The sequence below is a fragment of the Hydra vulgaris genome, chromosome 15, assembly GCF_038396675.1.
Source record: "Hydra vulgaris chromosome 15, alternate assembly HydraT2T_AEP".
NCBI lineage: Eukaryota > Metazoa > Cnidaria > Hydrozoa > Anthoathecata > Hydridae > Hydra > Hydra vulgaris.
In genome coordinates, this window is record NC_088934.1 from 52,644,685 (window position 1) to 52,710,000 (window position 65,316).

The 65,316-nt window shown below is 28.0% G+C and overlaps 1 protein-coding gene across 3 annotated transcripts; it reads left to right on the forward strand.

Annotated features, from left to right (window-relative positions):
• The first annotated feature begins 27,450 nt into the window (after positions 1–27,450).
• On the forward strand, positions 27,451–57,802 carry LOC101241855 (putative leucine-rich repeat-containing protein DDB_G0290503). Of its 3 annotated transcripts, none has more exons than XM_065820645.1 (15): positions 27,451–27,605; positions 30,508–30,594; positions 37,542–38,135; positions 38,314–38,475; positions 38,569–38,656; positions 39,099–39,351; positions 39,554–39,629; positions 41,341–41,457; positions 41,848–41,991; positions 42,064–42,332; positions 44,133–44,250; positions 52,955–53,198; positions 53,274–53,381; positions 56,905–57,011; positions 57,583–57,802. In XM_065820645.1, exons 1-15 carry the CDS (start codon positions 27,603–27,605, stop codon positions 57,613–57,615), a joined length of 2,403 nt encoding a protein of 800 aa, XP_065676717.1. In that variant the 5' UTR covers positions 27,451–27,602; the 3' UTR covers positions 57,616–57,802. The 3 variants fall into 3 exon arrangements, with proteins under 3 accessions (XP_065676717.1, XP_065676718.1, XP_065676716.1); XM_065820646.1 differs by lacking the exon at positions 27,451–27,605 and adding an exon at positions 27,718–27,866; XM_065820644.1 differs by lacking the exon at positions 27,451–27,605 and adding an exon at positions 28,425–28,478.
• Positions 57,803–65,316: the final 7,514 nt, after the last annotated feature.

The window sequence follows — 65,316 nt, forward strand, 5'->3', positions numbered from 1 at the left end:
GATTTAATGTTTTAATAGCTACTTGTAAAAATTAATAAAATTAAGCAAAATCTCTTACTGATTTGCCCAGAAGTACGTTTAGGAGCTTTTCCAGTAAACACACAAACGTCTACTAAACGTCAAAACAACGTTTCAACATAACGTTCAGATTTGGTCAATTATCCATTTAGAATGAAATCCAGATCAACGTTTAGAACAAACGTCCATAAAACGTCTATATTCAAACGTATTTTAGACGTCTATTATAGGATTATTATACGTATATAAAGCGTATAAATTTTGTTTAATTTACGTTTAAATCAAGTCTAATTAACGTATATAAAGCGTTTAGATTTAGTCTAAGTAAACGTATATTAAATTTGTCTATTAGTTTCTTTGATTTAGTTAACGTAAATTTAATTTATTTAAGTTTTAAAACTAAAAAAAGTTAAAATTACGTTATAACTTTTTAACTTTATATAAGAAATAAGAGATATATAGGTTGTGAAATTTATAAATAGGATATAGTTATAAAAGTAATGCAATTTATAAATAAGATATAGTTAAAAAAGACCTGGGCTTATTTTTTATATTTTTTATAACTATTATAATATGTTTATAAACTTTTATACTATACTACGTATACTATACTCTTATTTTATAAAACTATATATAAAGTTATAAACTTATATAAAACACTTTCATATAGTGGGGAGTTAGAGGGGATTTAGAAAAAAAATGTTTGTGCACTATACTTGTTTATGTTTCGATAATTAAAAAAATTAAATAATCAAGTTTTTGGCAGTGGAAATATTATATTAAAAAATTTCTATCAAATATTTCTTAAATTTAATCTCATTAGCTGAAAATAAAAGTTTACATTAGGATTAAGTCAAAGATTACTTATAAAATTAATAATTTCATAAACAAATATTTTGGATCATTGGTTTATGCATTATCAATAATTGTCCTAGAATACCGTCTACCACTTGTTTATCATGCACCTGTTTGTGTAACATCTTTTACATTCTTATCCTGATCGTCTGATTTCGTAACCTGATTTGTAACCGCAAAAATCTAGGGTAAAGTAGTTAGCATTTTAAATATACATTCATAAATCAAAATTGGAAATACACAGAACATCTTTACATAATAGAGGATTTTCTGAATGGAAGATTCCGAAATTTCCTGTGTCATCCATGTTTATTTTTGATATTAAAAATATCTTAATGTCGCGCCAAATTATATGCAGTGGCTTTTACCAGCTCTGTTCTACCAATTTTCTTTAGCAAATGTAACTAAATTAAGCTAAAATGCATCTAAAATGAAAAAATAAAATTTATTTATTAAACGTCTTGATTAATGCAAAGATGAACACCTACTGTTACACCATCATAATAGCGTTTCCAAAATAACTTTAAACTGTTTATAAAACTTACAAAAAACGTTCTTGCAGCAGGACTTTCATAACGAGAGACCAGCAACTCATATTTTTTAACTGTGTCAATGTTGCAATCAATAATTTCTAAATCATCTGAGTACATTAATTTGTTGGCATTTAAGAAGGTAGATTGTTGCGATAAGAGACTTTTAACTTTCATGAATTAAAATGGTGCTTCCGACACTCGTTCATTATTTATTAAACATTCGTTTTGCTTTCAGTTGTTGTAAGGAAGTGAATCTTGAAAACGCATCTAAATTAAATACTTAGCCAATAAAAAGTAATTAAAAAAAAAAAAAATTATTTCGTTTTAATTATGTCTATTTTAACCGCGTGATTTAAGCTGTTATGCGAGTCTTTTATGATATAATAAACGTTTATTAAACGTCGATCAAACGTTTAGAATACAACTTATATTAGTCAATATTGCAAACGTTTGATTAACGTTTAATAAACGTATAAATTACAAGATTTAGAGCGTAGATTTTAAATCTATAAATGTTTAGGTTTAATTAAGGTCGATTAAAGATTTACAATATTGACTAATGTAAGTCGTTGTTCTAAACGTTAGATCGACGTTTGATAAGCGTATATATAAAAAAGTTTGAAATATGCATTTCAAATCAAGCGTCGATTTTTCGTTAATAAAAGTCCGCTAAACGTTTTATCTATTTTTCGACCGATTTCGACTTAATATTGACCAATTCTGAACCAATCTGTGTTTAATTCAGATCAATTAATTTAGTTAGCATTCCAAGATTATTGTTATTCTCCTTGACGTTATGAGTGAAAGCCAGAATTATCACCTTGTTCACTCCTGAATCTTCCTCGTTTCTATTTTGCTCCTCTAATTTTGTTTCATCGAAAATATTTATTATAATCTGATAATTAATCACAATTGAATAATAATTCTAATTTTATTTTTTTTATTTGAGTAATATAGAGTAGGTTAAGTTACTAAACCTTTAGTGAACCCTGTCCTCCATCAATTCCAACTCTAACAATGGCTTTCATAGGATCTAATCCACGTGGAGAGCAGATTTCTTGAACAAGTCTGGTAAGATCTTTAATGTATATAACATCTTTCAACCCTGACTTTTCAAGATCATCTTCCTTTCCATTTAAAAAATCAATTTTTTTGTAACTGTAAAACTAGAGCATGAGACCGCTTCATAATCGTAGCAATAGAATTCTTTTCAACACCTAATTGTGAAATACCATACTGTAAACAATGTGAGATATATTAAATATTATAGATTTTTTGAAAAAAAAAAATTAATGTACTGCCGTTTAAATTGTTATAAAATATTTAGACTCCTAAACGATCAAGAGCTTTTTGTAGATCTCTAAGAATATTACGAACAAAATTTTCCGCCAGATCGTAATTTTTCTTGATATGAAATATTGAATCTGTAGAGGCTACTTTATTTTTTTGGAGCTTTGGTTTTAGTACTACAGGAAGGAGTGATCCTCCTAAAATTAGAATAAAATATTGCAGAAAGTTATTATAAATAAATAAGAAAATAAATAAAAATATACCAGTGGATAATTGTAACGAATTTTCATTCTTAACGAGAAACTTTAAAACAGTTGAAGTTATTTGCTCTGACATCTTTTCATCCTTGGAAAGAATAAGATTCTTAGCATTTTGAACAGCTGATGTTCTTATGCCTGGGTGCCTGATTCCATTTCCAACCAGTTAAAAACAATTTGTGCAGAATGACTTTAATATTTCAATGCAGAGATTTTCATTTGACTCAATGATATAATCTCTTAAATCAAAAATATTGTAGCTGCGCTTGTCTGATACCATACAACAAATTGGACGCAAACATTGATCCTTAGTTGGAGTAACCCTTCCTACCTTTATAAGTAACTCTCCTCCACTTTTACAAACCTCTTCTATCATTTTTACAGACTTTCCTTGCTGTAAACAAGATTGTTTGTATTTTTAGTAAAATATTTTAGAAAAAATTTAATAAATATAATAAAATGTTTATAAAATATAATTACCTTTTTGGCATAGAGAGCATTTTTGCAACGGCAATAAACCCGAGTGGGAAATGCATTTATATCAAAACTGAATCTTTCGTGTACATAGTCTCGAACTTGTGTCACCAATAATGACATAATGCGAAGAGAGTTATTGTCTGTTTTGTTACAGCAACAAAAACAAACTGAATCTCTGAACTTATTATAATTTTTTTCCTTAAAAGATGAGCCATTTGATATGTAATATTTATCTACCTTTATTGTTAATTAAAATAAATGTTTATTAATTTAAAATGTAATAAAAAATAGTTATTACTTTTACAAAATAAAATAAAAAAAGTTGTTAAATTTTTTTGCAATATTTCTAAACAAGTCATCAACCGCTTTAAGAGCTTTATTACTGAAACTATTTAAGGTATTATTATATATTAAGTTAACCACATTTTGAAGACAAAAAAAAATGAAATGTCACGTGGCTTTCTATGATTTTGTAATAAAAGTAAGCTTAAATAATAAAATTAATATTGTTTTTTAAACGCTAATTTCTGGATTGCAGAAAATATCAATTTTGGACTAAGAAGGAACGCTTTCGATTTTATTTTCAACACACTCCAGCTTCAACATATACATATTAATAGAATCTGAAGAAAAACCTCATTTCTTTTAAAATTCAACCTAAAACCCCTAGAATCAAGCAGTGCATTGATTGTTGAATATTTATAGATAATAGACAGAAAAAATAACTAATGTGGGCATACGGCCTGTTGGTTCTCGGCTGATGAATTGTTAAAAGTGCTTTGAATCTCGTGACAAAGACGCTTCCAAACAACTGACACAAATTTATCAGTCCCAAACTTAAATCTGTTATTCAAAAAAATTGCAGCTTGCAAACATTTTTTGAATCTTTCCGCAATGTTTTGAAAACGCTTTGTCATGACAAATTTGTCATTCCTTGTCATGACTAAGCGTTTTCAAAACATTGCGGAAAGATTCAAAAAATGTTTGCAAGCTGCAATTTTTTTGAATAACAGATTTAAGTTTGGGACTGATAAATTTGTGTCAGTTGTTTGCTGCGTCTCCGAATGTAAGATGTTGTGAGTTTAATCTTTCAACCAATTGCTTGCGAATATTAAGTCAATTACGTTGAAAATAGAAGAGAACAGAGAGTGGCATTGATCTTTGAAAAATAACGTACACATTAAAAACTATGTTTATCTTTTGCCGATCGCGGAATATTCAATGAGTATGATATAGACAAATCATTATCTGTGCGTAAGGAGGACATTGTGCAAAAGCTTCTTGTTCCAAAAATTCCTTGCAGTCATGATACTTTAATTCCTAACCGTGCTGAGTTATTGGTCTTAAACTGTTATGTTCCCATTATAATGTGATATGCGGACTCGTTTGCCAGCAGCCAGATCCCAAAAATCTTACTTTCACCAATTCTATCTTCAACTAGAAGAATTTATAGTGTTATACCAAGGTTATAAGTTATAAGTTATAAATTATATGTTGCTTTAATAAAAATGATTGTAGGATATGCTTCATTTTCATGTCTTGATATAAAAGACCTTCTTGGAAATTATCTTTAGACAACATGCGCAGTAACATGCGCAGTAGCTCCTAAAGAAAAAAAATTTAACAAAAAAGTTAAACAAGTTAAAGTAAAACACCTAAAACCATAATATCAATTAATGTTTTGATTTAAAACCGTAAAACTATAAAAACTGTAAAAAATATAAAAATCGTAAAAACTATCAACAAAATTTTTATTTAATTCAGATTTGTTCTACTTTTTAAAAAGAAACGAATTTATTTGCAACAAAAGTATCATTTAAATAAAATAAAAATTAACCGATGCTAAATCTACATTATTTTACCACATACCTTCTTCGCTAGTCAATACATCCAATATACTATCGGAAGTGTCCTTTTTTTATTTTTGATGAAATATTGTGAATACCATTCATAATGACTTTCTTGTGTGAATATGACATTTAATTAATTTTTGTTAGCATTAAGTTGCAACATTCTTTCTACTTCTACAACTTCTTCTGACAAATGACGCTGTCGTGGAATGTGAGCAAAAGCATCAAGTAAAAGCGAAAACCTTTAATAAGTGAGGCAAATAATGCCGCGAAGCAAACCTAAATTTATAAACTAAATGAGTAATTTCTATGTTAAAGAAGCTTGGCGATAATACTTATTTTGTCTTCTTCTTGCGCTAGCCATGTATTTTTAACATGTATTTTAGCATTGTTAAATTTTTTTATACTAAAATAATGTTACAATTACTTAAAACTGCTGCAAATTTGTATTGAATATTTCATAGTTGATTATTTTCGTCATTTTTATCCGATTATATTTCATTTACTTTATTAACTTTATGATTATAAATATTATTTAACAACTTCACGCATCATTAGTACCGACCACAATATCGGCACGGTAGTCTATCCTCACACAAGCCCGTACTTTGAAAATTTTTAGGGGAAGGGGGTCGTTTTTTAAAAAAGACAGTTTAGAGTAGCCGATAAAATTTTCATCCCACTTTTATTATAAAACTTGCGTGAAACAAAGACAATTTGTTAAAAAAAGGGGTCAATTGACAACTTCCCTCCCCCCTCCCCAGATTAGTTTCACCTGCTGTTGGTAAGACCGTCCTTCGGTTGATTTGTATAATTTACTTCCTCTGATGTAACTGTAGTGGCATGTGTAGTAAATTAAACGTCAATTTAAATACCGTTTGATACCTTTCAAAGCACTTTTCAAGAGCACTTTCAAACTTTGCAAACTAATCAAATTTAGTTCCTACCCAAAGACAATTTTAGGGAAGCGGGAAATTATTTTAGGAAAAATTTTTCCATATTTTGGTTTCCCTGCTGATGAAAGTGTGTTTTAAGATTCAAGGACATTGTTAGCCTTGAGAGCGGCAATTACTTGTGCTTTAAGTTGTTGGTAATTTGAACGTTGGTAACTTGGTCTTTTTCGGATGTTGTTGACTTAAGTTTAGCTCTGCTGACTTTGCTGTTAGGGTTATACTCTATTTAGTAAACGTGTGGCAAAACGTTGCATTTGTTAATGTGCATAACCTTGCATTTCTTGATGCTGAGCTCCATTACCCAGGTCTTTAGCGGTTATGAGGACGCTCGGAATTTTAGTATAGTTTGCGTACATTTTACAGATGTTTTTTATTACTAACGTTTTCAGGTAAGTTGTTTATGAAAATTATGAAGAGCGTAGGACCTAGCACTGAACATTGTGGAGCGCTACTAGCGACTTGCTCCCAGTTAGATGAGGTGTTACCGAGAAGAACGCTTTGAGATCTATTTGAAAGAAAAGCTTAAATCCAGTCAGGAACTTTACCATTAATCCTGTAGGATTTAATTCCGTTTAAAAAAATGATTATTTAAAAATATACTTTCATTCTTTTTATAAAATTTATCTTTCAATTATAAATGAATACTATCAATGAATTATTGTTTATTTTTCTTTTGTACAAAATTGGCAATAAGGTATATTAAGGTATACATATATATTGCGGCATATTAAGGTATACATATATATTACGGTTTTTGTAAATAATGTATTTTTTTATTTTTAACTTTTTATTTTTTACTGTAACATTACTTTTTACATGTATATTGTTTTTAAAACTTTTCCTATCTAAGCACAAACTATTATATATTTTACTTTTGTATTTTTCAATAAATAAGTTTTTAAGTATACGTATATATTACGGCTCCTGTAAATACGTGCTCTTTAATTTATTTATCTTAAATTTTTTTGTTCACTTGATTATTACTCTTATCATGAATATTTCTCTTTGGATCCACCCTGGCTTGGGCGAGGAGTCACTTACAAATATTTATAGTTCTTCGGCTGAAATCTTCATTAATGCAACCGTATTCGTTTCTGAGTTTCATTTTTTTGTATATTTCAAGAATTAGTTTACGGTTACTTGATTAATTAAACAGCCTCCCTAATTTTCTTTTTCGAACAACACGCTTTCTTAAAAAATATTCAATAATATAAATAATAAAAAAAATTTTCTGCATATTTATATATATTATATATAAATATACAAAAAAAATTATTTTCAAAACATCTAAATATGGAGTAGTTTTCTTGCTGGCAGAGCTACTTGTTATTGAAAAGTGTTTAGCTAATGATTTTTGATGCCCACGACTATCAATTTTTCCTCCGCCATCTCTATCACATGCCTGCCTAAGCCATAATTTAATTAGAACTATACTCAAATTCAAAAAAAGCTCAAAATGATAAAATAAAGTAAATGCTTTAAACCGTATTATATTCTATAACTTGTCAGAAATCAAATAACTAGTTCATCAATCAAACTTAAGAGAAGGCGTTGGGATAGAGTGATACAAATCATGTTATAGTACAATAAGTAACTTATTGATGCTTGTTCAAGCGTGTTTGACACGGAACTCACGGTAGCCTTGTTGCTATGCATAATAAGGTATCTATGGCAACCAAACTTAATATCTTAATATAAAATGCAGACCTCATATTGATACTCTTACCGAATTTAGTGTACATTACACACAAAAACAACTATAAGTAAGTTAATGCTGTGCTAAAATAAGTATCCATGCAACCAAATAAAAAATAACACCTTCATAAGTAGCGCAGGCCTCGCATTGGTGCTATGGAAAATTTAGTATATATATATATATATATATATGTATATATATATTAAGAATCTATAACAACTATAAAAAAACGCCTTCATAAAAAGCTCAAACCTCATACTTGTATTCATGCAAAATATAGTGAATTTGGCGCTAATATTAGTGATTAAATTTGTCTCAAAATTTGCCATTGTGGCCCACAGTGCACCGGAGTAGCACAACAGCACAGGAGAACCAGGACTGTCTTATTAAGTTTTTCTTTATCAAATTTTGGCCATAATTTTTTTTCAGACCATCCGCAGTTTATTAGGACTAATCACCTGAGCACATTAATAACATAAGTATCTTAATCATGACTCATGCGCAAAAAACTTCTCCCGGTGTGTTGATGTTTATAAAATTTTTAGCTTATTCAAGAATCTTTTCGTTTGATATAGTGTAAAATATATTTAAGTATGTTATGTATATAACATCTATAAAACTTCAAAAGTGTTTCATTTTGTATTTTAAAAAAATCAAAAAAGATTAAAATATAAAAAACTGGCTGTGGTAGGATTCAAACCTCGACTATTTCGTTCAGAAGCTCTGCGAGCTAACCACTCGGCCACGCTGCACAGTGGGCCAAAACAGCTAATTTTGAGACAAAATTAAAAACTAATTCAATATTAGTGCTACATTCACTATATTTGCCATTAGTACTAGTATAAGGTTTGAGCTTCTTATGAAGGAGTTATTTTTTATTTAGTTGTTATAGACTCCAAATTTTTTGCATAGCAACAACCTAAATATTGTAGTTGCAGATTTGTTATGTGTGCTATATACATTAAACTTAGCACGAGCGCCAGTGTAAGGTCTGCATCTCCTATTAATGTGTTATTTTTTATTTGGTTGCGATGGATACCTATTTTTTTGCATAGCAACAACGTACTTTACGTAGTTGCGGACTTGTAGTACACATAACAATAAACAAAAACAAAATCTTTATAACATTTGATACGGTCACACTTGCGTGCAAAATGCAAACAATATTTTTTTTAAATCTTTATTCTGGGCCTCAAATTTCTAAACCATCATCTACTTTGTAATGTTGGTTTTTTAGTAATGGTTGTTTACTTCAAGATTACTGAAAAACAAATTCGCTCTTTTTTATATAACTTACGGCAAAAAAAATTTATGTTTTATGAATAGTAACTTATCAATATCTTGCTTCGTTTAGTGATACTTTGTTTCCAACTCTGATCGTTTCATGATTGCTTTTCGAAGAGTTTTGGTTATGTACGATGTTTGATTTGCTCAAAGCGTTTTTGATTTTATAGGAGCATGTTCATTTATAATTTTTAAAAATGATTGTTCAAAATTTTTAACGCTTAAATACTGGTTGCATTTTAACTCGTTTTTGGGTTTTTGTTCAAAAAAGAAGTTATCGAACTGTTTGTAATCTCTATATATTATTTTTTAGGTGTTTTTCCTGTGCAAAAACATTTTAAAATTATTACGACAAATTTATGAAAATCCGATCGGCCAATAGAAAATGCTTCAGCATTATGAAAATAAGTTGGGCTATTCGTGATGATCAAGTCAATACAGCTTGGATTATTTATGTTTTTGAAACAAGTGTTAATATAGGCTATATTCTTTACATTGTAATTCTTCAAAACTTCTGATAAACATTTTTCTGAGTCTTGCATTTTAAAAATCAATTACCAACAACAACAACAAGATATTTATTCTCCTTTTTAAATCATGCAATATTATTATAGTAACAATAAATATAATAATAATATAATAATAAAATAAAATAATAATGAGTAAATTGATTATAAGTATTTAAAAATAATTACTAAATGATTGATAAGGATGGTGTCACTCAAACAGAATTCTGATCAAAGGAGTGACACCAGTTTTTAAATATAATATGATTAATAATAAGCATACACACATAGAACATAAACAAAGTAAACATTTAAAAATCTTACTTTCATGATAATAATAAAAAATATACTACTTTGTAGGCCTTGTTTAACATATACAAATGTTCCACCTCCATTTTTGTTTCTTTTTTTTCTATATGAAATGGCATAACTTTCAACCAAAAAGTGCAATATTTGATAGGAGGAATCTATTTTCGTTTTTTTAATTATTAGAATATCTATTTCATTTTGAAATGCTATAAGTTTTATAATATTTCAAAATAAAATAGACATTCTAATAATTACAGAAACTAAATTAGATTCCTATTATTTTATGTTCTTCAATTTTTTAGGTTAAGAGTTAATTTTAAGATTTCTTATTATAAATTGTGGTTTCTTATAACTAATGAAGATAACAGTTTTATAATCTTTTGGGTGGATAGGTTTTTTAGTGTTTGGTTGCACTGATACCTTCGCTCCATTTAACATAATCGTATTTTTTTTCTCTCTTCAAAGCACTTAGTGAGGTAGAGACATTTAACCCTGCTTACTCTTACAACAAAACGATGTGATAATAGCTGATAGTTCTGAAACTTTATTGTTACGTTTATAAAATTCGTGTCATAATATTGTTAAAGTTAATTGATGTAATTTATTAGTCAAGTCATAAGCTATTTTTGTATATAATTACGCCCTCGAGATTTTTTGTTTCTGTATAAAAGTTGTAAATAGAATTTAATAAAAAAGAGTCAAAAATAAAAGTAAAACAAAGTTGTCGTATTAACAAGTTATATCGGCAGTATGGCATTTATGGCAAAAATGATTGGAAAATTTGATATATCTGGAGATGTTGTAGTGTGGCTGAAACAGATCAAACTAGTGGGAGAGTTGCAAAATATGGGCGATCTTTCATTGATCATTCCGTTGTTTCTTGAAGGCAGTGCGTTCGCATTATATGAGCAACTTGGGGAGAGCCAAAAAACCGCCGCTGCGGACATTGAAAAAGCTCTACTAGATGCATTTGCAGTCGATGGTTTTCAAGCTTTCGAGCAGTTCAGAGATCGGAGATGGAATGGCGGTGAATCTGTTAATGTGTATTTGGCCAGTTTATGTCAACTTATGGGTTTGGCCAACATTGAAAGCGAAGAACTATTGCTAAGAGCGTTCATAACTGGATTGCCGGGTGAAATTTCAAAGCAGCTACGAGCACAAGTGAAAATATTTGGGATCGGGTTACAGGATGCATTTAGCCATGCACGAGTACTCATGACGGAAAAAACAAAAGAAGAGTATGTTTCAACAACAATCTCTGGTTTCTATAAACATGTTAAAAAAACCATCCGCTGCTGATTTTAACTGCTACAAACCTGGACATGTTGCCCAAATCTGTTTTTCGAAAAAACAAATTGTTAGCGATGGAATAAAATGCTTTAGATGTGGAGAATCTGGACACATTGCAAGATTTTGTTCGTTGCATCAGGGAAACTCAAATGGGTAATCATCAGCGCCAGCTGTTTCCCTAAACAACTAACGGCGCTTCTAATGTGCACTGTGCAGGTGAACACCTTTGCAGGAAAGCACTGGTTGATAGCGGATGTACTTGAACTATTATTTCAAACAACATGGCTCAGAAAGCTAGTGTTTGTATCAGAAGAAATGAACTAATGGTGTTCGCTGTTAATGGAGAATTTGTGAAAACGGAGGGAGAAGCTACAGTAACATTGATTATTGAAAAAAAAAACTCAAAACATCAGTAATGATTCTGAAAAGTGTTGTCAACGGTATTGATGCTATTATTGGTATCGATGTCATTAATCGCTATGGAGGAGTGCATTTGTACAATCAAAAAATTGAATTTGGTTTTGTTTCAATTCATGCAGGGAAACAAGCTGTTGATATAAAGGACAAGGATTTCGATGTTTATTTTAATGGTACAAAGTAGACTGCTAAATATAAATGGAAACAAGGTCAACCACAACTGAGAAATTCTGTCGCGCAGTACAAGGTAAAACCCAAGTTGTTACATCAATTTAATGACGAGATGGACTTATGGGTAAAAAATGGCTGGTTGAAACCATGCAACAAAGAAAAAGTACAAAAGGGATTGTCCCGTTAATGGCTGTTGAGCAGGAAAATAAAGGAAAGATACGACCTGTTCGCGAATTGAATCAGTATGTTAATTCACATAATGCCTCAAGTGACGCATGTGATGAAAAAGTTAGAAAATGGAGAACTGTTGGTGACAAATTTGCAACGCTTGGTCTTAGATGCGCCAATATGCAAATACACATCGATCCGAGTTTGTGGGAGCATCAGAAGGTAGTCTACAAAGAAGAAAAATACTATCTTACACGTCTTGGTTTTGGGTTAAATTCTGCCCCAAAAATAATGTCTTCAGTCTTAGGCAGTGTTTTGAATCTCAATGCAGGTATTAGTGAAGCAACTGACCACTACATTGACGACATAATTGTTAATTTGGAAAAGACATCAGTTGAAAAAGTCGTAAATCATTTAGCGTGTTATGGATTGGTAACAAAAGAGCCGGTGCAATTTGATACTGCACGAGTGTTGGGTTTGCAACTGTTTAGAAATGAAAAAAGGCGCTTTGTTGGAAACGTGGAAACATCATTCCAAAGTCACAAGATATCAAAACTGAAAAAGTAACACGACGGAAACTTTCAAGTATAACTTCAATATGTGGACACTTATTAGGTCACTATCCTGTTGGAGGGTGGCTTAGAATTGCCTGCAGTTTTATAAAATGTCATAGTCAAGGAAATGCTTGGGATGATCTGATCGGAGATCAAGCTCAGTCATGGTTGATCGAAATATTGCGCCGATTAGAAGTTTGTGATTCTGTGAGAAGGAAATGGAATGCTAAAGGGATTCAAAATGGAGCATCATTGTGGTGTGATGCTAGCAGCATGGCAATAGGGGTTGCTATATAATACGATGGCGTAATAATTGAGGATGCAGCCTGGCTTCGAAGTATAAATGATGTTATGCATATTAATATTGCTGAATTAGATGTGTGGTGCGTGAGATAAACCTAGCTGCTAAGTGGGATTTAAAGAATTTGTCAGTATTCACTGATTCAGTAACAGTTCATGGATGGCTAAAAAGTATGCTGACTGAAAGTCATAGGGTTCGATCAAATGCATTATTAGAAATGCTTATCAAAAGAAGACTTTCTCTATTGCAAGACTTAATAAAAGAATATAATATAAACATCACGTTAAAATGGGTTCCGTTCTCCAAAAACAATGCTGACGTGTTGACAAGAGTTCCAAAGACTTGGTTAAATGAGCTTTCACGAAGAAATACTAAAGAGCTATTTGGAGTAAGTATTGCTGAAGAAATTCGTAATTGTCACGCAAAGCATCATTTTGGTGTTAATCGGACAATGTTTAAAGTGCAACGAAAACTTCCGCGCGTATTAAGAAAAGATGTTGAAGAATATGTTCGCAAATGTTGTCAATGTAATTCAATTGATCCAGCGCCAATTAAATGGGAAAATGGAGTGCTAGATGTACCAGACACATGGTATCGAATTGCTTGTGATGTGACTCACTATAAAGGGTCGCCAAATTTAACATGATTGACTGTGGACCAAGTCGGTTTGCAATTTGGAGAATGTTGCCTCGCGAAGATACCAAAAATGTAGTAAGTCAATTGGAGTCCGTATTAAGGGAGCATGGCCCACCGCAAGAACTGTTGATGGATAATTGAGCTGTGTTTAAATCTAGTGAATTTTCAAACATATGTGAAAAATGGTGATTAAAAAAGAAGTATAGATGTGCATATAGACCATCAGGAAATGGGATTGTGGAGCGTAACCACTGCACAGTAAAACGAACAGCTGCGAGGGCACAAATATGTCGGTTAGTAGCGGTATTTTGGTACAATGCAACACCAACGGTGGGAACAAATGAGGAATCTGCACCTGCTTCTCAAAAAAATAAGTACGTTTGGCGTCTACCAATTCAAGAGGAGAAAAACATTGAAACTCAGGAAAGATCACGACAAGTTATGAAAACTAATAGAATTGGAGAAAAAGTTTATGTTCGCCCCGCTGATGCAAAGTGCACTTCAGTTTGGAAAGTTGGTACTGTAACTGACATACTCACAAACACAAATATTGAAATTGATGGTGTACCAAGACATGTGCGAGACGTGAGAATAGCTTCTGCCTCAAATTCTTCAAACGCTTCAAGTAAAATTGTTGTCAGTGAAGAGGTTGACAGTGATAAAAGTGATTTAGAAGATTTAGACACTTTTGCTGCACGAGAGGAAGGAAGAACGATCAACCTGAACGAGAGGAAGGAAGACGATCAACCAGAGAAATGAGAAAGCCAACATATTTAAATGACTATGTTTCTTAAGAACTTCAGTTCTTGGGGTGATGTGATAATAGCTAATCGTTCTGAAACTTTATTGTTACGTTTATAAAATTCTTGTCATAATACTATTAAAGTTAATTGATGTAATTTATTAGTCAATTCATAAGCTATTTTTGTATATAATTACGCCCTCGAGACTTTTTTTTCTGTATAAAAATTGTAAATAGAATTTAATAAAAAGAGTCAAAAATAACAGTAAAACAAAGTTGTCGTATTAACAAACGAAAGTGCTGATTAAGAAGATTTTTATTTTGAAGAACTTCCTTTAGTCTTTTTTTTCTTCTTTATTTAACTTATTAAATTGTATTTGTTTATTAATAGATCTCTCAGGCATAATAAAAATCTTTTCCGATTTCAGAAAGTATGAAGTTTTGAGAGCTGCAAGTCTATCTTGTTGAGAACTTATTTCTACTGAAAATAATGCTTGTAGTTTTGATTGATTTGAATTCGATTTAAAAACTCGTAATCGTTGGATTTTTATTGCTGAATCTTTACTTAGTCCAATTTTTGGTTTGGTGCGATAAATAAAATTTAAATCTTCATTTATCATTTATTTTCAATATGATTTTAGGTAGGCGGCGGTATTGCCCTAGCAGAAATAGTGATGTTTTTTTTATTATTGACAAATTTTTTTTCTATTATATTGTTTTTATTCATACTTTCAGATTGATTTTGACTAAATGATGGAACTTTTTTATAATTTGCTAAGTTTTTTAAACGTTGATTTAAAGATATTTTTGAGCTTGTTAACTTTTTACTATTTATGTCTGTATCTTTTATGTGTTATACTTTCAGATTGATTTTGACTGAATGATGGAACTTTTTTATAATTTGCTAAGTTTTTTAAACGTTGATTTAAAGATACTTTTGAGCTTGTTAACTTTTTACTATTTATGTCTGTATCTTTTATGTGTTATACTTTCAGATTGATTTTGACTGAATGATGGAACTTTTTTATAATTTGTTAAGTTTTTTAAACGTTGATTTAAAGATATTTTTGAGCTTGTTAACTTTTTACTATTTATGTCTGTATCTTTTATGTGTGTATCCTTTGAAGTTCTTGTTTGTGAACTCATATGAACGTTATCAGAACATAAATTAATACCATTGTTAACGTTATCTTTTATTTTTTCCATTATGTAGCAAAAAAGAATTATCTAGCTTGTGTTTCCTGTTAGAGCAATTAATGCAAAAATTGTTTTTTGTAACATTAAAAGCAAAATCAGTATCGTCACGGTACGGTGTGCCTTTCGTTAGTAATTTAATGATATCAGATTTAACGTTAACCTCGTTTCTTAACAAATATACTTCTTCTCCCAGTTTTTTTAGTATTGGGTCAAATTTTGAGGTCATTATTAAATACTATAAATTATATTAAATTATATAAATTAAATAGACATAAAAAATTTATATATCTAATGAAAGATATAATATAAAAAATATGTGTTTTATATTTTATAAATATAAAAGATCATGGCTAGTTTACTCATAAAAAGTTAATAAAATATTTTGTTTCTGTTGTAAACTATTCAACAAGAGATATTACTCTTGCAAGAACAGGATCTGCTAACTGAAAATATTTATCACAAAACTTAACGAGGCGTGAAGTTAGTGTTGATCATATTAAAAGCTTTAGCAAATGGATCGAGTTGAAAAGAAGACTTTAAAGTTCAAAAACTGTTAATTATTTAATGTAGAAGCACATTTTGAACGGAATTAATTGATGGGTAAATGTTCTTGAAAGGATAATTTTCTTAATTACTATTGTGGCATCACAAAGCATAGCATTTAAAGGATCATCGGATAAACTGTATGAAAAAAAAATAGAAAATTTTAAAAATAGTTCAACTTATGGCAGTATTTGACCCAATTATGGAACATCATATTTCCAAAGCAACGGAAAATGCAAATAGAACGCATTTATACAAAAATATTCAAGAAGATATTATCCAGTTAGTGGCTCATGCTACAAGGGAGGAAATCCTAAAAAAATTTGGAAAACCAAATACTACTCTGTTATTGCGGATTGCACACTAGATGCCAGTCATCAGGAGCAATTAAATCTTATCATACAATATCTAGTGATTAAAAAAACGAAACAATATAGTGGCGGTCAACATCCGATAGGGTTTCTAAAATTTTATGATTATTAATTATTACCACAGATTTGTAAATTTTTGAAATTTTACTGATTTTTTCGTTGCAATATATGGTATAAATTAAGAAACTTATTTTGTTGATGTTGAATTTGTAAAAATTGGATTGGAAATTGTGACATTTTAAAATAAAATTCAGAGCCTTTATAACTTTTTTCTGGTTCCAAAAAACGTTTGGATATTTGAGAATCGAAGTGCAGATCATTAGCAGTTAAATCTTTAAGTGACACAAGATGTGAGAGTCACATCAAAGCTGTGAGTGCGATCAAGAAAAATATGCAAAAAAACTTATAAAAAGTTGCGTGAAGTTGCCTTAAGTGAAAGTGATGGAACCACAAAATTCAGCCGAATCTACTGCGGGGTAAAATAGGTATTTTTGAATTCATGTTTGGAATTATTGTTGGGCATGATTTATTGAACTAAATAAACTACACAAACAAAATTTGCAGTCAAGTTCATCAAATGTAAAATTTTACTTCACAGCATTAAAATCCACTGTAACATTTTCGGAATCTAGTTACAATGATACCAAATTAGATGAGCACGTTACCACAGCACTATTTTTAGGAATAACTACGGATATATTATTTGAATTTACTGATCTGTCAACGTAAAAAGTCAGGAAAAAAATAGGTTTTTAGACGAAGTTGAAGCAAACCAAGTTTCTATTTTGGATTTCAGATCAAAGTTAGAGAAAAATTATACAATTATATTAATTATTATAGTATTTTTCAGTCATGATATTAAATCTATGAAATAGCGTTGAAGAACTGAAACGGTGACTCAAACAACCGTGTCACCGTTTCAGTTCTTATTTTAAATTCCAAATATTTCATACATAATTAAAGATATTTATATATTTTTAATAAAAGGAATTTTCCTAAAAAATTTATAAGCTTATTTCAAGTTTGTTTTTTCTAGTTTTTTGCCACAATATTGTGTTATACAAAAAATATATAAAATAATACTGTAGAGTATTGAATATTATATTATAAAGGCCGTTTTCCACTAGACGAAATATTTGCGCGAAGCCAATTTTTTCGTTGATAAGCATGCACAGATAAAACATTTCTGGCAATTATGCTGCGAATCGTCGTAAGCGAAAATATACCACGTAATATTATACCACGTGATGTCAACAGTAAAAAAGCGAAAGCACGTTGTTTTTAACATGGCAAAGAAACAAAATTCTTAACCTGGCGTTCTTATTCATTTTTATGAACTCACTCTGAACATTGGCAAGCATTAGTATATTTATTAAATAAGCAGCAAGACTTAAATTGAAAATTCACAAATGTAAATTTGCACACTGTCAATTTTGTATTCAGTTTTTAATTCTCTATAAAAAGAATCAGTTTTAGTTTTTTTAACTTTTGATATTTTAAGAATTTTTTCAAGGTTTTAAAAAACTCGCATTTCTGTTAAAATATGGATTTTAAGGTAAATGATAAGTTTAAGGTAAATGATTTAATTTAAGGTAAATGATAAGTGTTAAATTTTTATATTATTTTTATGCGAAATTAAAATAATCATATATTTAATTGAATGTAAAACTTGAAAAAGAAAAAAAAAGGTTTTTGCATAGCATTTTTTTGATGATTTTTTGATTTCTTAATCATTAATTGATTTGAGCATGTGGTCACAGAGGTCGCCTCGTTTTTTTTGAATAAAATATAGCTACTGCGAATTGACTTTACTGCCATGCAAAAATATTCAGGCGACCTCTGTGACCTTATGCTTTAAAATCATTTTTACTACTGTGAGTTTTATTTAAAAACCGACTAAATTCTGTGAAGTAAATGAAAATTCCGTTGTTCAATAACATACAGTTTTACCTTGCGATGGTTTTTATAAATTATCAATATGGCTACATTCACTCTTCATCAACTCAACATCAACACATGCATTTCCCCCAAGGCATATATTCTTAAAAAAAAATTTAAAAACCCAAGCCAAATTTTTTCAGTCTAAGTATATTGCACTAAATAATGCTGGCTGTATGGTTAGTTTCAAAATTTTTGAAGACTAGCTTTTAGTTGATAAAAAACTTTAACAAATGTGGAAAAAAAGCAGTTTGTTCTTCACTAAATACAAAGATTTTCTGAATAAAAAAATAAAATACAAATTATATGTCTCGTAAGTTTTTTATTACTTTTAAAGTTAAATGTGTTATATATATTTATATATATATATATATATATATATATATATATATATATATATATATATATATATATATATATATATATATATATATATATATATATATATATATATATATATATATATAAATATAGCATAGAAAAAGACCCTGAGCAACAGATAAGGAAATATGAGGAAGGACAGCTTATTTTAAAAGAGGGTGAAAAGCTGATTTAGCAGGGTAGCCAGTTCATCAAGCAGAGTGAACAAAAAAGGAAGGAGGGCCAATTAATACTTGAAGTTCTTGGACTGAAATTAAACAGGTACGTATATTGTGTGTTTGTATAAATGTGTGTGTGTGTGTGAGTGTATGTGTGTGTGTGCGTGTGTGAGTATGTATACATATATAATGTGTGTGTGTGTATATATATATATATATATATATATATATATATATATATATATATATATATATATATATATATATATATATATATATATACACATTTTATGCATGTTTTAGAAGAAATACTGTAACAATGGGAACACCTGAACCAGGTATATATACTGCACCTTGTGCGTCAAAACCTAGAAAATCTTTTTCAAAACTCACGAGCAGGATGAAATGTAAACGGACTGATAATCTTAAGGGAAAAGAACTGAAAGAACTTCAACATGCTGTAAAAAGATTTGCATTTACTGCACCCAGGTCTACTTTATATGGTCCAAATTTATCATTGCGTACTTTTTGCAATTTGATACCAACAGACAGAACATGGGCTGAATTTAAGAAAAATTGTTACACAAAGTCATCTTGTTCCTCCTGGTTTAATCAAGTTAATAGAATACAAAATAATTGACATATCCAGAGCATGTGGAATATTCAGAAACTGAAGTAAAATGCAGTCTCTTCAATATGATAAAACATTCAGTTTCTAGAGTGTTTGAGTATCTTTCAGAGGATGAAGATAATCCTACTAAAGTTTTAGCACAGGAGGAATGTGATAACATATATGTTATTTGCAAAGTCGGAGGTGATGGCCAGAGTGAACAATCTGAGTTTTAAAATGCAGCAGCTATAAAGAGAGGTGTGGATGATTCCACTGTGTATAGAAAAGTGTTTGTACTGTTGGAGATTCGAAGTGGAAAAAAGGTAATATGGAAAAATTGTAATCCAAATAGTCCAGATGCAACCCGTTATCTTATGTTTTGTTTTGCCAAAGAGACTGCTAGTTTTATTCAAGAGAAGTTTGAACATTTACAAAATGAAATTTTATCTTTAGAGAATATTAAGTTTACACTTCATGAAAATACTTTTGTTATAAATTCAAGTTTGTCAACTATTTATACCACAATGAATGACGGTAAAACACTTAATGCTGTGGTATCAAAAATGCTTAAAAAAATTTTAGCATCTCAGTTCTGTCATGTATGTCAAGCAAGTCCAAGGAGTTTAATTTGGAAACTGTTTGGAATAAAGATAAACTTGTAGACAAGAATATATGAAAACTTGGAGTTTGCAGTCTTCATTTGTGGATATACAGCACGGAGTGGGTCTTCAATACTGCTTGCAAACTTCCTGCAGTGAAACAAGGAAGAAAAAATCCAGAAAAGTTCCAAGAAAAAACAGCCAAATATTTATTGAAAACAAAAAAAAATTCCAGCACTTATTCCAAAACACAATTAAAAATAAGGGTATCTTTTGTCAGGAAGGGAAGTGGTACGTCCAATACTGGCAATGTTGCACGAAAATTCTTTAATAATCTATCTGTGACTGGAAGAATTTTAAATTTGAATACCAATATAATCAAACTATTTAGGGACCTGCTCATTGATATGAACAGTACAACCACAGGACCAGATGTAAAAAATTTTAAGCAGAAATCTGAACGTCTGTTTGATCTCATTTCTAACGATCAGTTTTTAAAAGCCATTCAAATGCATAGAATGATAGTTCATGGTGTTTCTTTTACTAAATATTTTAGGTATCCATTAGTTTCTTTGTCTGAGAGTGCCATTGAAGCCAGGAACAAATCCAGCAAAACTGTACGAGTGGGTCATGCACGTTTAACTTCGTTCGCCGAAAATACTAGGGATACAGCCAATTATTTATTTATGACATCTGACATGTATCTATACAGCAAGAAGAACAAAATGCAAGAGGTATAAAAGCTATACTGCAAGAAGATTCAGCTGATAACTGTTCTTAAGGTGATTATTGGAGAAAGCTATGTGTATCTTTAAATGTAGATATATAATGTTATCGTTTAATTCTATTAATAATACATTTTAGGTGCTGGTGGTAGCCAATCTGATATTTCTGAGGTCTTTTCACATAATCAACACAATATGTTTTTTTTATGCTTGCAAAAAAAAAAAAAAATTCAATTATACCTATTTATTACAGTACAGTTTTTTCTCGAATGTATAATTATTAGAATTAGAATTTGATAATAGATAATTTCTATAATAAATGTTTATATCTTAAACTATACTATTTATTACAATAATGAAACTTTTTAAAATTTTAATGTTTGTTGTTAAATAATTTTAGGAAGTCAAAGGTTCGTATTAAGAAAAGAAATCAAGGAAGTATCATTAAACCATGCAGCTGTAATTGATAAGCAAGTTTTAAAAGCGGTTATTTTCATAGCCACATACTGTTAAAAACCTATTTTAGCATCAGAAACTTTATTCTGCAATTGAAGGGATTGGAACTTTTTTATTTATTTCATTTTTATTTATAATAAAATACTTACGTTATTTCCTTTTTTATTTAACATGAAAATATGCATTTTAGACAAGGTGCTGGTGCATGTTATTTCTTTTTTTATTTAACATACAAATATAAGTAGGAGACAAAAAATGCCTGTAGCTCCTAAAAAAGATAAACTGATATATCAGACTTAGAGTTTTGAGTATCAAAAACTATCGGTTTTATGTCTTTTTAATCAAAAATCGAATAAGTACGGATAAACCGCCAAAAAAACCGGAATGAAATTAAAATGCCAATAAAATCGATTTTAAAAAAGACCGGGCTTTTTTTATAAATATTTATATAAACAAACAATATTTCATAATTAATGCTTTGTTAAAAAAATTACTTCAAAATGTTAAACAGTTCCCTAGTTATAAGGCTATATATATATATATATATATATATATATATATATATATATATATATATATTTATATATATACATGTATATATATATATATATATATATATATATATATATATATATATATATATATGTGTGTATATATATATATATATATATATATATATATATATATATTATATATTAACAAAACATGTTTAAAAAAAAAATGTATATATTAACATGTATATATTAACAAAATATGTTTAAAAAAAAAATTTCCTTAGTTTATGTTCAGTTTCGAAAGATAAAAACGCAAAGAAAAAAGAAAGCAGACAAAAAAGAAGTTAAAAAAATTTAGTTTTAATACACATAAATATGTTAGTACATGATTTGCAATATAGGGAATACATAGTCGTTCATGTATTTGTAAAAAAGCATGTTTAGTAGTATTTTTCATATTTTAGAGTTAACATTGTATATTTTGGGTACAACGTTAGTTTATACGCTAATTTTAATATTTTTGGATTAATAAAAATTCATATAATTATTAGTGTTTAAGATGAGATTTTTAAGTAAAGTTTTCAGAGAATATAAATTATTCGATTTTTCCATTTGTGTATTTTTAGACATTAATTTGTTGTATATATAGGGACCACGGTATATAATAGAAAAGTTGTTTTAAAAGGTACGTTGAAGTTTCCCGTTTCTCTTGTGTCATATCTAGTTTTGCTATTTTGGAAGAAATTCTTTGAAAAGTTAGGAGGAACAAGTCCAAGTTTATATTTTAGCATGAATATCAGATTTTGGAATATGTTGATTTTATATACATTTAATGCTTTCTGTATATATCTGTACCAGTTTTAATCTTTTTGTGGAATTATATGCACTATAATTATAATTAATTAAAAAATGTAAGATAAATGCAAGAGCAGACTTGACGTATATAAGTTTTTGCCTCAAACTGACGTCACTGAGCAAATTTTTTTGGCTTGACTTTTAAATTGTCGTTTTATAGCAAAGGCCGAGTCTATGGTTTTTAATCGTCTAAGATCTTCTTAGTTCTGCCATTTGTATAGCGTTACGTACAAACGTCTTTAAGTGTAAACTTCTTTAGCATATGTTGAGTTTGCATAAGGTCAGGTAAAAACCTTCTTTAGCATATGTTGAGTTTGCATAAGGTCAGTTTTTGCCATGTCTAATAACATCTCTGCAACAACATCTGTAAATATAATGAGGTATAATAACATCAATTCAATAACATCTGAAATTTCATTGGTGTTTAATAACATCTGTGCAAAAATTAAATGAATATTACAGATGTAGTTACATCTTTTAAATTATCAAAGTGTAATAAGATCTGTGCAACTAAATCTGTAGATTTTAAGATGAAGTTATTTTTATGATGAATTAACTAATAATGCATAATTTTAATCAGATGTAGTTACATATAGAAATTTTTTACAAATAGGATTTTTTTCGAGTGTAATTAGATCTGGAAAAAAATATTAACTAATAGTTCATTATTTTAATCAGATGTAGACACATAGAAATTTTTTCAGATGTAACTACATCTGGAGAAAATTCTGCCAGATTTTATTGGACTTGGAGAAAAATGTAGTTGCATCTTTCTAAAGATGTTGTTAGGAGCCATTGAATTTTTTTGATATTGGACAGATGTTATCACAGATAATCTTGGACAACTCCACAGATGTAGTAATCTTTTACCATTGCAGGTGGTATAAGGAACAATCGTGTATAATATATCTATAAAATAAGAAATATTTTTTGCTATATTATCATTTTTTTGCTATAAATATATAAGCAAGATTGAAAAAACTTTAAAACTATGACGCTAAGGGAAGGTCTTAAATGTTCAATGATATGCGTTTAAGATATAATCAAACTTAATTATCATTTATAAAATCATTTATAAGCTCTACGTATGCAGAAAAGATGCGCATGGTAATTTTTTTGCTCTTAAAGCAAATGAATTATTTTACTGAAAAATATTAAAGTAAATAAGAAATAAGTATAGAAATGATTGGTGCGGAATAGATAAGCATAGAAATAGTAGGTTTGGTAAAGACAATTTTACGGCCCCGGAAAGTTAGGATATAAGTTAGCAAAATTAGACGTGTATATATATATATATAAATATATGTATATATACATACATATATATATATATATATATATATATATATATATATATATATATATATATATATATATATATATATATATATATATATATGTATATATATATATATATATATATATATATATATATATATACATATATATATATATATATACATATATATATATATATACATATATATATATATATATATATGTATATATATATATTTATACATATATATATATATATATATATATATATATATATATATATATATATATATATATATATATATATATATATATATATATTACATACCGTGGCTTTTTGGGTAAAGCTAAATTTTCTGAATACCTGAAAAAGCATTATGTTTTTGTGAGCAAATGAAACGACAAGCTTAAAAATCAAATTATATTAAAACTAAAACAGTAGCATTTACAAAAATTTATAATAATAATTATAAGAAATTATTGTAAATGCTACCTTTATCATAACTTATCATAAGTAATTCTAACAACAGCAAATTTAAATTCTTCTGCTCTTAACTGATACATATTCGTGAACTGCTTCATCATTTCATTATCATTGCTTTATCATAGGAAATTTCGTGATATCATAGAAATTGTATCTCGTGATATTAAGTTGACAGAATTAAGAGATCATTTAATCTTTTCATCCGTCATTCTGATGATTTGATTGTTGATCTATATTTATTTTAGGAAAACCCATTTTCGAAAAAGACCGTTCTGCTTCGCAGCTCATTATAGGTTTTGTTAGGTGAATTTTAAGAATTTTATAAAGATTTGAAAATATATCAATGAATTTTTTTTTTTTAATTAGTGTCAACATTTCGGAAGCAGTGATACAATCATTTTTTTAAAGCATACTATATCTAAGTAATGCTGAAATTGATTGCATTCACTAAATAGTACTTCTCCGATACCATTTTGATATAATGACATTACGGACTCCATGATTTAATTTTAATAACTGAACCTCTTTTGCCCAGGTTCATCGAAAATTTGAATTTGTCTCCAATATCTTTAAGTACAAAATTTTTTTTTTAAGTTCAGACCCCAATTTATCCAACAAAACATTAAATACCTCGATACGAAACTTATCCTTTCCAGTCGAAGTACCTCTTCTTTTTTCTACATTCAAATATATTTTGGTTCTTACTTTTTTATGCATATCACTAAAGTTTTCTTCGACTTCTGGACTCATTTTGGTTACGTTGTTGTTAACGTCTATTAATTTTGGAATAACTCCAGTGAATGGAATAAAGTATATCCTTCACATATATCTAAATTAGGAGTTTGTAGTACTTTGTTAACTTTATTAAATTGCTTTAAGATTATTTTGTAAAAGTCTAATTTTGTAAAAAAAACTCTCTATTTCGATATGCATACATAATAAATAATACATTATTTCCCATATTACAGTTAAAACTGTAGTTTCTCGCTTCATAAATCTTTTATATAAACCTTTTGCCTCTTTCAGCAAATATATATTTAAGGGTATCAATTATATTTTGAAAGCTAACTTTAACCTTTAACCGCATAAACTGACTCATAATGAGAAGACTATATAGTGGTGCTTTTTTGGTGAAAATACCAGTGATGCTCTTTCGCTGAAAATTTTCCAACGGTGTGGGAATGCAGAGAAATAGGTGTAAATGTGTTGAAATAGATGTAAATAGTTCCAAAATAATCTGTTATTTCCATTACAACGTATACTGCCTCTAACTTAACCAAATTTAAAGAATGCGCAATACAAGAGGCAAAATCCTCTAATGCGTTTTTTTTTTTTAGTACTTGTAAACCTGTATATTTTTCCAAAAATATTTGACGCGTAATCGAATGATTGCCCACGGATGTTTATAATAGAAAGACCTGCATTATTTAAAAACTGAAATACTTTTGTAAATAGTGTCTTGCTGGTGCGATTTGCAATCTGTAGAAAGGTTGTAAATAGCATAATCATTTTCCGTTATAACAGTATCTTAATATTATTGCCAGCTGATCTGTGTGAGCAATGTATAGCGAGAAATCTACAATAAGGGTATAATATTTTGTATCAATAGTGTTTGTCTGCTCAGTAATTCGTTTTAAAACTTTCTACACTATCTCTATATATACAGATTTTTGTCTTGACATTCGGTATCTACATTACCCTTAGCAGTTTGCTCTTCATTTAGTTCTACATCATCAGTTACATATACCTCTTTTAAACATGTTATTTTTTTTTTGAATGATTTACCTACTTCGACAGTGTTGGATTGGAAAAAGCTGGTTAATTTTGATAATGTTTTAACTGCTTGCGCTTTTTTTTTTGTTCTTGACTACCACTTGTTTTCCATCCAAACATTTTTAATTATATTTATAAGCCCCAAACCTTCCAAATAAATTTCAAAGAAAAACAAAAAGAAATTTGTTTACTAAAAATATGAATATGCTTAGATCGCTTAAAAATGAATTTTTGCGTTAAAAAGTATTTTGCATTATATAATATACATTTCCGAATAATAATACAAAATCAACTAAACTCTTAAAGCCTTATTAATTTTTACGCCTCGCTTTTAGGCCGGATGAATAAAAAAAAGCATTTGCTTTTACTTAGTAACTGGTCAGCCTTACGTGAATAAAAACTTGGAAAATTTTGATGAACTTTTTATTCACGTAAAGATGAACAATTACTAAGTAAATTATTTAACTTTACGTTAATAAAAGTTTTAGCAAAACTGCTTAGTTTTTATACACGTAATGCTGTTCAATTACTGAGTAAAAGCAATTGCTCATTTTTATTCACACGGCCTTTTGTTTCGCACTCTTTGCTGAGATTGCACCCGAAATGCACTGCTTGCAGCGATTTAAAAAGTGCGTTTATCTCTTAAGTATTTTCAGTGGCGGTTAATTTAGATTATTTTTAATTGTCTTATTCCTTAAGGAATACAAACTAATGTCCGCTTGCACTGCACTGCGCTAATTAGCGCAGTGCAGGCTGACATTAGTTTATAGTTTGGTACTGGGACTCTTTCTCATTGGGGACCCTTTTTCTCTTAAAGGTTTTAGGCTTCAGTCTAATTAGCCTAATGGGAGATCCGCTACTGTATACTGGTCATCAGGAAGAGTTCTCTTCCTTCTACTAATTTATTATTGCTCTGTTCTTTAAGAACATTGAGCACTCTATTTGTAAAATACACTAACATAATTTACATATATATATATATATATATATATATATATATATATATATATATATATATATATATATATATATATATATATACATATATATAAATATATAAAGGTTGGTGCGGAATAAACTGTATTTTTACGGGTCCAATTAGCTAGTATGGAAATAACAAGGTAATTGATATATTATCTTGTTATTACCACTCGATATATTTATTATCTTATTAAAAAATATCGATATATTATTTTATTTTAAAAAAATTTTTCAAGTTACGGAAAAAATTGAGTCATCATTGGAACAAAATACTTTCGGTTAAGTTTATTTTTTACGATTAACTTTACTTCAACTATCCGGTATTAACATTCCAAGCTCAGACGATTTTATTTATTATTAGTCAAAATAATGTCATGCATGCACGTGGAAGGTTCATTTAGAACAAAGTATTTCTTCCGAAATTATAAAGAAAGAAAATATATTTATGACACATGGTAGAATATCTTTATAAGTTAAATAGAAAAGTTTCTTTTATTTCTTTTGTATTAAATATTTATAATTAGGTTAGAAAAATGAATTCAGCGTTTGGTAAATAAAACTGTTGCTATACGGAATAAAATATATTTTGAGTGCACAATAACTATGTAACATTCTTTTATATGGATAATGTATTCAGGTTGGAGAATACCTTTTAGATACCAAAAAAAATAATTTTTTGAATCTAAACTACTATCTTATTTTATACACAGTTACTGGTAATAAAAATGTACTTTTTAGGTTTTTATGTATATTATCATATATATACTTTTAAATTTTTTATTTATTTGAAAATATTTTCTATTACATAAGCTGAGATCCGTTTTTGATTAACCCTAGCATAAAGAAAATAAAATAACTTTGAGTATAGAGTAGAGCAGGTAGAATATGATTATTATTATTATTTGAATTTTTAATACAAAAATCTACAACAAACAAATAAAAGTTACAGTAAATAAGAATAATTTAATAAATCATTAATTTGCAGTTTGGTGTTGCTAAAGTGCTAACAAATAGTTATCAAACAGATCAAAATTTCACTAGTCAAAAAGATCAATTTAATGTTATAATTAGGACAACAGTTTTAATCGTAAGTTTAAGAAACAAGTATGTAAGAATGATAGAAATTGTATACTTACAAACAAAACACTTTATAAGAAATTTCACTCTCAAATGAAAAAAATAATAATAATAGTAGAAAGGTGAGACATTTAAATTTTGATAAAATCTACTATTAAATGTTATGTTTTAATCAAAACTTTATGTTTCTAGAGAGTATCATTATAAGTAAATGGCTGGACATTTCCAAAAAATCACACATGGAAACTTGTGTATGTTTTGTCTATTATTTTCATAATAAAAAAACTGGCAAAATCTCCAATTTGCTCTCATTTAATTCTAACCTATATAAATATTTTGTAAACAAAAAATAGTATACTTAGTAATTTGAAGCACAATCACGCACAGAACAGAAAAACTCAAATTTTAGTAACTAGATAGATAAACTTTAATTTCTTAAAAAATATAAGTTTCAGCGTTATATATATTTTTTAAAATAATGTTTTAAACATTAGTAAAACTTTATAGAAAGTTACAGGTTTAAACTATGTATCATAGAGTAACAGCAATTGTTTAAATGCAGATTATGAATGATCACTCACGGAAGTTGCAAATTTGTTAATTTTGTGTAGATATTTTTGAGAAAATAAATTGCTTGTGAGTATTTTAAGTGAAATATTAAACTTCTACAACTCATATTTAATATATTTTCGATGAGAAATGGCAGTCATCAATTATTTTTAGCTTAAGTATAGCGTTTTGAAAATTGTTGTTTATTTTCAAACTGTAGCAATATTATTATGCAAAAAAATTAAAATGATCAAAATGCACACATTTAATTTATTCAGGTAGTCTAAAATATGATAAAAGTATTATATATGTTTTTTAAGAAAATCATAATAGTATGCATATTGCTTAAAGTCCCAGTTTTTAATTGCTAAAACAAAGAAAAATAAAAAATCACGCACAGAATTGGAAAGGCCTATGTGTATATATATATATATATATATATATATATATATATATATATATATATATATATATATCCCCTCAGAACTGCCAACCTAGAATAGTTAAATTGTTTGAGGCTTTTGCCAACCTTGTTTTTAATTCCAAGGGCTGATGAGCTGGCATATAGAACATTTATTTCTAACAACTTTTTGGCCACAAACCAACATGGTTTCACCCATGGTGTTGAATATTAGAATCGTTTGATTTAACTTATTAAAATGGTTTGATCTAATTACTTATACTAAGAGTAATTACTTATGCTAAGAGTAGGGTTTTGATCTAATTACTTATACTAAGAGAGTTTTAACATGCTTGTAGTTTTGCTTAACTTTGCCAAAGCATTTGATTTTACATTTTTAAAGATTCTGACTTTGAACATGGTTACAGTCAATTTTTGTGGAACTATCAAATTGCAAAGGCTTTTTTAAATTTGTATGCTGTTTTTGGTATTTTTAAATGCACACTCAAATATTTAAATAATTATTTTCCTTAACTATTCTTATGTGAGACTTCATTTGGAGAATTGCTCAGCAGCTAGGGACCCTTTTTATCTGAAATAATAAACATTCTTGAAGCTGTTTAAAATCAAGCCATATAACTTGTCACATCTCTTCAAATCATTAAAACCAAAGACTGCTGGTCTGGAATTCATATCTAATCACATGCAGATTGATGTCATTAAAGTGATCTTATCCAATATTACAATATTTACTTCATAAGTAAAGTCAAATGGGTTGAGTTATAATCTAACCTTAACTCATATAACAGTCTATAAAAAACTCATTCAAACTCAAGATAAAATATAAATAATTTTGGCAAAAAATAATTTGTATTTCTTTAACAGCTTGCAGTTAAGCTTGCAGTGACTGGTAAATTTTAACACGAGCAAAATTCAGTTGCTTACTGGTAACGATTATTGGAATAAAATTTACTTTTCTATATTACTATTAATAAAACTTGTTTAATATTTTATTTTCGAGTTTGATAAGCTTTTATTGAAATTTTAGTTTTTTTTTTAATTTAAATAAAAAAAGAAAACAAATTTAAAAAACAGTTTTAGTCTCTTTTTATTACTGATAACTAAATAGTTTGATACTCTCTATTATAATTATAGATGGCTGTCTGTAATCATAAGTGATGATGAAAGTAATAACTACTAATAAATATTAACAATAATAATAAAAATGAAAATAACAAAAAAGTATTAATATTATATATATATTGAAATAAATATTAATATTTTATATATATATATATATATATATATATATATATAAAATATATTTTTAGTTACCAAGTCAAGTAGAAATGAGAACAAAGTTTGAGTTTGATTCAAATACTTCAGATGAAGAAGATAAAAAAAATTTTGATAAAAATGTAAATTATTAATATTTTTACACAAGTTTAATAGTCGTTTATTTGTTCTTTAATAACTATTCCGAATTATTTATGTTTATATTCATTTTAAAAATATTTTTTTGAAGCACTAAAAAGCTTCAATCAAATTGATGTTAGGTTACTATAACAACTATACCAACTGACTTTTGATTAATTTACTTTGATTGTTTTATGTTGTTAAATTTTGACTTAAAGGGATAATTTATTTTATTGTTGATTAAAACTTTTTTGTTATTTCTTTTGTTTGTTTGTTATTTAAGACAATTTTGCAATTAATTTATTTTTTAGAGTTGAATAAAAAAATTTATCAATGAATTTTTCATGGTAATGAAGTTAAGTAAAACATTGAAGTTTTATAAGAAATTCTTTAACAATATTTTTGAAAAAATTGTTCAAATAATAAAAATAAAAAATGATACAAAAAAAAAATGTTTATGAACTCTCCTCAAATAAAATTGTATTTAGTTTTTTTTTACTGTACTTTTATAAAAAACTCAAACTCTAAGTTTTAACTTTATATATAAATAAAATACTATTTGCAAAAAAATGTTATGAAATAACTTTGATGTTATCAGTTAATTATTATTTATGTGTTGTGCTATGTTTTTGATATTTGATTAATTTTACTCAATTTACACAGTTATTTAAAATATAAAAACAGTTTAATTATCTTTCAGTTTACATATTTTTTTGATTATTCATGTCAAACTAGTTAAAACTGGTATTATATATATATTGATGGTTTTACAAAATATAAAAACTCTTAAAAAATAATATTGTTAATCAGTTATTACTTTTTTTTACTTTTAATGTCACATGAGCATCTTTTTCAAATAATACTTTCATGTTTCAAATTTGTTAAGAAGCATTTTTAACAAGCTTTTACAAAAGTTGATTGTGCCAGCTTTATTTGATCAGATTAATTTAAAGTTGTTAAAGGACACATATATATAAGTGATGTCATCACTTGTGTATTTGTTACCCACTAACATTACTTGAACTAATTAGTACAGAATATTGAGAGCGGTTAATCTATTTGTACAGAACACCGAAATTGGTTAGCCTAAAAGTGCTTAACCTGTAAAATGGAGAAAACTTTGGGGTAGAGTAAGGCTTGGCTTGAAGCTGGCAAGAGAGAATAAAAGCTTCCATGCCTGCCATAATAGAGAAATTATAAATTAGTGGCAATTTTCAGCAGTGAGACAAAATTCATCAGCCCAAGGTCAATCACAACAGTCAGTCAATTCCAGTACCTAACAGTTCTTAGGTAGTAAAAACAAGTGCAATGAAATGAAGTCTGTTCTTAGGTAGTAAAAACAAGTGCAATGAAATGAAGTCTGTTCTTAGGAAGTCAGGGGCTATTCTAGACGGTTTTTGACAGCGTCAACCATATTTGGGCACCGATTTGGGCGTCGTCCAAATTAAAAATTGAGGACTTTTTTTTTTTTACGTTTTTTACGGCAAATTTTTTCGCAAAAAAATGCCAATATTTGGCAATATCTCTGCTAAATTTCACCGGGACGGGGGGTACTGCTGTCCAAATTTTTTTCCTAGAACAGCCCCTGGTAGTAGTAACAAGTGCAATGAAAGAATATGATGTAAACTAAGTGCAGAATAAAATTTTTAATAAAACTGTAGCTTTGAACAACCTAAAAGAAAACAAGGAGAAACTTAAAAAGTCAAAGACAAATCAAGAAGTGAAGTTAAGATATATCTAAACTACTTTTTTGTTTTTTTTTGTTTTGTTATTCATCTCCTCAAGGCCATGAAGGCCACTACAGATGAGGAGGCTACTCAATAGTGGTTATAATCCTCTCTCAACTCTATAACTCCGAAACACGAACCTCGACGAACAAGGTCGCTGCGCGGAGAAACATTTGAGTAAACTATCTGAGTTTAAGATAGGACTTATTGAGATTGAGAAAAACAAAAAATCTGAGCTATAGAGCCATCAAGATCAGTAATACTAGCCAAGCCAACTAAGAAGGAGAACAATAAAGAACTAGAAGAATGGTGGTTGAGTGAAGAGGTTCTAAGCAAATATACCTGAAAGAATATTCAGATGACTCAATTCTGATTCCATTGCAAATAGATAAGCACTAAAGTATATGCCATGGCTGTAACTATTAAAATCTTTGCGGTTCAAAGAATTTTTGACATTATTGACAATATCCATTATTACAAATATTTAAAGATGAAGCTGCCAAATTTAAATTAGTTTCACAGAGAGCAAGTAAGTCTTGCAAATTTTGAAAAAGGTAAAAATTAACATATGACAATTTACTTCAAAGACAACAAATATTTGTAAAAGGTTTTAATATTGAAACTAATGATTTTAGTTTTTTTTTTTTACATTATATTTTTAACTAATATAGAACTTGATTCAATCATAAATACTCTATGGCAATAATCTAGTTGAATAATAGTGATAATAGTTGTAATAACCAATTAATATAGTTGCATCATGTAATCTCAAAAATACACACCAAGCACAAACAGGAACACCTTCTATGTGCATCATGGCATTCTCAAGTTTTAAAGCTATACCTTAATATAGAGGTACCAGAAAGAGTTGCATAGCCACTTCCAAGAAGGCACAAGCAAAAACACATTAGTACAGTCAAAAAAATCCAGACTATATAAGAATGTAGCTGGACGCAGTTAGATCTACCTATGATATGTGTTTTTATTGAGACACTATTTCTAATTCAAGTGCCCTAGCATTTGGTTAAATATAAATTAAATTGTATTTTAAGTCAAATTCTTTTAGTTTTTGATAAATATATATATATATATTTATCTATTAAATAAATAAATAAATATATATATATATATATATATATATATATATATATATATATGTATGTATATATATATATATATATATATATATATATATATATATATATATATATATATATATATATATATATATATATATATGTATATATATATATATATTTTTTTATGTATATATATATATTTATATGTATATATATATATATATATATATATATATATATTTATATGTATATATATATATATGTATATATATATATATGTATATATATATATATGCGTGTGTATGTATGTCTGCAGTATTTCAATAAACAATTTATAATGATTTTTTTATTTTATTTCTGGTGACAAATATTTTTATTTTATTTTACTTAATATTCTTATATCAACAGATTCATCACCACTTATGGCAGTTACTACAAGAAGCTCTGCAGAGGTATGGCTCATTAGGAAGGCATCTAAACAGCTCTCATCATCAAGATTGGCAACAAATAGAGATGTCCTCCGTTGTCTCCTCTTTCATCATCTGGAAGAGCATCTCAGAATAAAGGAGAGCATTGATCATATAATTCAAGAGCTGATTGTTGTGTGGAATAAGGCAAGAATCCCAACACATAGAATTGATTCTGGTGAAAGAAAACTTCGGAAATTATACGATTCCTATCAGCTTCTAAAAAAGAATCGAGCTACAGACCTAGAAAGCTGTAGAATTAAAGAACAGATGTTTAAGGACACACTTTATGAGCTTTTCGACTTGGCAACTAAAACCGCAATGGAGACAATAACCATTGCTGAAGATGACAAAGGTAGCCAGAAAGAGATCTCGAGATGAAGCATTTGATGCAAGGTTATTAAAACAGCAACACTCCAGTGGTCCTGTCTCAGCCAACATCAGCTGTTCAGAAGACAGTCAAGACAGTGATGATGACCCGAGTTTTGAGATTCTGTCTTCTGCATTGCAATCTTCTACACCAAAGCCAAAACGTCTGAAAAGTATTGTGTCAAGCCCAAAAGTTGCTGGAGCTTTGGATAGAGTTAACCTTCCAGATTGCAAAGCTATGTTTGTTATTGCTTCAGTGGTTAAAGCACTACGACATCCTCTTGCAGACTTAAGTCTGTGTCAAAGTACAATCAGGAGATCTCGAATGTCTACTTGTAAACACATAACTCAGAATGACAAAGACAACTTTTCCATTGAATTTCCGTTGCTTCTACACTGGGATGGGAAACTGCTTCCAGATATTACTGGTTCAAAAGAAACTATGGACCGCGTTGCAGTGATTGTAACTGGAAATGGTTTGAAGAAATTGCTAGTGGTTCCAAAAATTGGAAGAGGAACAGGAGTGGAACAAGCAGCAGCTTGCTTAAAGATCTTGGATGATTGGGAAATTCGAAACAAGGTTTCGTCTTTGACACAACATCATCCAACACAGTATTCACAAAGGAGTATGTGTTCTAATCGAGGAAGCCGTTGGTTATGAGCTTGTAAGTATTGGTTGCCATCACTATGTTCTGGAGGTTGTTCTGAGCAATGTCTTTACAGCTCTCTTTGGTAGAACAGGGGGTCCTGAGGTTGGCTCGTTCAAACAGTTTCAAAAGAAGTGGCCATATATTCAGCAAGCAAGATTCTCTTCAGCTAAATATGAGCTCTTTATTGGAGATATGGAAGTCCTTCGAAAGGAAATGGTAGCATTCTACACCAAAGCCATCAACGAAAAACAACCTAGGGAGGATTATTTTGAACTACTTTGGTTTTGTTTGGTTTTCCTTGGGGAGGCTCTGTTGGTGCTGAGATAACATTTCGTGCTCCAGGAGCAATGTATCATGCTTAATGGATGTCTATGCTCTGAAATGGTACTATTTCAAGATCAGCTTTCTCTGACTGTTCAAGAGAAAAAAGATCTAGTAGAGCTTGCATTGTTTGTGGCATTAATTTATGGAGGTTTTTGGCATGAAGCTCCTCTGGCTGCATATGCTCTATTTAATGATGCTCAAATGCTGAAACAGTTCCAAAAGTATCCAAACCGCACAATCGCCGTTGCAGCTTTTACTGCTTTTTCTAGACACCTTTGGTTCTTCTCAGAACATCTTATAGGTCTGGCATTTTTTGATTGTCGGGTTGATCTGGATGTGAAGAGGGCCATGGTAGTTAACCTCCAACTGCCCAAAACAGCTCTAGCCCTAAAGAGAGTAGATTCCAAGAATACCGACTTCAACAGACTAAAGACATTTGTGACTATGAGAACCTATAGTTTATTCGAGTTGTTGAGCAGTACAGGTAGAGAAGAGGCCAAAGACTTCATTTCAAAAAATCCTAAATATTGGGAAGACAATGAATCATATCAGAAGTTGGCAGAGAGAGTCAAAAGAATGAAAGTTGTTAATGACTGGAGTTGAATTGGAATGTGGAATTGCATTAATTCGACAGTGCAATGAATCGATTACAAAGGATGAAGAACAAAATCAGTTCCTACTTCGTTTCGTTCAACATCACTGCCAGCTATACCTTACTTCATCCAAGGAAGCCATGTTGGCAAAGATAAGAAGTTTGTTGATTAATAAACATGCATTTTTCAACATATTTACAATATTCTTGCTTGATATTACATTTTTGTTTAAAAATTACGAAACATTGAAATACTTTAATGAAAATTGATCTAATGATCTATATTCTTTAGATACTTTGCAAGCATTCCTATTTACCTAATTTAAATTGTTAGTTTCTTAAATTTTTAAATTTGATATTAAATAATAGTGAAACTTAAATTTTTTGATTTTTTATGATAGTGTTCAAAATGTCTAAGTTTTTAGCAACCCCTAAATATTATCATATTTGCTTCAAATTTGACTACAATATTACAAATATTAATAGGAACAAAGGCAGCCTTGTGGAGCAATGAATTTCAATAATTTATAATTTTGGACCATCCTAATATATATATATATAAGTCTCGGCAGGAACTGCAGGTGATAGTCCCCACCCGCCTCCACACTTGGTTAAGTCAGTTTACTTGGGTAAATAAAGTCTATGCAAAATACAATTATTTATACACAGTAAAACTTATGTTTTTAGGTTGAAAACATCTAGCACATTTAAAATAAAATATCACTGTGATCAAAACTAAATTAATATATGCACTCATAGACTTAATCTAAGAGAAAATATAAGATACGCTCATATTTAATTGCTTAAATAAAGTCTTCTTTTATAAGCAGTAATTTGTTTGTTTAAGTTTGAACTATGTAACACATCTATGTAACACATGTCTTTTCCTTCATATCCCTATCTCTCATGCCCAGAGCTATATTTCAGTGTGATTTTTAAACTTTTCAAATTAGAAAAAAATTTCACATAGAAAGAGTAACTAAAGAATTTTTTATAGTTGAAAAAAAGAAAATAATTAAATAATATTTATAAAATAATCAATCGTTTTAATAAAAAAATAGTATATACTAAAATTGAGTTAAAAAGTTTGGTCTTATGAAACATTCTTTTTAACAATTTTTCTTTAAAACATTACAATGTTTAAATAAATATCAGAAAAATAATTGTTGCTGATGATTCTTTCTCTGATATATATATATACCGTATGATAAAAAACGCGTCACTAGCAAAACTATTTCTAAAACATAATCATGATAATCATTTTATTTTCTCCATAATTTACTTTATTTAAATATTTAACAAAAATTGTAAAAATGCTGATCCACTCAGGCGGCTTGCATCACCTATTAAGTTTATTTTATGAAGGCATTTTACTACTTGTTCACTTATTTACTCTTGTTCTATTTATTTACTCTATATATATATATAGGTAATTTGTATTAAAAATACTTTTTTTCAAAAACAATACTTTTAAATATTGACAATGATTGGTTAGCAGAAAAATAAGGAAAAGTATTGCCTACAGTTTTTCTACTTTCCTTAGATTACCGACCAACTTTGTTACACCTCATTTTTTGTATTTTTAAAAATAATAATATAGTTAAAATTGATTTACATTGTGTTTGTTTATTTTTGTACAAATACACACATCTGTCTGTTTCTGTTTCTGTTAGTATTTAGTATTATTTTCTTCATTAAAAATTATTATTAAACCAAAAAATAATTAAAATTTTAAATTTAGAATAACAATACTTTCCAGGAACAAGGTATTGCTTTATTACATGAAAATAACATTGAACCATTTCCTTTGTTCAATAAAGAAACAATAGAAGAAGAAAAAAAAGAAGAGTGTTTTAAAAAAGAAAATACTGAATCAGCAACATGTTTTATGATGGATTTAAAAAACAGTTCCATTCAGGATGCAGAACATTTAGATACAAGTTTTAAAAATAGTAGTCATATTGATACACTTAGTGACAGAATGGTAACTATGGATACTGTTCAAACTATTGTTTCAAATCCTAATGACTTTCCATTGAATTATCATTTATCAAACAATAATAAAAAACTTTCAAATATAAATTTACATTCTGAAAATTCTACTGAAACTAATTTTGTAGAAAACTTAGGAAATTTAACAGAAGACATTGATAGACGAAATTCATTTAAAAAGGAATCATCTGACACTGATAGAGTTGTAACAGAAAATGATTTTCCAAGTTTTTCTCATTCTGGCACTGAAAACAAGAGAAAGAAGAAGAAGAAAAAAGATGAATTAAAAATTAAATTGAGAGACTTAGTTACACGATTATCTGTTGAACAGAAAATGAGTGAGGTATATTTTACTTTTGCTTGATTTTTGGAAAATTACTCATTTTAAGTGTTTTCATTTTATTGTTATCCTATCATAGGTGACAACACTTTTTAAGTTTTCAATTGATATTTTTTGTTGTAATCAATCAATAAAACAAGTAATAATAACTTTAATTTACAATAACTTAATCATTTTAAAGCATTTACGAAATCAAATTCAAAAAGAAATCAATGAACAAGAAAAACTTACACACAAATGTGAAAACCTACAAAAGGAGATAACTTTGTTGCACAAAGATTACACCGATCAACAACAGCAATATGCTGAGTGTTTGCGCACAATGAAAGAAGTTCAAGATGCTGTAAATTTAATAATAGTTCATTTTCTGTTAAATATTTTTTAATTAAAAAAAACAACTTTTTTCATTTTTTTATTATTATTTAATGTTTTTTAGTATGCTGAAAAGACTGTTGCTGTTGAGAACTACAAACAAGAGGTTATTGAGCTTCAACTTCAACTTCAAGCTTCTGAAGGAAATCAACGTAATTTTTTGTTGTTGTTCTTAGTGTTGATTTTTTTGGATGACCTTTAAAATATTTTAATTAAATTGGGCTATTTTTTTTAATATTGGGAGTATGTATTGAAAATGAGCTTTTTTTGAGCAGCTGTAAAAAATTCACTGGTAAAAAATTGTCTTTTAATGTCTCCGGTGATTCAAAAGCAGGGAAATTGGGTACCATATGAGTTTTAACTCATATGGGAAATATTGATAGTCAGTCAATTAGTTTCTAAGTGCTTTTAAATCATTTCCAGTTGTTTAAAGTGCCTAGAAACTAATTGACTAAACTCTCAATGTTTTTGCAAGCTCTTCCTATGTGTGGGATGGGTCTTCATCAAGTCATGTCTCAGATGTTATTAAATAATATATATACACATTTATATATAATTTTTATCATATTCAAACAATAAATGTTTTTGTTTTAGGTTTGATTGAAAGTCTTCGTCAAGATGCTTTGGATTCTCATCTACTTTTGGAAAAATTAAAACAAGCTCATAAAAAAGATGTAGAAAGAATAGAAGAAGAATATTTAAAACAAAAAGTTTCATTGCAAAACGAAATGGATGAATTTAAAATAAGCAAGCAAGAAAAAAATAATGAAATAATGAAGCTTCAAAGTACTATTTCCCTTCTAAAAGACGAAGTTCAAGAAGCAAATGAATTGTCAGAAAAAACAAAGTAATTCAGACATGTCTCTTTGTTAGTTTGTTTATCATGAGATTTTTCGTTTAAATATTTAGTCTTTCAGAAGTTTGTTGTTTTGTTTCTCTTTGTAACCAGAGGTTTTAGAGGTATAAATCTGAGAATAACTTTTTCTCTCTCTGTCTTGGATTAGAATGAAAGAAGTTGTTATTAATTATATAAAGATTTTTTTATTTAGGACCAAATTAGAGCAAAAGTGTTTAAAAGTCAAAAAATTGAAATCAGAAGTTTCCATTTTAAACAATGAAATATCTGTAAGGTTTTACTTTGTTTTTACAACTATTATTATTGTTGTTATTGTTTAATTATCATTAATTTATTATATTCATCATTATTATAACTCAATATTATTATTATCATTTTTATTATTATATATTACAAAATATTTTTGCCTTAAACTTATTTTTTAATTATATATTAAAAAGTAAAACCATTTTGTCAAATGAGTATTTCTACATAACCAGCAAATATATTTTTAATATTTAGTTGAACCAATTATCTTTACTATGAAGAGTTCAAAGTAAAATGCGTTTATTTCCATAATTGCAGTTAAATATTTTTAACTTTTTGAGTTTAAATAATGGAAGCTTTTCTTTTAAAGTCTTTTAAAAGATATGCTTCCATTCAATTTTTTGTAAAATGTGTTTGTAAAATATAAATGTGTTTTAAAAACTTAAATGTGTTTTGTAAATTATTATATATTTATTATAAGAATATATGACAAAAATTACATTACTGAAAGCTAGTAAAAGGTGTACACAATATTCACGCGATATATGCTATGCAAATTAGGTGTATAATGATAACAACCATTTAATGAGTATTTTACACTAACCTAATTTACTTCAACATATTCCTAATAAACATTACTTGCTTTAATATAATTTTTGCCCAACTAGAAAATGAAGTAAAATTTCTGCGCAGATATCTTTTCAGATTTCTATATATTGCTTTCTAAAATTATAATTTAATATACATGTAATTTAATTAATTATTTAAGTATACTTTTTAACTAATCTTCATTGATTATGAAAAGTTTTTATTTATTTAAATGCTGATAATTGGTGTTATCATATTACAGAATATAATTTATAAAAAAATATTTTGTTAATATTGCTTCAGACAGTAACATAAAGAAACAATTATCTGCTAAGCTCACAATAAGTATGACACAGTTGTAAATGACTTGATCTAATATAATCTTTTATGTAATTTTTTCTCACGTTTTATTGTTGTTGTTTTGTTTTGTTTTTCCATACTTTTCTATCTTAGTTTTCCTTATTTAGATTCTCAAAGGCTATCAAAGTGCCAAAGATCCTTTTTGTTTTTAAAAGAACCAAATTTATTTCCATTTTATTTGATATTCATTTAGGGATTTTATTTGATTTTTTTTATAGTTCTTCCTGTGTTCCATTAAAAAAAGTTCTTCTTGTTTTCTTTCAGTTTCCCTTCCAGTTCTTCTTGTTTCCTTTCAGTTTCCCTTGTTTTAGAAAAAGATTTTATCATTTCAAAATTAAAACAAGAAAAAACTGAAATCTGAAAACCAATTAACTTATTTTAAACAATAATGAAATAATATATAATTTAAAAGTTATTTAAATTATATATTATTTAATAGTTTTAATTTACTGCTACTAAGTCAATTTTATTTAAAGTTTGTTTTAAATTGTCGTTTTGTTTTCTTGAATTATTTTTTATTGTTGACTTTTTAGCCCAATTAGTATTTTTTTTTTAAGTAATTTTTGTATGACATTATTTATACCATTAAATGAACTTGTTGATATTTGTTCATACTTGTGTAAATATAATTAATTGCAGCGTTGTATGTTGTTTATGTGTTACTTTGAGTGTTGTATATATAATTTTAATTATGTTAATTTATACAATAGTCATTTATTTTTATAATTATAAATGAATATTTATAGTAAATATAAAACAAAAATATTAAATTTTTTTTTGATGTAGGGTCTTCATAATTCTCTGGCTGATAAAGGTGAACTGATTGCTGATCTTAGAAATCAGCTTTTAAAAGAAGCAGAGTTTCTAACATTAGAACATGATTTACGAGTCAAACGTGAAAGCGTATTTAATTTTTTTTTTTATTATTCCTAACATTTCTTAAATTGTTGCGAAGTGTTTATTATATAGAACAGGTTTAAGTTGTGAATACAATAATAGTTTTAAAAAAGGCTAAAAACTAAACTACAGCAACAATATACAGACACAGTATGTCTGTATATTATTTTTATATACAGACATATACATACAGTAGTGTATACAATTACATATATACACATGAGTATATGCAGTTCACACACACACACACACACACACACACACACACACACACACACACACACACACACACACACACACACACAGATATATATATATATATATATATATATATATATATATATGCAGTAAACAGTTTTTAGTTAAAATGTATAAAGTAGTATAAAAAATTTGCAGGAATTAGAGCAGTTGCCAATCTTGTTACAAGAAAGTCAGAAATTTCAAGATGAAATTGATCAATGGAAGCATCAATATGAAATGAAAAATTTAAAAGTAAAATTTCTTAAAAAGCAAATCAAAGAATTATGCGAACAAAAAGAGGTAAAAAAAACTTTAAATATTTTTATTTAAAAATTTCTAGTTTTTTTTTTAATGATGTTCAATAATTTTTAGAAAGCAGAATCCATTTTATTTATACTCCCAGAAATGCAAAAAAAGATTTCGGCACTAGATGAAGAAAAGCAGAAACTGGAAAAGAGTATTGAGGATCAGATATACAAGGAAAAAGAGCAAAAAGCTCAAATTGAGTTTGAGAAACAGGAAAAGGAAGAGCTGCTAAAAAAGAAGAAAGAAGAATGGGAAAACAAGACCCTTGGAATCGGTATTTGTACTCATGAACAAAATAGTGTTGAAAACATCCCAATAAATAAGAGTTTAACCAGGTAATATTATGTTGAAGTTATGTTTTTACAGTTACTACTATGGTTTTTGTTTTCATCGGATTTAATTTGGTGAAACTCTTTTATAAAATTTATAAATAAAATTATATATTATAAAAATAAAATTCTCACTATTATAAGGCATTAATGTATTTTAAGTGTGGTTTAATTTAGTAGAATTATTTTATGTTAAATGTAGTGATCAAATATATATGAAATGCTCAAATGATCAAATATATATGAAATGATTAAATATATATGAAATAATCCTAGAAATAATAAAAAATAATGAAGGCTAATTTGAAATGGGGACTAATTCTTCCAGTTTTGTTATTAGAGATTTTAAATTATAAATTTAATTATTTCGTAATTGCTTTTAATTCTTAATATTCTTCTTTCTTCAGTATTATATAAATTTACAATAAAAAGGTAAATTTAACTAGAAACCTGAAAAGAAATAATATCTAATGAAAGGTGTCTTCCTTATTTCCTAATTTTTACAGCCGATATACTGTCTTGAAAAAATGATATAAAATTTTGCATTCAGCTGCACAATTAATATTAAGTCATTTCAAAGCCACATGAAGAGTATAAAGTTTTTTTTTTGTTTGGTCCTTGAATTTTTTCAATCAATTAACTTCAATTGCAATTTCGTGAGTGGTCTGATATGCCAGAACACAACTCCTAAAGTTAGGAAGAGTTATTCTTTTGTTAGCTCTTTAAAACTTAATAATGTTAACCCGCCTAAAATCATTAATTAAAGATGATGGTGCTAAGCCAGGACATATCTTCCATGCTTGGATTCTAATTGAAACTCTTGATTTAACAATAATAGATTCTATTTTATTAGGATGTGTGAACTTTGTTGGTACCAATAATCCATGGAGCTTTCTTTAGTAGACATTTGAGTTGCATAATTTTTTTTTTGATTTACTGTTTCCATAAATTTCAAATAAATAAAAATTTCTTTTGTCTAGTGTGTGAAAAAACTTTAGTATTTATTACAAATTTGTGAAAGTTTTGGAGGTTTGGCTTTCCTATAGTAAGGTTTTTGCACTATTCTCTTACATGATGTAGGCTTGGTATGATGATAAAGGTAGCACAACATTTCTGAGGAGTAATGCTAGCCTAAAAAAAAGTGGTTTAAACTGTTACTGATATACTAGATTCAAAAATTAAAACAAAAAGCCACTCATTAAAGTTAAAAAAACAGACAATATGAATTTCTTTATATATTTAAAGTATATAAGTTCATAATGTGTCTCTGTTGGTAGTGTATATAAATAATATGTTTATAAAAATGTTGATAAAAGACAAAGTTGAAAAGCTATTATTTATACAATAGCACATCTAGATACAGATTTAGAAACTTTTTTTTCGGAAAACTAAATCTATATGTCTTGCATGTTCTTCCTGTTTATTCAGTTGATGTGTGTACTGAAGCTTCTGCCAGCTCACTATGTCATATGATGTCAGACTGCAAGTCAAACTATACATTTATATATATATATATATATATATATATATATATATATATATATATATATATGTATATATACATATATATATATATATATATACATATATATGTATATAATTTTTTTTCTTTAGCCCTTTATTGAAAATTTTTACTGCAATACTTATGGGTGGGTGGTCCTCATATAGTACATAATATTTTATGGCAGGTTAATTTTTTTAATTTCTACTTAAATAGGTTGAAAGTATTATTTTTAAATAAAGGCCTTACAAACCAAATACTATAATGTGTCATTTTATCTTATTTGTTTTGTTTCTTAATTATAGACCTGTTAGCGCACCACTTTTAAAACCCAAACCTCCCTCGTCAACTTCATCAAAACAATGGTCCAAAAATGGATACAGAAAATCAAAAAATATGTTAAATGGAAATCATTATCTTGAAGTAAGTATAATGTATTAAATAAATTTTTTATTTTTATGAACATGAACACAAATGATTATAATTAAATATTTTCATGATTATGGTTCACCAATTTGACATTTGTCACAAGAACACTATAGACACCTGGATATAAATTTATTGGTAGTTTATTTTTTGTATGAAGTAGATTTTCTAGTGTTTTTTCGATGATCCAAGCACTGATATTATCCTGCTTTTCAAACTTATCTTTACAAGAAGCTAAGAATATTATCTTAAAAATTATTATTGTTTTGTATATTATAATGATTTTATTTTAAATCTTGTAAATTATAACCATTTTAATTTTAGGTTTTAATTTTTTATATATTTAATATAATAAGTGTCATTATTTTTTTGGAATACCGTAAATTTTATATTAATATCAAAGTTGCAAAAATTAGAAGAATCGAGTTTTTATAAGTTTTATCTTACATATGCATATATATATATATATATATATATATATATATATATATATATATATATATATATATATATATATATATATATATATATATATATATATATATATATATTAAATCAATGAATATTTGTGCAAAAGTAATTTAAAAAAATTTTCTTTTTGATGAGATTTCCTTGTTAAAATAGGTCACCCATAAACCAAAAATTCAAATTTACCATATATACGTATGGATAAAATTTCAAACAATTTTATGATTGTTGTTTTTTAATTCTAATTTTTCTTAATTGGAGAGTTCTTATGCAGTTTTTAAGCATTGAACTGTATATTATTATATCATGACACCCTAAATTACAAATAAATGTAAAATTACAAAAATATATTACTTATAAAACAGTTCTACAGGTACAAAAACCAAATGTATATATTGAAAAATGTTGTGATGCATTCAGCTTAATTAAAGCATAATATTCAATTTTTATGCTTTGTTAAACATAAATTTAAGCTGGAGGTTCTTTTTATTTTTACTTAATGTCAAAAAGACCTTGAAGACACTTAATTGCTTGTTCTGCACACTGGTTTGATCTGGAAATTTCTAGTCTTGATGATTCCTGATTTCAAAACCTTTTCACTAAGCTTAACACTTTTTCGTGACCATGCAAGTACTTCATCAATTACTGTGAAGGACTCTACTAGAACATGATGTTGACAACCAATGAATTGTGGTTCTTCCAGTTTCTTTTTAGTAAAACCTCTTTGTAACTGAGTGTTAACATTTGTATATAGTGTCCGCTATAATCATCTTTAAACTTTTTCATAAATTGTTATAAAAGAGTTTATTGAGAATATCTGTTATACCATTGAGAATACCTCTTATACCTTAAACAACAGTATCTGTTTTTCTGTCTGGTAGATCTAGTGCCTGTAACTTAACTTGTAACTTGTAACTCTTTGTTTATTCTTCAACACTATCACTTGATATTCTTGGTGACTAACATGTTTACCGTCAAAGCGCAGTGACCAGCTTTCTAAATTTAGTGTTTTTTTCATTTCTTCTTTAAGTTTAACAGCTTCTTCAATAGTTTATCTGAATATACCAGACTGTGAAGGTGTCTGAGTGTCAATCCCATCTTGAGGCAACTGTTGACAAATGGTTGCAGCTTTGCTGGTTGATAACTTTGAAGATTTTACTAATTTGGTTGCAAGTTTGATTTTGCTGTAGTTCTTGCTGGTACTTGTGGTTTTTCTGAATTTTAAGGCTTTTTATATTTTTTCCTCAGACTCAGATTTAGAAGATGACATTGTTACTGTTGCCGTTACTGTTGAATTAGGCTTCAAGGATATTTTTCTTCATTTAGATGGAGAGATTTTTTTCTCAATTAGCTTTATGCTTTCTTGTCTCCCTTTGATGGGTTCTCCCAGGAACAGCTACCAACCAACTGTTTGGATTTTGTGTGGTATCCTACTATTATCTTCCAGTGATTGTTCTTCTAGTGGAACAGTTTATTTTTTCTGTGACTCAAAAAATCATACAAGATTCTTCATCCAAATTGATTTGTTACTTTTAGTAGTGGAAGCACTTTTCTTATAGGACAATATTTTTGAAAATAATACTTGAATTTATTTCTGAAAGGCAATAATTAAAGATATAAGTGCTATTGTATTTCTATATTATTAAACTGCCATCGGGCGAATACAGATTTATATACAATTATTAGCGTTGCTCAATTACCTTATATAGTCTAAATCTTGCTAATTTCCATAAATTTCTAGAAGACTCCAGAAAACTTAAGAAAGTTTCAGAGATTTCTAAAACATACAGAACACTCCAGAAAAATCTAGAAAGTTCCATTAGGTTCAAGAAAACTCTGGGTTTAAGGAAGTCATAATGCTACTGCTTGCAAATGCTACTTATATACCATTTTATAAATTTCGTGGGTGACCTTTTTTGAAAATTAATCGGAATAAGACCCATTGTCATTGCATATGTGCAAAAGTTTATTGATACATCATGCTTTCAAAATTTTTGATTTTTAATTTGGTGAATAAATTTTATGGTGGTAAATTTTATATGTGAATAATGACTTTGGAAAAAAAAAATTTGAAAAAAATAGTTTTTATCTATGAGGGATTGTAGTTTTTGGAAAGGAAATTCTAAACATTATTGGATCTCATTTTGCCCACTCGAAATCCCTAATTTGAACTATTTTATAAGACTCAGATGAAGAAATTATGATTTAATGACATTAAACAAAAATCAAGTGACATTAAAACTCACAATTAAGACAATTAAAGGTATAAGGAAAACTTTGCAGTAGAGACACAGCTGTAAGATCCATTTTAAATGTATGGTGTGGCAATGTTTAGAATTTCTTTAACTTGTCTTTTTAGCAGTCACAGCATTGTTACTCTGTGACATGGCCATCAACAATACTGTGCTTCACTATGGTGAAGCACAGTATTGTTGATGGCCAGCTGTTAAATAGGTTCAAATGTTTCAATTCTTTTTATGCCATTAAGTTTAGATAGAGCCTTTGCAATAGGGCCTATAATACAATCGTTTGAATTAGTTGGAGCATTGAACTTTAAATGACATTATTCAAATAATGAGAGTCTATTTGTTTTAAATTTGTATGTCTTATTATATTTTAACACTTTTATTTTAATCTTTTAACTCACTTTACCCCACTAATAACACTATTATTATTATTATTATTATTACTTAAAAGAGTGCTCAATAGATAAACTAGAGCTATATAGTATTTAAGTTACTGTTATCCGCAGTATCAGGAATCAGCTAAATGCTATATTATATATATAATAATAATAATAATAATAATAATAATAAAGTAAAATAATAAAGTAATAATATATATAAATAATCCAAAATAATTATAAAAACCAACAGAGGGGTTTACCGTGATGATGGCTAGTTGATAATACGTAGTTCTATTAGCCGAGAAATGGAGCAAAAGCAAAAAACATAATCCAAAAGTTTAAAGATATATGATTTCAAATAGATATAAAAACAAATCTTAAATCAGTTAACTTCCTTGGTGTCACCCTTAATTTAGTCCAAAAAAATATGCTGTAGTAGTATAGTGGTAGAGCCCTTGCTTCACAAGCGAGAGGTTCCAAGTTCAATTCCCACAACATCCCTTGTAGTACCACGCTCAACTTGTTTGTCCACGCAGAAGCCTTGTTCGTCAAGGTTCGTGTTTCGGAGTTATAGAATTGAGAGAGGGTTATAACCACAATTAAGTAGCCTCCTCATCTGTAGTGGCCTTCTAGGCCTTGCAGAGGTGAGTTACCATTAAAACAAACACACAAAAAACACCCATAAGCCTTTCAAAAAACCCAACAATAATGCAACAGACTTCCTCAAAATTCCTCAAACAAAGTTATATTTAATCAATCTAAAGACAAATATGAACACTAAACAATAGCAGATACGAAAACTGCTCCCTTAGATATCAGATCAAGCAAAAAACACCCCTAAAAAAATTGTAAACGCATTATATAGTTCAACCCCATTTAACAAAAAATTTCTCCACAAATGTTGCAAAATTACTAGAAAAAGATTTCCCTAAAACACACAAACTTCATAAAATCTTCATAAAACAGAAACACTGTAAATATAAGCTACAACAGCACTGAAAATATTTAAAAAATTATAAAAAACCACAACAAAAAATTTATCTTCCAAGAAATTGAAATTATTGACCCAAAATCCAATTGTTAAAATAAAGCAGAATGTCCCCTGAATGGTAAGTGCAAATCCACAAACATTATATACAAAGGCATCATCAACAGCTAAAAACCAACCTAACAAAGTTTATATTATTTTATATTTTATATATATATATATATATATATATATATATATATATATATATATATATATATATATATATATATATATATATATATATATATGTATATATATGTATGTATGTATATATGTATGTATGTATTGTTCAATTTCACAATCTATTTTTATATGACGTTCTAGACTGCTTTTAAGCAGGTTCCAGTTAGCTCTTAACACTTGTTTATAAACAAGGCATTTACAGATGGTTGTTAATTTTATTCTATTTGTTTTGATCACAGCTATACTGTGTGAACTTGCTCCAGCGTGGGGCGAGTTCACTATATATAATTATTTTGTTGTTGTACTTTACTTATTTCCTGTTCCAGGTGCAAATGTATATATTATATATTATGGAATATTTCGAAACATTGGAGAATATTTTTTAAACATTTCAGAAATATCTCGTTTTCAGTGCAAAATTTCAAGTCTTACAGAGAGAAATAAAAGTCCAAGACATTTAATTACCTTAAAACCAAAATAAAATGTCTTATAGAAGTTCCAGCTACAGTGTATAGTCAAACAGGTGCTTTTGGATGAAGAACCTACCCTCCTTTTTCAAACAGAAAAAGGATTAAACAATTCCATCTGTTGAAAAGCTAATCAATCTCACAGGAATTCTGACAAACTGTCAAATTCTTGGAAACTTTACTTTTCTATTCAATAGCACTAAAATGTGACTGGATCGAATTATAATTATGATTACAGAAAAAGAATTGCTCTGGAGGGAAATTCTAGGCTTTCCACTATTATCCAGCGTACTCATCAGAAAGGGCTTTTAGAAACCACAATATTAGCTTTCAGCACTATGTATTTGACCTTGTTCAAAACATGTCTTGAATTTTCTTATTCAAAGAGCAAACCAGAAATTAACTACTCTTATTGACAAATTAACAGAAAACTCTTCAGGCTGATTTCTGTCTCATTGCGACTGATGATGTTAACACAAGTGAGAACCCTGAATGGCAAGATGATTTCAATTTTTTATATGAACTATGTTAGGCATATAGTCATTATTAAACAACTTCACATTGATCTCGATTCAGCTGAAAGAAACTACTAAATTTACATCAGGCGAGATGGAACTCACATGTGATATTCCTGTTAAAGCATTCTTTCTAATGCAGCATATTTACTCCAGTATGCAACTTCATCTGCTATGAATGGGCAGACACTTGGTTCCATTTGCAATACTACAGTAAAACGTCCTTCGATGAACTGCTTACCTCACTCATTAAGATAAAATGCAAGAAGGCAATTAAGTGTATAAAGATGCATTGGTCAATAGAGAAGTATATTTTAGGAGTATAGAAAATAGAGATTAATTGTCATTCCCAGGGCTAACCAAGTTGCTGACTGTGCTGCAAAACTGATGGAGAAATTTCGTATGAAATTGAGAAAAATTTTTGAAACTAAAATTAGTGGGAAAAAAGATTTTTTAAAGATTTTTTTTGTATACTTTGTACAAATTACAAGCTGTTCTTTATCTTATTTGTAACTAAAAAGTTGCTCAGTTATTACCTAAAAAACACGTCCTTTTTTAAAAAATTAGTAAAAAAAAAAAATTTTTTTTTCTGAAATGGAGGGGAGAGGGGGTTAAACTCTTTTAAAAAAAAATTAAAATGATTTCAAAATGTCACTTAATTCGCAAGTTTAATAGCACTCCAAAGTAAAAGCAAATTGAAGTTAGTCTGTTGGAGAGAAATATTGAAGAAAAATATCACTTCCTTTAAAATTAGGCAACCAAATATTATATTTATGGTATAGAGTTTTGGGTATCACAATATCCTTTGGATACAATTAAGGAAGACAGAATTAATACAAAAAGGAAGCTGTTTATGATTGTATCGATAAAAACTAGTCTTTGTTCCTTGGTTTTCTTGGATAATCTTCGTGACAAATAAATAGAATGTCTATATGCAGATTTTGGACATATTGAGTATAAATTATTATGTAGCCAAATTGCTTATCCCCAAATGAGAATTATGAGAATTATTATCCCCGTTCAAAATCTTCTTTGTTTTGGACCTTATCTTCTTCTTAAGAATTTTAAATGACTTTTGTACCTTTTTTTACACAATCATTATGTTTTTTTAGTACTAAAAATTCCAACTTAGACATAAAGGAAAAGTTTATTTATTTAGTGTTTTAATAAAAGCAAAAATTAATATCAATAGAACATTTAATCATGAAACCTCTGCTACTGTTTTTTCTCAACTGATGTTTTGATTTTGTTGTTGCACTGTGTATAACAAGATATGTTTTTAATATAACTCTTTTTGTTACACAATTGTGCAGGTAAGTAATAATGATATTTTTATAGTTTGAATCATATTCAAGCATTAAAAGATGTTGTCTCTTCAGAAAAAAAAGGTGTTGATTAACAATATTTCTATTAGAAATATTGTTAATCAACACCTTCAATTATACTTTGTAAGTATTATACAAGCCTAAAAGTTGCATTTCAAATTATTTTAAATTGGTTATCAGTGGCCCTTTGCTAGACCATCTGAGTACTGAGTTTAACACTATGTTACAACTTTAAAGTGTTATAAAGTGCCTGTCTTAGTTTCTTTATTCTAATATTTATTTTCTTCAAAAAACAATTGCAGAGATTCAGTGATTTTGTTATAGTTGGAACATCATACCTTATATTGCCTTTTATTTATTCAAATGCTTTATTAGGCTTATTTATTATTGCCAAACCAAAGACTTTATTACGTGAGTTTGACCTGTGGGAAATTTGGTTGAATTTCACTAACTGAATTTCAAGAATGAGCTTCTACCTAATAATACTGAAACATTACAAGCAACAAACCTTTTCTTCACTAAGGCCTCTAAAAGGTCATAAGAGAATGGTAAGAAGTGTCATAAGAGAATGGTAAGAATTATCTATAGATAGTAAGCAAGTATTTAACAAGTTTGTTTTAAATACTTGTGAATTGGGTTTTTAAATAAAATTCAAATATAATAAAAGTGTAATTTTAAAAAATTTCTTAGCTGCTCTTGTTAAAGAGTTATTTTCATAGCCAGACATCTTTGTAAAAAGATTATTTAGCATTGTACAATTGTTACAATAATTTTTTAACTCTTGGTAAGTATTTTTAAAGTTTATTTGTAATTAAAAGTTATTTATAAAATTATATAAAAAAGTTTAAATAGTAAAATAGAGTTTTTTCAAGAGTGTTTTTCAAGTGTTTCTCAACTTGTTTCTCTGTGCAGCAGCCTTGTTTGTTGAGGTTCATGTTTCTACCACAAAAGTAGCCTCCTCAACTGTTGTGGCCTTCTCGGCCCTGGGGAAGTGAATAATTAAAAAAAAAATAGCGTGTTTGGATGTGGTTTTTGTCAGTCATTATGAACTTGTGGTTAAATGAACAGGTTTGTTCCAAAGTAATTAATACTCCCTCTGTTCCAAAATACTGTTTCAATTTGCATTCAACATAAAATATTATTAAAAATAAATTATGTTGTTAATTTTTTATATTTTTTATATAAAATTTTCATGAACATTTTTAACATTTAACAATCTATTAGTATTGATTGTTCAGAATGTTAAAAAAATTAAAAAAGGTTTATATAAAAAATTTAAAAAATTAACAACATCTATTTTCAATAATTCTTTATGTTGAATGCAAATCAGAACAGTATTTCGGAATAGAGGGAGTAATAAAAGATGCCCTCATTTGTACCTTATACATTTGATTTTTGTTATAAATAAAATTTATTAAGCCTTGCGCCAACTATGGGTTTACTATTTAATTTTTATATTTTATGGTAATATAATGGTCTTGAATTTTCTCTACAGAATTCTTGTATTCAAAAAATTATAATCTGTATATATTTATTATTCATTATGGCAGCTGAATAATTTAAAAAAAACTTTAGTTTGAAAAATTTTAACTTTAAATTTTCAAAATTTTAATTGCAAAATATTTAACAGACACTTTCCTCCTATTACAATTCCAACAAGAGCTGATCACAGAGAGAGGCTTCACCAGAGAGAGGCTTCACCAGAAAAAATAAAACAACGATTTTATTCCTTTTACTTTTTTTAACTACCACATTGCCAATGCATCGAGCAGCTTGCCTGATAATATAGTCTCTATCTGTCAGCACCTTTAAATCAATCTTGCTGCAAAGTTACAACAGCTCACTTGAAGAACAGCTCACAAATCTCCTTAATGGAAGTTGCATTATAAGTTTAAAAGCTATTTATAATTTGACCATCTACATTTTGCATTGTGTCAATTGTTTTTACTTTTGTTTTAACAAATATATACTACTACTACTGCAACTACTACTACTACTACTACTAAACCATCATTTGTTTTACATTTTAGGCATGATATTACTGTTTTACTTTTTGACTATGATTTTCATTTGTTTTACATTTAAAGGAAGTTTTTACAAAAGAAAAAACTTCACAGAAAAACGAAAGCAGATATTTATCACCGAAATACAACAACTTTATTGATTCCTTGAACAAACATTCCTTGTTAACTCCCAAAATACTCAAAGCAGTTAAAGAACAAAAATCTATAACATCAAGGATATTGGTTCTAGGTAATAATGAAGAAGGACCAGGCAAAAGATTGCTAACAGTTGGTGATCGAGTTATAACAAAATTAAAATGCAATTGCAGTAAGTTTTTTTTTTTTCTCCAGTTTTTTTAGTTGTTTTTTTTTTTAGTTTTTTACTAACAACTACTTATTTTAGCTACTCATTCTGGATCATTTGAAGAACATACAGGAACTGTTAAGTTTATTGGTTTTGTAGATGGGAATGATATAGATGTTTATGTTGGATTGAGAATGGATGATGAAGGTAAACAAATTTTGGTGATTTGCAATTAGTACTTAATATTTGATTTTGATAACTTTTTGTAATAAATCTAATTTTTTCTGTAATATCAGTTTTTAAAGCAATTTTGGTTTACACTGTAACCAAAAGTGGTTTACACTAAAACCTTTAAAAATTTTACTAAATATAGTTATTATAATAAGTTTCTTAAATTAAACATCTGAATTAATTAAACTTGGGTATTGTAAACTAATGGTTAGTTATTTTGAAGGTCTCTATTGAAATTTTTGTTTCATAGCCACTGCTTTTTCATTAGAAGTAGAATCTGCTAATAGAAGTTTCTATATAAGATGTTCATGATTACCCTGATATTGGCAACTTGTACTCTAGTACAATGTACCTCATGTCCTGCTGTTTCATGCCCTCTTACCTTTTGATATTTATTTTTCTAGCCAAAAGCTAGAAGAAGTTATCTCTGACTGAAAATACTTCCTACCTTTAGGCTCTTGGTTGAATAAAGGCTCAATAAAAATAAATCAAAATATTTAGTTGCTATATGTATCTGGCTTCTGTCTTTTATAAGGCAAGACCCTTAGGCAGACTTTAAGGGGGTAGGCAGTAAATTTTTGTTGCACCCCATTCCATCATATTAGCTGGCTTAGGTTAAACATGTTTGAAATAATATTCTACTTAGGATGGCAATTGCTGAATCTTTTCGATTTTAGTCATCGTTTTTAGCTTGTGCCTCTTTGGTTATGGCTATGCATTTTCTAAAAAGGGTGCAGCTCAAAAAATCTAAGTTTGAAAGTACTGAAACCAGCTATTAGAATAGAAATGACAATGTAACTCATACCAGTTAAAACTGAAGTAATGTAGAATTTCAGTCTATTACAGCCAACACAATAAAGAAAAGAGTGTAATAATGAATAAATAGTATATGAAATTCGCAGTGTAAAGTTTAAAATGTTTATCAATGTGGTTCTTAAATTGATTTACACTTGTTGGTTCAATGGTTTCATGTGTATGAAAATAAGTTTTAAAAAACTCAATTGGGTTATAACTTTATTTTTTCTAAACTTAATGTCTATCTGTTTTGAACTCATCAATTTCTCCCTTCCAATCAGGATTCCAAATAACTTGAGATGGATACTAATTACATTTATAATAAGCTAATACTACTTTTATCCATAAACTCAAATGTTTAATTATTTCCATTTGTTTGTTTGCTTTTATCAATTGCATAAAATAGATAAAAGTTACATTTTTGTGTGTCAAATTTTGTCTGTCCATTTATTTAAAATATTAAGGTTGTTTTGTTAACTAATATCTAATTCTGATTTAATGACTGCTAAAAGTTTAGTATCGTCAGCAAATAGTTTGGTTTTATTTTTGATTCTAATTAATAAACTATTCATACATACCAAGAAAAATAGTGGACCTAAAACTGAGCCTTGAGGGACATTGCTATCTATTTTCCCTTATTCTGACATGTTTTCTGTAACTATTACTTTTTAAAATCTTTACAAAACTTTTACACCACAATAATAATTTGTTTCTTTTCCTGAGTCAAAACAAAGAAAGTTTACTTAATTCTGTGGTAGCTTTCAGCTTTGGTAGCTTTCAGAGAGGTTGATTCTATTAAGAGCTGTAAATTATCAGAATATTACCCATGTTCCATCACTTGCTGTCTCTGTTAGTGCTTTTAATGTACACATTGGACACTTTTTGAGGGTGTTCAATGTTTTAGATTGATAAACAAAAATGAAGCAACTGTAAAGGAATCAAGTTCCCTATTAACTAAAAGCATAAATAAAGACCTGAAAATATGAAACAAATAAAACCATCATTACCATTGTTTTAATCTATCTTTTACAAATACTCATGGTTTTGAAATTTTCATCCGTTGAATCTTACTTTTTGCATAGTTACCTACTTGCTCATTTCAAGATATTTTAATAACAACATTTATTAATTTTACTTAAATTTTAAGTATTAAATTTGGCTGTTTCGTTTTTGGATAGTGGTGATAAATATCTTTTAATTTACAAGATATTTAGTTCTCTATTCTTTTTTTTTCCAATACAATTTTCTATATTGTTTTCAATCAAATTGATCAAGCCCTTTCTCATCACTCAGCCAATATTGTTTTTATTGGTGACTTTAATCATCACATTCATGAATGAAAACTCATCACACAAATAAATGAATAGCTTGGCTTTAGTACCATTGCCCCTGTTGGCTCTAAAACAAAAAGTCAACACTTTAACTGTATAGAATATGAAGCAGATTTTAAATCTAATTTTTTTTTCTATGGCTGTTTGGGGCTTGCAGTGGCTGGTTTATTTTAATAGTGGTTTATTTTAACCTTAACAAAAGTTAACTGCTAATAATTATTACATTAACTGCTAATTACAATAACTGTTAACTGTTAATAATTATTACAATAACTATTGAAATATTTTTGTATTGAAAAATTGCAACACTTATGCTGAGTCTATTTTTTTTTTACAACTCCTCAGATTTTACTACTGATATCTTGTGCAAACCATGTATTCATGACATCCATTGCAAAGATAGCATCTGCTAAGGTTGTTTCTCTTTATTGCATTTATTATTTTTTCATGATTCCATTATCTACTCCTAAATATAGAACTGAAGGCTTTAATCTACAACACTTGAGTTAGAAAGAATATGAGCTGAACAAAGCTTGCAAAATGTTTTACATTAAAGAAATATTATAACAGGTTCAGAAATTGACTTTAAACAACAGTATGATCTCAACTTTAACAACATAAGAGTATTTTTTGACTGCTTTTTCAGCAGAAAAACTTTTTAGATTTTCAAATACCTGCATAGATTTTCAATTAAATACCTGCATAGATTTTCAATAAAATACCTGCATAGATTTTCAATAAAATACCTGCATAGATTTTCAATAAAATACCTGCATAGATTTTCAATTAAATACCTGCATAGATTTTCAATTAAATACCTGCATAGATTTTCAATTAAATACCTGCATAGATTTTCAATTAAATACCTGCATAGATTTTCAATTAAATACCTGCATATTTTCAAATGTTGAATTTCTTATACTTGACATATTTTTTTATTCTTATACTTTGACAGTTTTATTTGTTCATGTCAATTGCACACTGTACAAATATTATCTAATTATCTTAATTTTTTAGTGATTCCAATTAATTATGTTATTAACTTTAATTACCTGTTTTTCAATTTTTTAAATGTAAATAACTTTTAACAAATTGTTTTAACAAGTTCTTCTTGCTATTAATCAGCGTAAAATTTGCTATCAAACCATATTTAGATTATAAAATTTCAAGACAGATTATATTAGATTATAAAATTTTAAGGTAAAGTTAAAACGAAATTGCGAAAACAAAAAAAAAAGGCAGTTCCTAAGGCATTTAATAAGACTTTTTTTTATTTCTATTTAATTATTGTTTCCTACTTTTATGCTAAATTTCATTTTTATACTATTTTTGTTCAGGAGGTTTCTATAAATGAATGTTTTGTTATTTTGTAGTTGGGCATACCGATGGAAAAATTGGTAGTAAACGATATTTTTACTGTGAACCAAGGAGAGGAAGATTTGTTCGCCTTGAAGACGTTAAAGTATTTAATGACATGCAGGTATATCTTTGACAATAATTATAAGTATCGTTTTCCTAAATATATATTAACTCAAAATATATTAGAAATAAAATTTTAAAGTTATACGCTTAATATAGTTAATTCTAAGTTATATAAAGTATAAATATAAAAAAATATTTAAAAAGTTATTATAAAATATAAATATAAAAAAATATGAAAAAAGTTATTATAAAATATAAATATAAAAAAATATGAAAAAAGTTATAAAATATAAAGTTATACACTTAACATAGTTATAGTTCAGTTGTGTGTCAGAACATGCAATATTTTTTATTTCTATAGCGGCAGTTAATATAGTTATCAAAATCGGAGGCTAGGTTTGTAAAAATCCAATGTGTTTCCTTATAACTTTCCAAACTTCACTTTTTACGTCATTGCTTAAAGTGAAGGTCTGTCAACTCTAGAATTTTGTTAAAAAAAAGTTTTTGTATCAAAATTCTTCTTGCTTACAACCATTTTTAATGTATTAAAGATTATCGCATTTTTTAGGGTTTTTTTTTTAAATGTTTTTAGTATTAGAGATTAATTTTCATAAATATTTTCCTTTTAGTATACACGACCACTGTTTGATACAAGCTTCTGACAAACATCGAGTTTTAGTCCTGAATATGTAGTATAGTGATAATTGGCATGCAAATTATGGGTAGTACTTTTTGGTAACTTGTTTTCAGAGGTGATCGTTTTTCATATATGAACGATCCATTATTTATATTTATGTACAAATAAACCTTTAATGCATTTACAATAAATAAATCTTTGCGGGAAAAAAATTGAGTTCTGTCACTTTCAAAGGTTTTTTTTTTTCTTGCATTTTAATTTGTTGTATCAAATTATTTTAATCGTTTATATAAAAAACGATAAAAACTATAAATTCTTAAATTTTTTATCTATAAAACTGATATTAATTTTTTTTTTTAATATTTAAAAGAAAGTTATTAATAATTATTTATATTTATAAATTTTAATAAGTTTTTTTATAAATTTTTATAAAATTATTATTGTAAAAATAAAATTTTTATGACAAGCTCATATAAGTTTGTATAGTTTATGATATTTTCATAAGTGAAAATTGTAAACAATTTATTGTAGCCCTATAGATAGTTTTAGATCATGTGATATATATATATATATATATATATATATATATATATATATATATATATATATATATATATATATATATATATATATATATATATATATATATAAACATACATACATATATATATTATATATATATATATATATATATATATATATATATATATATATATATATATATATATATATATATATATATTGAGGTATTTTAAAAAAAGGTCATGTCTGAAAAACAAGAGCACCTATCTTATTTGCCCAGGCCCTAACTTAGTTCTTAAAAAAAAAATTTGTTATATTTGTGAAAATTCTAAAGGTCCCTTCAGAGGGTAAAAAAAGCAAATTTTAGGATGTTTGTATCATTTTTAAAACAGTTTGTAGGAAGTATTAAAATTAATATTTTTGAATTTTTTTTTAGAATTATGTTTGTAATAACTTATTTAATCAAAATAAAACGGACTGTATTCTCAATTTTTAACTTATAAAAATTCCTTTATAAGTTAAAAATTCTGACTCTTCAGAGTTTCATTAAGTGTAATTTGTTTCAATAATTCTGAAATTTGTTAAATTTAGGAAGAAGCGTTATGGAAGTCCTTGCTTTTGTTGTCTTTTTTTCTGAATATATAATTCTCAATATTGTTGAGTATAGTACTTATGGTGTAAACGCTTTTTTAATTTATTAGAGCTTTTTTTTTTGCTTAAGTTGTAGTATGAATGAAGCAATAAGAGAATTTTTTTCAATTTTGAGTGGACATCCTATAAAAAAATTTTGAGTGGACACCCTATAAAAAATTTTTGAGTGGACACCCTTTAAAAGTACAAAATATTTTTAAAACTCATAAAAGTACCTTCTATTTTCGATACATCACTATATTGGTTTTCAATTATAATCAGCTCCAGAGAAATTTATGGAAAATATGTAAAAAAGAAAGCCTGGAAAGTGAATGAAGATATATTTTGTTTTTCTTGTAACTATTTTTAAAAAGAAAAGTTCCCTGTCATGTCTCCTCAGAATATGCTGTGTTTATTAGGTCTTGTATTAACTTAACTGCCCTCTCAGAGAAGTGATAAGCGACATCAAATCCCTTGAACTGTAAATTCTAACCTTGCTCTAAGTTCTAGATAAAAATTGTTGAATTTCCAAAACTGTGGAGTCTTCATACATTGAGTTTCTGCTTTTCCATGCCTAAGCATGTCAAAAATTAGTCATGGTTTGTTTGTTGTTAATAAAGTCAAACAAGGCTTATCTTTATTATTTAATATAGCTAGGTCCATTATCTGGCGCTCCAAAGGAAACGAACATCTTTGCAAACAAAAATTTTTCGGCCATATCACCGCGTTCCCTAAATTCTTTATTTGCTAGGGCAAAAACGATCAAAATTGGATTGAGACAGTGGCGTGATGGCTCCTAAAAGCATATGCGGGATTTTCTAGAAAGGTCTATTTTTGCGAGATCTTACCATATTCGCTGAACTTGAAGGCCCATAAATATATAAAATGCTACGTTTTATAACGGCATTTAACTTAAAATAAATGTCGTTATAAAATGCTACGTTTTATAACGGCATTTAACTTAAAATAAATGTCGTTATAAAACGCGTTATGAAAAGATCAGCATTGATATTATTGCTTAAAAATGTTATGATAGATTTCAGACGAAGGTCAAATGTTTTGAAGAACGTAGAAAAATAAATGGATAATTTTTGAGATTGTGGAAAAATCAATGGACAATTTTATTTGCCCGACGGTTAATTGCTAAAACAATATTTTGTGTCAAAAATATTTGTATAAAGTCAAGTAACTAAAAATTACATAATCCAGAAATTATAAATACTTTATTAATATTATTATATTTAATATATAGTAAGTTTTATTTAAATTAAAAATTCTTTTATTGTTTCACTTTTGTTCCGAAAACAGCGAGAGTTACTATTTTATATAAAACAAGAAACGTTACACGAAATAATTTAGTAATTTCGTTCATTCAAAATATTTGAAATAGCATTTGCGTTCATACTAAACTTTTGAAAGCACCAATTAGACTTTTTTTTTCTTTTCTTTTGTTGTTTAAAATAACTTTCTTGCTTTGAAATCTTTTTAAATAAATTTTTACGCGATAATTGAATTACGAATAAAAAAACAAAACTTTAATTAGTTTAACGGCAATTTTGTTTGTTTGAGGAATTATATATTTTTTTTTTTTTTTTTACAACAATCATCTTCTATATATATAAAAGGCAATGTGTGTGTGTGTGTTTGTTTGTTTGTTCTCTATAGAAATCCAAACCGCCGGACCGATCTCGATGAAATTTGGCATGGGGGTAGTCCTCGAGGGGGAGAAGGTTCTTAGCTGGGTTTTGACCCCGTACCCCGATCCCCGGGGTCAAGGGGGCCCAAAAATGGGCCCCCCTGACCCCGGGGTCAGGGGGGACCATTTTTTGGGCCGATTTTTTAGGCCCATTTTTGGGCCCATTTTTGTGTACAGATATCAGGTAAGCCAGTTTAAATATTGGCCCGGGCAACGCCGGGTAACTCCAGCTATATATATAAAGGGCAATGTGTGTTTGTGTGTGTTTGTTTGTTTGTCTTTCTTCTATATATATAAAGGGCAATGTGTGTGTGTGTGTTTGTTTGTTCTGTATAGAAATCCAAACCGCCCGACCGATCTCGATGAAATTTGGCATGGGGGTAGTCCTCGAGGAGGAGAAGGTTCTTAGCTGGGTCTTGACCCCGTACCCCAACCCCCGGGGTCAAGGGGGCCCAAAAATGGGCCCCCCTGACCCCGGGATCAGAGAGGACCATTTTTTGGGACCATTTTTGGGTACAGATATCAGGTAAGCCAGTTTAAATATTGGCCCGGGCAACGCCGGGTAACTCATGCTAGTTATTATATATTTCAAAAACAAATAATATTTACATGTCTCCAGTTTATATAAAAGTCCACCACAAATATTTACAATATCTAAAGAGCGTTAACAATGCTGTTTTACGCATGCGCGTTTGACATTTTAACTCATGCGAGTTAAAATAATAAATTCGTGGTTTTTAATATAAAGTGCTGGCTATTAACCCATGCATTTAAAAAATATACGCAAGTTCGTCGCACCACAGGGCTACTAGGGACTTGCTTGTCGTTGTCGTTGAAAATATATGTTATTTGTTGAAAATATATATCAACATATATTAGTAGTACTATGTAGTTGTATGGAAACTCGCAGAAGCTAAGAAAAGTCTTTTCATCGAGAACCTTTAAAATACAAAATAAACTAAAAATTTAAAGAGTAAAGACACACATTAATTTTTTGAGGTCTACTGTTCAGTAATATTTTACTATGTATAGTTGCTAACAAATTTTATTTATTTATTTTTTTATATTTTATGTTTTATTTCTTTTTTATTTATTTTTATAGCTTAAATTGTTCTTTTTACATTTTATTATATTAATTGTTCTTTTATATTTAATACATATCGAGAAAATTGGTTTTGTTAATTATGAGATCTTTTAGTTTTTTCTTCAGGGCAATAAGATTATCCAATTTAGTAAGTTCTATATTTTGAGGTATTGTTTTGTTGTATAAATAGGGGCCACGGTATATAATTAAAAATCTCGAAAATTTTGTTTTTTTTATGGGCAATATAAAGTTTGTTCCTCGTGTGATATATCTGTTGGCGTTGGTTTGAAAAAAGTTATTAGTAAAATGAGTTGGGACAAGTCCGAGCTTATATTTGAGCATAAATAAAACATTTTGGTAGATGTTAATTTGATAGATATCTACATCAATAGCTATAGAATGCTTAAAAAAACATTTCTTAGTCGCAGTTTTTATTTATGGCGCACACTGTATCTTATTATCATTCGCCCCCACTTTGAGTTTACTTGGTCGTCGCATTTAAAGTCCGACATTGCTATTCTCAAGCAAGTCCAACATTGAGCAACAAAAACAATATCACCTATAAACACCTGTCCTGTGAAAATTGACTCCAACAGCTCAGTCTAACACTTGAAGAACGCCGTAAAAGAACAGACCTTATCGAGCAATTTAAAATTACGCGTCAACTTGAACTTGTCAGTTTTTTCGTTCCGCAAAAACTTTCAAACGGTAATGCAAAGTATTTTTTGAGACAGCATAACCAAAAACTAGAACGCCAGCTTGAACGAAATTGTGAAGAACGATATAACTTTTTTCAAATAAAGTTGTTGTCCCAGGGAATGTGCTTTCCCAAGCAGCAGTGAACGCTCCATCAATCAATGCTTTCAAAGACAGCATAACAAATTAACTTTTAGAGACAAAACTGCTGCTTTGCTTGTAGCTTCGGTGTTTTTATTTTCGCCAGCATAGAGGGGCATGGTGTAGCACCTCTTCATCAAACTATAAATTGGATTTATTGTATTTGTTTTTTTTTATCACTGAATGAATAAAATACCGTAGATTTCCCTAATTCCGAACAGTCCCTAATTCCGAACAGCTTTAGTTCACTTACTGTTACATCTTTTTTTTTTTGTGTGGGATTTTTAAAAGAAAAACTGATTAATAAATTGGAAGACACGGGTAGTGAGAAGATGAAAAAATATTTTCAAATATGTATTGATACCATAAAAAATTTTAATTGCAAGTAAAACACTTTTTAAAACTCTGAAAAACCAACAATATAAAACCGACTTAAAAAAAAAAAAAAGGACAAACCAAATTACATACTGCTCGATGTAGAACACTTTTATTAAAAGAGAATCATTCATAAATTTTTTAGGAGTAAAATTGGATGAAAATTTACAGTGGTATTCACATATAAATAGTATTGAAAAAAAATCTCAAAAAATATTGCAATGATGTTTAGGGCTAAACCTTTTCTAAATATATCATCCCTGAAAAAATTGTATTTTGCCTTTATCCATAGTTATTTGTCTTATTGTAATATTGTGTGGGGTAGTACTAACCATACAAAGCTAAAGAAACTCTACAACAAATAAAAACATGCGTGCAGAATAGTATTTGGAGCCGACAGAAGTGTTCCTTGCGAACCACTTCTACGTGTGCTCGGTGTTTTAAATGTGTATAAACTTAATTTACACCAAGTTTTATTATTTATGTTTAAAACAAAAAATGGATTATCTACAAAAATATTTCAATCTTATTTTAATAAAATTAACCATAAATACTCAACAAAGTTTTCAGATAACAACTTTATTGTTCCAAAGTATAAATTAAAATTAACTTCCTATTCAATTAAATACCGCGGACCTAATCAGTGGAAAAAGTTTCCAGATATTGTTAACAATAAACAGACTACATTAGAGCAATTTAAGGACGAAATAAAACGACTATTATTATTCATGGATATATCCAACTTTAAATGTTTATTTTAAAAATAAAAATAATCATATAAAAAATAGATTTAATTGTATCAGTGATTAATATAAATTAATACAAAATATTTAAAATAAAAAAATATATATAAAATATTATTGATGATGTTAATAATTTATCTAGTGATTAAATTAATTATGAAATTTCACTTCTTGTTGTGTTTAATCCTCGGGAAATTTTATTTTTTTTGACTTTTTTATTTTTTATTAAACATTTTAGCAATTGTTTTCAACACTTCTTAATAAAAAATAAAAAAAACTATTTTTTATTTCTAATTATATTAGTTATTTTCGGTTTTCATTTCTATTTGTTATTTTATATATTTTTTTACGTTACAGTAATGTAGAGTTTATTGCTATTATTTTTTTTTAAATGGGGCTCGGCGATAAGGCTGAATACGCCTTCTTCTTGCTCCAGCCAATAGTTTATATAAATGTATTTGCAATGTAAACATTTTTAAACGACGAAATAAATAATTACGAAAAAAAAACTTGATGGTGATTAATTATCTTAAAAAAAAAAGTCAAAAATTAGCAATACTTCGTAAGATATTTAAAAAATAGTATCTTTTTAGCATAATTTAAACGTTTCCCAAATTCAGAACAGAATTTGGAATGCATTTTATTTTTTGCAAAGGTTGGCGTTTTTACATGCAAATAACTAAAAACAATTCGTCACGTTGATTTGACAAGGTCCATATTTATACTTCCACTCAATCGTTCAAAAATAACTCCAAATAAAACTGCAATCGGCGCTATTTTTCAAGATGTATTAAATGACAAAATAGAAAATCGTTTTCCTGAAAAGTCTACCGATTCACAAGTTTCACTCAATAAAACTATTAGAATAAATTCAAAAAACTCAATGAATAGACTTTCAACAAAAGAAGTATTGCTCGAAGAACTAGGTAGCACCAAAAATGCCGTTAAACATCCGTCTTTTGATATTAATAAACCAGTGCTCGGTGTGCTTAGAGATAGATTATAGCCTCGTTCCGGTAGTAAAGAAAAAGGAACAATAATTAAAAGAAGAACAAGTTATAATATAACTGAACTATCTGCAATCACTCAGGACGAAATGACATCTTCTGTTAAAAAAAGAAAACTTGATGAAAAAGAAGCCAGAAAAGTTTTCAGAGAAAAAAAAATTCAGCAATTCTCAAAGAACAAAAGCTTAAAAAAAAGAAGAAATCTTTTAAAACTTAAAATACCCCGAAAAAGGTCTTAGAAATTTAACGAAATAACAAAGATGTCTACTAGTCGAAATATTGAGTGTCTTCCTGCCGCCAGCTGTAATCCCTATCATATCAATCGTCTTTGTATTTTCTGTAGCCTTTAAGACGAAGCTACAAGCAGAAAATGGGTTCCATAAGAAAAGTGTTCTAAATGTCGTGTATAAGGAATACATCAATTATCAATTTATCAATTATTACGAAACAATTGAACTCGCGTGCATGGAGTGTGAATAATGTCTTAAAACAATATTTTTTGATGTTTTAAAACAATATTTTTTGCATAATTCAACTTTTTCATTATAGTTTTTTAAAAATTATCAAATCTGTGCATTTAATTTAGGGTTGCCACCTCCAAATGAATTAGTATTCATTTGGAGATAGCAACCGTAGCTGTACAGATTTGATAATTTACTGATAACAGACAAATACAGATATACTGCTGCGATACTATTTAATAAAAACTAACTGCGATACTATTTGATGGCGAAGAATAATGGCGTGGTTATAATAATGCAGGGTAATGAAATAATAATTTTTAGTGAGCAAAATTTAGGGGTTACTGAGCAATGTTTCAGTCCTTGAATTA

Bases quoted from the DNA above. Each gene is read 5' to 3' on its own strand.
- LOC101241855 (XM_065820644.1), top strand. The intron at 41,992-42,063 runs GTAAAAAAAACT...AATAATTTTTAG, and splicing joins AATTATGCGAACAAAAAGAG to AAAGCAGAATCCATTTTATT. The intron at 53,199-53,273 runs GTAAGTTTTTTT...TACTTATTTTAG, and splicing joins AAAATTAAAATGCAATTGCA to CTACTCATTCTGGATCATTT.